The following is a 72,089-nucleotide window of genomic DNA, read 5'->3' on the forward strand; positions in this document are numbered from 1 at the left end:
GAGATCTATTTGCATGCACTGCTTTCAAGGCATATTCATTGGGGAAATCCTGAAAACCCGACTGGACTGCGGCCCTTGAGGACCGACATTGGACACCCCTGATCTAAGGGTAAACAAATAAACAGCTGCAAAGAATGAGTAGGCAGCACCTCTAGAAAATACACTTCCCTTAAAATGGAAAGCACCAGCACCGACTCCAGTCTGAGTGTTGTACTAGGACAGTGGTTCTCAACCCTGTCCTAGGAACCTCCACAGCCAGTCGGGTTTTTGGGATATCCCTAATGAATATGTATGAAACATAATGCATGCCTGTCTCCTCCATTATATGCAAATCTGTCTCATGCATATTCATTAGGGATAACCTGAAAACCCGACTGGCAAGGGGGTGTCCCCAGAACAGGGTTGAGAACCACTGTTCTAGGAGGTTCATCAACATTGTCAGTGGTTTCCCTATGCGAAAACTAAGAATCCAATTTTCAGTGGTAGGTTCCTCTCCCTAGTTATTTATCTGGTTATCTCCCATGATTAATTCCGTCAGGATTGTTCCTTTTCCTCTAGGCCAGGGGTAGGCAATTCCAGTCCTCGAGAGCCGGAGCCAGGTCAGGTTTTCAGGATATCCACAATAAATATGCATAAGATAGATTTGCATCTCAAGGAGGCAGTGCATGCAAATCCATCTCATATTCATTGTGGATATCCTGAAAACCTGACCTGGCTCCGGCTCTCGAGTACCGGAATTGCCTACCCCTGCTCTAGGCCAGGGGTATCAAACTCCCTCCTCGAGGGCCGCAATCCAGTCCCATTTTCAGGATTTCCCCAATGAATATGCATGAGATCCATTATCATACAATGAAAACAGTGCATGCAAATAGATCTCATGCATATTCATTGGGGAAATCCTGAAAACCCGACTGGATTGCAGCCCTCAAGGAGGAACTTTGACACCCCTGCTCTAGGCCCTTTGCTGCACCCTTCATGTGCCTTTTCTATCCTTTTGGTTTGCCCTTCCCCCACCTAGAATTTAGATGACGTATCCTTTACTGCTTTTCCTTTTGTATCCATCTTTACCTTTTAGTGTGTCTTTTTGTTTGTCTCCCTCTTTATTTTATTATGTTAGGAACGTTGAAGCATTTGTACAAATGTGTTTCATTTGATGTAAACCACCTAGGTATATAGGCGGTATATCAAATACAATAAACTTGAAACTTGAGATGATCCCTAGATTTTCATGGATAATCCGGAGAGACTGCTGTGGCACTATGTAGGTTAGAACTAGGGGTGTCCAGGGGCAGAGTCAGGGGTGGTCCTGGAAGTTCACACTTGGGCACTGCAAAAAAAAATTCAGTGGAGGTAACCAGATACTAGTTAACTTAGGACAGCTTAGAGATTGTCCTAAGTTAACTAGATAGCCATCTGGTTATCACTGCTAACACTGTGCATACCTAGATAACTCCCAGTGGAGCTGGTATTGAATTTTCTAAAAATGCTAACCGTTACCTGGTGAATATTGCTTCCTAAATTTGTACAATTTAAGCAGTTATTTTATCACAGAAGAGCTCTGTAAGCCCTATTCAGTGAAAGTAACACCCGAGTCTCCAATTCACTACAATGTTGTTTGACCACTTTTAAGTAGGAACCCAGTAACCGAGGAGTAGTTCCAAACCTACCCACTAGTCACCGGTTACACTGGGATGCTGATAGCTATACTATATGTCTTGTCTGGTGGGAAATGCATCACCTACCACTAACAGTAAAGGCAAGAAATACTTATAGCTTTTAATACACAGAAATCTTGACGATGGAAACAGATTACAGGTGACTACAACTGGTTTTCCGCAGCTCTTTTAGCGAGGTATTGCACAGCACTTGTACTTTTGTGGTATGTTTAACAAACCGCTTCCTGTCGGAGTAAGGTCGATGTCCTCCCTTTTGCAGAGAGGCTGAAAAGTGAAGTTCTGCAGGAGGGTGGTTAAGTACAAGAAAATTTCCATCCGCGCCAAAACTTCTCCAGGGCAAATCCGTTTTCCTGCAGGGAGAAGAGCACCAGGACTGAAAATGTGGCAATAGATTTTTTTTGTTCCATAACCCAAAAAATCTACTCCAGTGAATTTAAATCAATGTATGTATTAACTCAGTACTAATAATGAAGAAGGATAAAAGCCTCAGGTATGAAGAAAGGGAAGAGGATTATGTGCATGGCAGAGGGATTAGGAAGGAGGGGAGGAGAAGAGGACAGGGTGCCACCGCATTGGGCACCTCCCACTCTTGCTATGCCACTGCTAGGAAAGGCTTCTGGCTGGTTAAATAGCACTTAGCTGGCTAAGCTCTAATATTCAGCATGAGATTACCGGTTATCTCTGCTGAATATTAGCGCTTAGTGATCAATATCTCTCTTTTCTTCATCTCAGAGGGACTGGGAAACTCCTCTTCAGTAGGATTCCTATGTTATCTGCCTTAGCCGAGTAAGCACGAATATTCAGCGCTAACCAGTTAATGCTAAATATCGGCTTAACTGGCCAAACATGAAACCAGATAGTCAATGCTGGTCACCGGAAATGGCTTGGCATTGAATATCCGGGCCCAGCACTAACTGAGGTGGGCTGCCTCACATGGTGTGACATGGATCAATATCTCTCTTTCCTGTTTGAGAGATCCCTTTTTCAGTTAGTGTCCTGTCATTATAAACTAACATATGAAACCTAAGGGATGTTAAGAGGGTTTACAGTGCAAATAAATAATGGAATTTTACCGGCAGAAAATGCCATCAGGGCATCATTTCTCTTTAAGCAGCCATTCTGATCCAGGAAATTTGCTGGGTTGAAAACATCTGGCTTCTCATACTGAGTTGGGTCATAATGAACTGAGCGCAGCACGGGAATGACAGCGATGTCCTGAAAAACAGAAAGTGATATCACTGCAGTATAAGAGGTCAATATTCAGCAGGGTGGCCTCTGTGTAAAGATAAGCAGATGAATTATCTGTAATCTGTTTCCACAATTTTCATCATAGCCCTTTTTTAAAGTAGAAACACTTGAGGATAAGTTATCCATTTTTAAGTGGCAATTACTAGTGTGCATTAAGGAAATAATGTCCCTTATTTTGGCAGCGTGACCACCCTAGTATAGTATGGTGAAACTATCACTAGAAGTTGATGGGAGCCATTTTGAACCTGGGTGCTGACGACACAGGAACTGGATACTTCTGCTCCCTTTAATAGTTACCAGTGAAATCCCAGTAGGCCCTGGGGAAGGGATTGGGAGGGTTGTGGGGTTGTACTTGCGGATGGGGATGGATTGAGTGTGTGTGTGGAGGGGGGGGGGAGGTTATGCATTTATTGGAGGGGTTAATTTATTCCATCACTGGATTCGTTAACAGATATTGGGCCTGACTTGGAGCCTGATATTTGCGGTAGTGTAGCCAGGAATATGCAACATCACCCTGCCGCAGTAATACAAATTTATATTTACTGCTGGCATCACTAACCTGTGGCACAGGTGAATGCTGCTGTGATGAAATACACATAAGAATACCCTTACTGAGTCAGACCAGTGGTCCATCTAGCCCAGTAGCCTATCTTCTCGATGGCCAATCCAGGTCACTAGTACCTGAAAAACCCCCAAATAGTAACCACATTATCGTGCTGTTGAAAATCCACAGAAAAAGGAGCTAGGTATAAACCCCACAATATTCAGTCTGCCACTGTTTTTAGACTGCAAACAATTTTTATTGACAGAAAACAGGCGGAACCAAAAGAAAACAGTTGCATACAAAAGACAGCAAACAGAGGCGGGATATCCACTAGAACAACTCAGAACAATACAAAATCATGTGTCATTTATACCACCCATAAACCCCAGAAATCTCTCTCAAAACACCCGCCCACCCCACCCCATTAACCCTTCAATCAGGGAGAGGAATGCAGTCCCAAAAAGGGAACAAAAGAGCACACATGATACCCCAGGGTCTGGACTCTGATGACCCCAGGGCAGTCTGCAGGACTAAACACCCTCTTCCCCCCAAAAAAATGTTGGGGGGTTCATAGAAGTCCAATGTTGCAGAATACACTGGCGAGCCAGGAGACACACCTTACGACAGAGCCAGCGAGCCTCTCTGGGCAAGGTCCCAAAAGCACCCGGAATGTCCAGCACCACCTGGTCAACAGTACCAGCCACAGCATGACTTAAGATGGAACTCAAATACCGCACACCTCAACCCAAAAGGCCCGAATGCACCAGTACTCCCACAGGCATGTGAAAAAGAGTTGGAGGCGTTACCACACTTGAGACACAAAGGCGAGGCAATTCCTCCAATTTTATGAAGCTGAACCTGGGTGAAGTAGCCTCTATATAAGACACGAGCATAGCATTCCCATAGCACTGCTCCACGGATTAAACGGGGTAGACCAACAAGGTTCCGGGGGATATTCCAAGAGGCTAAAACTATGTGAAGTTCCATCGCCCAATCCTCCCGAATCCTCTGATAGTCCCGAGCAGTCTCGAAAGGAAGCAAGGCTTTATATAAGGCAGACACAGAGGTCTGACAAAGCTCAACGTGGGCGAAAAAGTCCTGAAGACGAACACCCAACGGAGGACGGAGGGACTTCTGGGGGAGCGAAAGGATATAATGCTTAGCCTGACAATAGGCAAAAGTGTCCCCCCAACAATGGCCCAAACAGTCCTGGAGAGCAGCCAGAGGCCTCAACCCCCCCGTCAGCTAGCAAAAGATGTTCCACCAAAAAAATACCCAAAGTTTTCCAGTGACGAAAACTAGGATTGTCCAGCCCAGGCACAAAGAGAGGTTTGCCCATCACTCGCGGAGTCCCCCCCAGACAGCGCACCAGGCCCTCCCATGCCCCTCGCATAGCAGCCAAGAGCACAGTGCTGCGGAACTCCCGAGGCAAAGCCTCGTGCGACAGATAAAGCAAAGCAAGAAGAGAGTATGGGGCATACAGGGCAGCTTCAAAAGAAGTAGAGGTATATTGAGATTCCCCAAAGAACCACTCCTTAAGGTGGTGCAAAAGACAAGCTAAATTGTATAACCCAAAATCTGGAATACCGAGACCCCCCTGCTGCCATCCACCCACCAGGAAATCATAGCGCAACCTAGGTTTACGCCCCTGCCAACAAATCTGGACAGTACTCGATTTAAAGCCTGCATGTCTTTCTTGAGTAAGCGCAATGGAAGAATCTGGAACACATAAAGCCATTGGGGAAAAATAACCATTCGAATCAACGCAATTCGACCAAGAAAGGTGAGTGGCATATCTCTCCAGCGGTCCAACTGGCATCACTGTTAGTGTTTTTAAAGCCCCTGGCTGCTGTGGGCTAAATCTAACCCATATATTCAGTGCCTGGCATGTCCAAACTCCAACTCAGCAATTCAACTCCTATACAACCTCAGCTATCATGACCCCATTACTCCAGCGCTCTATGCAGCTCACTGGTTACCAGTTAAAAAGCGATGCATCTTCAAAGCACTGGTTATGACACACAAGAGATCCTACCAAAAACCCCTAGCCTACATAGCATCCAAGCTATGCCTATACACCCCTAACCGCCCCCTCCGCTCCAAAGCAGAACAAAGACTCAGCATTCCCGCAGGGAGATCCCTCTGAATGAGTACGGCGCACAAACGATCCTACAGCCATTTCCTACCTCAGCTATGGAACTGACTACTCACACAGATCAAGTCGCTAGACTCACTAATGACCTTCCGCAGAGCAGTAAAGATCTACCTCTTCCATCAATCGGGCCATTAAAAACTGCCTCCTCAATATACTTCTCTTAGTACTCTTCGCTATGACCAGTCTGGTCTCTAGAATAAGCTCTGTTGTTGTCTACTGTAATCTATTTGTTGTCATGACTAGTCTGTTTTCAAACAATTGTGAATGTCTACTTGTAACCCGTTCTGAGCTTCTGGGAGAACGGAATAGAAATCAAAATAAATAAATAAATCTGGCTCAGCTGTACACCTGAAAGTTAGGTAGTTATCAGAAATTTTCAGTACCTCATCCACATAGAGAACTGGACAAAGATAAGACTGCTTTTTGTGCAGTGCTGCCTATATAGCTACATACAGTAGCGTACTAAGGAGGTGGGGGCGGTTCACCCAAAGTGCCATCTTGTTGAGGGTGCGGTCACCTGTCGTCCTCTCCCCTATGTGCACACCACTTCCTTTCCTCCATACCTCGGTAACGTTCCTGGTGCGAGCAGCAAACCCCCAACCTGTTGTCGCACCAGCATCAGCTCTTCTTCTGACTTCATTTCCTGGACCTGTGTCTACGAAGTGATGTCAGAGGAAGAGCTGACGCTGGCTTGAGCTGCTCGTGCCAGGAACATTACAGAGGTACGGGGGAAGGGAAGCAGCATGCACACAGCAGGAGAGGGCATGGAAGGTACGCGTAGAGGTTGGGGGTGGAGAAGAGGGTGGGGGAGAGGGGTGCCACCGCCCCAGGCGCCTCTCACCTCGCTACGCCCACTGGCTACACAGCACTGGTAATGAATATCACTAGCGACTACATAATTACCTATTCTACTCTGATTCTGCCCGTAAACCGCCCCGGCAATAATCGGACAGTGTCTCAGGAATCACACTACATATTCAGCTGCCCTGTGCAGTTAAGAGCCACTGTTATTCCCTCCTAGCTCACTGGTCAGGGTTTAAGCAGCCAGGAGTCTCTCCTACTTGCATAAAGGGACAGCTAAACATAGAAGCCCCTTTGCATATTGACCAGTTAACGTTTGGATGAAGTATCAAGATTTCCAGCCAAAAATTAGGCCTTGGTGGTCTTGAATATACTGTATATATAAAAAAAGATTTACGTTGTAATTCACCTAAAACTATGGATAGTGCGGAATAGATAATAAATAACTATTAGCTGTATAAATCCTTTGGATATCAACCTCTTAAGAGTTTAGTGAGTCGACGATTAATCATGTGGACTGCTCTCAAAGCTGTGATTCTAGACCTAGCTGACTCCACAAAAAAGTACCTTTGGTATCTTGAAGCCCTGTATTTGGGTGTCCTGTGTCACCTGGTGTGGTAGAGACAAGGGAGTGATGTCAGTGAATCGCTGGAGTTCCTGAATCACTGCATCAGTGTATGGCATTTTCTTTCTGTCATCGGTGGCTGGAAGACGGTTTGGACCAATCACCTGGTTGATCTCCTCTTGTATTTTGTCTGGAAAGAAAATGTTTCCATACAAATGTTTTATGAGTTATCTTAAAGAAGTCCATTTGACTTTCCTTCACCTCAGAGGGACTTGGAAACTTCTCTTCAGTAGGATTTTGCTTTTGTTGGGCACAGGGTGCAACTTAAGAATGCCTTATTTAACCCTGAATAACAATTCACCAAAATTTTCATGTTTTTATACATGCATTTCATTTAAGCAAGTGTCTTTTTCCATCTGTTTGTTTGCACATGTGCGATCAAACCTACGGGTGGGGATTTATGCAAATGGAAGAAGAAGTAGGGTTACCATATGGAAAGCAATAGAAGTATAACCCAGATGTCTCAATCCATCCTCTTTTCTCTGGAGCCATAAGGTAACCCTAGGAAGCAGCAGCAACCAAATAAGCAGAATAGTAGGGAAATCAGGCTCTGCCACCAAAAAGAAAACAGTACAGCCAGCCACATTGTAGACTCATGCCTTTGAGGATCCAATTCCTGCCAGCATGAGAAGGTGAGGGAGTGGCTGGGAGTACAAAGAGAGATGGGAAATGCAGTGGGAGAGAATGCAAGGGGGTGAATAGAAATGCAGGTGGAGGGGAGTGAAGGGGCAGTGAAATTGAAGAAGAGAGGGAAGTATTGATTGCAAGATGGATGGTGGCAGGGAAAAGAGGGAAGAGTGCAAGGGGCTAGGAGGGAGAAGATGTGAATGCAGGATGAAAAGAGAGGGAAAAGGATAGGGAAAGCATATATACCTATAGTAGCCCCTACAACTGACAGTCATCCCCCCTGACATACACCCTTAAGACAGTTCAGAGAAACACTCTGATAGACACATCTATCTTCTAACACACTTTGACCTCCCCATGGTCCAACAAATACAACCTAGGCTATTTCAATGGGAATATATAAACAGACAGGAATAAAGGAGAACAAAAATTTCTGAGCCAACAAGCAAGAAAAAAACAAACAAGTAGAGATGACCCGGTGATCAAACTGGTGAATAAATGAATTTTTAAAAGTCTGTCACATAGATAAAAGTGGAACAGGGACCCAACATGGGAAGTGTTTCGGCTAAAAGGCCTGCATCAGGGGTCCATAAGAATCCTATGAGTGTTGGAGCATTTACCTCACCGGTCCACTGTAGAAACTTCTACTGCAGCTTTGTAAAAAGGGGGGGGGGGCCAATAACAAGTAATAAATAACTATAAAGATAAGAAGATACTGATAAAAAAAAGATACTGATAAAGCAGTTACTTACATGTAACAGGTGTTATCTGAGGACAGCAGATATTCTCACTTGGGTGATGTCATCCAAGGAGCCTGGTATGGACAGTATTAAAGTGTACTGTCACTTAAAAAAATGTGTTAAGTCTCTAGCCTGCCCGTAACTTGCATGCGCAAGTGCCTCCCCACCAGATGGCGGCTTGTGGGACCATCACTGCAGTAAAAAAGCTAAGAAGCCAACTAGGGGAGGTGGGAGGGTTGTGAGACTATGTGCCTGTTGTCCTTGGATAACATCTGTTACAGGTGCTTCACCATAATTGCCCGTTAAGTGTTCACACTTTGTTGCAGTGAACTACGGTCCTCAGATAGTTTAAGTTTGGAAATCCTGTCACTAGTGGTTGTGAAGCTTTCTGGGAACCGTAAGTTCTTGTTTTCTGTGCAAGGCCCCGTGCTATGGAATGCCCTATCTCTGTCTTTGCGCCAATCTTCCACATTTTGGTAAATTAGGAAAGGGGTGAAAACTGTTTGAGTGCTTTTTATGGTGAGAGCCCTATGCCAAATTTTTCTTCTTTTATCGACAGTGGTTTTCTTCTTTTTGGGGGGGCTCTTTATTTTGTTTTGTTGTATTGCAATTGTATATATTATTTATTGTTGCTTTGTATGCGATTTTGTACCCCACTTAGATTTGTGGATAGGTTACAAATATTTTCAAATAAATAAATAACTGTTTTATCCTAGGACAAGCAGGCATCATATTCTCACATGTGGGACTCCCTAGCTAAAACTTTAAGGGTTGGAGGGTAAGTTGGCTTTCAGGTAGAGAATAAATTTTGTAGAATTGCTTGGCTGAACCGACTATCCTGTCTGGAATGAATTTCCAAACAGTAGTGGAATGTGAATGTATGAATCGAGGACTAAGTGGCTGCTTTACAGATTTCCTCAACAGTAATGGAGTGTAGGTGAGCTACTGAAGTTGCCATTGCTCTGACTTTATGTACAATGACCTGACCTTCGAGCAACAGTCTTTTGAGCAAAGCAAAAAGGAGATACAGTGGAGATGGTCTTGTGGCCAAGTCTGTTTGAACTGAATGAGAGAAACAGCTGAGTGGAAGTTCTGTGAGGTTTGGTGCGATCTAAATAATAAGCCAGAGTTCATTTACAGCCCAATGTGTGGAGTGCAACTTTGCCAGGATGAGAATGTAGTCTTAAAAAAAAAAGACAGAGAGTACTATAGACTGATTCAGATGAAATTCTAAGATGACCTTTGGGAGGAATTTGGGATGAGTGTGAAGAAATTCTGAGATGACCTTTGGGAGGAACTTGGGATGAGTGTGAAGAACTACTCTTCATGGTAGAATGTTGTGTAAGGTGGGTTCAAAACAAGCTTAAAGCTTGCTGACTTGGTGTGCAGATGTGATACAGATTAAGATCACTTTCCAAGTGAGATGCTTGAGCATTGATGGTGCAAGTGGTTCCAAGGGGGGCTTCATTAGGGTTGAAAGTATAACGTTAAGATCCCAAGCAACTGGAGGAAACTTGTTCTTGTTAAATGTAGGTGTGGACATTTACATCTACTTATAGGGCTTGTGTAAGTGATTGTACCTTAAATGAAGGTGCATTTTTGGCCCCTTGTACAATTATTTTATAAAAAGTAGGTACCTACTTTTCTTTATAAAATAAGCTTGAAATAGGCACATTTTTGCTGCCTTAAACTAAGCACACGGGGGAGGGGGGCACCATTGGGGAGGAAGATGTAGGGGAGACAATGCAGTGGGGGGGGGGGGGTGCTGAAATGAAAGTTGGCTCAGGGCTCCATAATCCCTTCAGACAATCCTGGTACAGGAACATTTTTTGGAGGGGATTCATTTCTCTTCTGCATCCCACTAGATGCAGAAACTCCACTACTGCAGCATGGAAACTTCTTCCACATCACATACTCCCTTCATGTGATTCCTGCTGTCTTCCAGTCTTCTAACCCCACTGCCTTCCCACTGGCTGGATCCTACCTACAGTCTCTACTGCCAGTTATAATGGAAGCAGGCAGGACAGGATCACTCACAAATGGAGGGGGGTGGAAGCAAGGGAAAACAGAGAAAAATGTTTAGACATATTACTCAATAGTGAATTACAATTATCTTCAGTGAATTAACATATAAAGTGTAACGTCTCATGGGAAGGAAAAAGCCTCATGAGCTTCTTCAAGAAGAGTTAGGCACACGAGGAAGATACAGCTAAAAAAATTAACTTTGGTCTGTGGGATCTGAAACAGCTAAGCGAAATGTTGGCAATTGTTGGAAGTGAGCTTGAGTGCTAAGGAATGTAAAAGCTGTCTGATAAAATATATAGTAAACACTTCATTAAAAGTTATTTTCTAAGAAGTAGTATTATTAATTGGAAGCTTTTTATGCCTAGACAGGCAGACCGAAGAACACCTCGCCTTGAGATACACTTCTCCCTCCGTATTTGCAGTTTCAGCATTCACGGTTTCGATTATTCACGGTTTTTTTCATTGATTCACGGTTTCGATTATTCACGTACTTTTTTCCACGTACTTTTTTTCATCAATTCACGGTCTCGATTATTCACATACTTTTTTCATCGTGTTTTGCCTCTCCTTCAGGAACAGGCCAGGTCTCCCACCATGTTATTCGCGGTTTCACCATATTCACGATGGTTTTTAATAGAAAACAGCGAATAACATATGAAAAAGTTATTTGCGGTTTTTCTGTATTTGTGGTTCTGTTAATCCCCTATCACAGCGAATACAGAAGGAGAAGTGTATATGAAGACAAACCAAAAAAAGGCAAGGGTGGTGTCTCTTCAACCAATGATTACGTCTTTATTCAGCAAACAAATAATCCCAACAAGGATCTCTGTTTCGGCGTGTGGATAACGCCTTCTTCAGGGGGCACTATTGGAAATGTATAACACATGTAAAAACATATAAAATCCAATATCTTGTTAAATAGCAAAGTACAAAACACATTTAGTAAAAGAACAATAGCGCTCTGCAGCAGTTGGAGTTTCATGAGACCTTTTCTTTCCAATGAGATTTTAAATTCTACATTGTGAAGAACTGAAGTTCGGTGTTATGTTTAACAAATGGTACTCTCCATACTTCTCTTGGTAGTTTTATAGTAGATATACTTATCATTGTACCTTCTGGGACATTAATGTAAATTGGCAATCCTAATCTCTTGAGTCCTGAACACATCTCAAAGGGCTCAAATTTCCAGCATAAAGTTAGAAAGGATCTTAGACTTTGCAGTGGAGCTCCTTCTCAGCAACCCCATGGTAACAGAGCTGTGTAAACTATGATTTCCAATCCAGGTCAAAAAAGGACAGAAAGTGCTAATAAACTCATTTCAATCAAGGTCTGGGTAAATACTAAAGGACTCTTTAGATCTACCCAGCATAGAGCTACATCTCCTTAATAGTGCCTGGTCTCAAACTGAACATTATGTACTGTATGCATGCATATATTAAAAAAGGTTTTCACACTAAAATAAAGAGAAGCACCAAACCCTAGAATGGTAGAACAGTCAAAAGGTATAGGGCCAGATGAATGGTTTTCCAAAAGAAGGACTGAGGAGGTCCGCATACCAATTTTATTAAATAACAGATTCAAAGAGCTCTGAATGTGCACCAAGCAAGTTCGACAACACAAGGCCGTGTTTCAGCACTTTAAGGCCTGCTTCAGGAGTCATAATCCTATGGTGGATTGTGCAAGCAAGTAGCATAAGTTGAGAGAAAATAACATGAAAGGCGCAGCCAGGCACAAACTGCTGCTACAATCTGCCGGTTTCTTGTTTTGTGTACATATAACATACAGAAACAGCAAAGGAGGTCCAAGGAGGAGGAACAACCAAGTGTAAAAAGTTTAAATAACATTCTTTTCACCTGGCTACTTGGTTATTCTTCCTCCTTGGACCACCTTTACTGTTTCTGTGTCATTGCTGGTTCTGTACTCCTGTTTCTTCTCCCTAGAAATCAAACCATAATGCTATGTGCCTTTGTCTTTATTTTTCTCCTCTGCTAGCTTCTTTATTCATTTCTCTCACGCTCACCTGCTACTTCTGGGAATTTCATGAGAATCAGGATGCTGTATTTCAGAGTAGTCGTGACGGTGTCTGTCCCACCGTAGAGTAGGGTGTGCATACTCATGAGAAGAGTTTCCATGAAGAAATGGGATGCAGGATTATTCTTTTCCTGGGAAAATGTACACAGATGAGTCACCAGGAGCGAGGAAATAAACTGTGTGTGGTTTATAATCTCTCAGTAAAGTCTTACAGCACCTTCCATTCTCTTAATTTCCAGGCCAGTCCTTCTGTAGATCCATTAACGCCCCCTCCCCTCAATTCTCATGAGGGATCATGCATTATCCCATGCAAGCTTTTAAGAGGTCATTTCTTTCCCAGGTCTCCTCAAGGCCACCCATTGTTCAAAATCTACCTATAGGATTATTTCAGCTTTAGAACTCTCCCTCAGGATCACATATTTCTAATAACCATTCTGTAGGGCCATTTATATTATAGAACCTTCCAGTAATGTGACTCATGTACTAGATTGTTCTTTAGGAGATACCTACTCATGACACATCTATTTCTGTCATTTTATTCTTATTTTGCTGCATTATGTACTGCTGCCTTTCATTATGTAATTTCCCTCTCCTTTGTTTTGTTGAGAAATTTATAGTTCTACTCCCTATATCCTCATTTTCATATTTGTGTCATGAATACACCACACAATTCCCCCTCCTCCTCCTAGATTGTAAGCTTCTTAGAAGGCACTGTATGTGATAAAAAAAACCCCTAATAAAAAAGAGAATTAAATTTTCCATGCATGAGAGTCCCGTGTCAGTCATGAATAACATTAAACACATCTCACAGAACCATAAAGGAAAAACAACAAATACATTTCAATATGATGACTGTGTATGTATTGCTCATAAACATGAGACTCAAATAGCCAAAAAACTAAAAGTTATATAGCAGAGCTTTATAAACCCTAGGCACCGGGTTGCTATGGCTACTAAAAAGTTGGGCCTGGTACCCAGGGCTCAGAGTACATACAACAGCACAGCAACAGTGGGGCCACACAAAGGATGATGCACACGGGGGTCACACTAAAGTGTTGTTACCAGATGACCCTAGCATCAGCCTGTTTCTCCTTTCTGACTGGTACCCTTAGATCCCTGCAGAGCAGTACAAGCTTGTGTTTTCACTGCCAGCACACTGCCTGTCCTCAGCCATCTCTACTGGATTGTGCAGCAGTGTTAAAGATTTTATTTATGTGAGAGAAATTTGTTGGGGAATATATGTTAGGGAACACAGGGCTGGCTCAAGGTAGAGTTACCATATTTGCTTCCACAAAACCCTGGACACATGACCCCACTCAGTTCTGTATTCAACCCGCCCAGTTCAACCTCCAGACCCACCCTGTTCTGCTCCCAGCCCTGCCCCCAGAGCCGATGAGCTCCAGTCATGTCTGGAGGGCCTGGAGCATGCGTGAATGGGTATGCCGTCATCCGTGCATGCTCAGAGGCCCTCCAGATGCGTCCGGAGCTCGTTGGGGCTTTCCAAAACCCAAATGCTGGGTTTCAGAAAAGCCGCCGGACAGTCGTCTAAAAAGAGAACATGTCCGGGTTTCCCTAGATGTCTGGTAACCCTAGCTCAAAGGATAGTGGTGCCCTGAGCCAACTTGCTTTGATGGTGCTCTCCCCTTCCCAATACTTCCGGTCCTCCCCTCCCTGCGGGTTTGGCATCTCTGCCCCAGTCTAGTCCCCCTCCCTGTGGATCTGGCATTGATTCTTCACCTCTCTCATTCCACCGCGGTCCTGTAAAGTTTGCTGGTCACTGGCGGCGGCAGCAACATAATAGGCTGCCTTTAGCCAGCTCCTCTATCTAGTGTTTGGCCCTTCCACTTTATGTTTTATTAAAATTCGATGCACTGCTTCAGCTTACAACAGTTCCAATGCATACAATTTGAAAAGGAAAAGAACAACATAAAAATGAAAGGATAGACCTAAAAACCTTGATACAGAGCACCTACTAAAAACAGTATAATGCCATTGCTTTTATATGAAACTCATCTGCCAAAGTATGATAAACAAATAAATATGATCAATGCTGGGTATCTTTACCAAAACCTTGTGAGAATAAATAACATTTAAGTAACTTTTTAAAAGCCATAAAATTAGGTTCTAGATGCAGATAATTGATTCCATAAACTGGGTGCTAAATAAAAAAATGCTTTGGGGCTTATTTTCAAAAAAAGATAGACGTCCAAAAGAAAGCATAAACTGGCAAATGGATGTCCTACTAGTCAAAACATCCAAGTGGGCATTCTCAAAACAGACTTTCCAGACGTATTTCTGGTTGTTTTGTCTCCAATGCATCAAAATCTTAAGGGGGCATGTTAGAGGCGTGTTTAGGGTGGGCTTAGGACTTGGACTTTTTGCAGGGATAATCAAACGCTTTTTATACGTTTGGAGCTATTTCTGTTTTAAAAGCAAATAAGGATCAAAATGGTGCACAAACTGACCAGATGACCATTCGAAAGATTAAAGCATGATCTCCCCCCTTACTCTCCAAGTGGTCACCGAAACCCCTCCCACAGATGTGACCCCCCCCAGTGCATTCTAGTCTGTTTTACAAGGGGGTGCTGAAAAGTTCTCAGCTCAACCAACTCCTTAAATTCTGAGCGTTATTTTGCCACTGTGGATGTAAAGAGTGTTATTTTATTTTGTTAAGTCCCAATTTGCAGAAACAAAATTCTATGTTTTGACATTGTTTCAGATCATTGATTGAACCATGCCCGCATCATTCTCTTCTTGATTGTGATGAGAACTTTTCAGCACCCCCTCATACAGCTTCAAATGGCCACTCAGCTAGCTGAGCCCAGCAGAGCAGAGGGGAACTCTAGGGGGTACTGGAGTGAATGACACACTTAAAACTCCCAGATACATGTTGCTATAACCTGCTTATATTGTATGGTGAGCCCTCCAAAACCTACCCAAAACTTACTCTACCTACCTGTACACCACAATAGTCTTTATGCCTGCAGGTGTCATCTTTAGGTAAAGTAGGTTTTGGAGGGCTCACCATACAATATAAGCCGGTCCATATAATCAATGAGTACAGGTAACTTGGTTCCTGAAGGTCTAATACCTTATTATTCTTTTCCTGGGCAATGACTTGGACTGTGGAACCTTACAGCTATAGTATGGATTCCTCTTGCCTACATGGATCACTTTGCACTGGATCCCATGTAGGGACGCCATTCTACCATTCTGAAACAGGGCAAAATTGGCACACTGATTTCACTGCCCCTGTGAAAGAATCATGAGCGCCTGTGAGGAATTATGAATTATTCCCATTCCCTTTCCCTTCTTGCCATGGAGACAATCTAAGTATAGGAACATGCTAGCATCTTGTCACAAGACCTGTCACATATTAACCTGACACAGGTTTACCCTTATCCCTTATATGGGCAGCAATCAGACTGCCTACGTGCAGGCCCTGAGCTTAAGACTATTTAAGATAGCTTAAGGAGTATGCATTATAACCTTTGGACTGTCACATGCTTATCTTATTTGAGCAGTCCTTATTAGGAAAGGACATCAGCTGACTGGCCTTGAGGATGTGCAAAGACTCAGGCCCTGTCCACGTGTTAATCAGGCCCTTGTCTAAGTGCTGAGTTGGAGGATGATCACAAGGTAAAAGCACAAGGTAAAGGGAGGGTAATCACGAGGTAAAAGTATCTTTGTATCCACCAGTGTAAAACCATGTACCTTTGTACCCACCAATCATGAGATGTGTAAACAAGGGAGTTACTATGATGTCATGAGCTTAGAAGCATAATAAATAGGGACTTGGAGCTAGCCCTTACTAGCGCCTCCTCCCAATTCTAAGACTGTGTGTGTTTGTGTTTCCTTTGCGGCATTCCTACAATCCCACTAAATGTCATCTGCCATCTGGATGCCCAGTCTCATAGTCTCGTAAGGCCCTCTTGCAAGTTTCCATAAACCTCACATAATTTAACAGCTTTGAATAACTTTGTGTCGTCAGCTTATTTCTTTGTAACCCCTGGTCCAATCAGGCCTGCTTTTGATCTTGAGTTTATTTTTAACCAAATTTTCCTACATGCCAAGTTTCCTCCTATTCTATTGAATTTTCAGACAATTATTTTGCTCCCAGACAGATGGACAATTTTTGGGGGTGGGGAGAGGCAGTCTGAAAGGAAGAATTATCTAACTGCTATATTTCACTGTATGCTTCTTACAAATAAATGTTTTAGCCATATTTTGGTGGGGTTGGGGGGGGCATATTTCTATTGTAGAACTGACTCAAGGGACTGTGGTGCCCTGAGCCAGCTTTTGCATTGGTGCTCCCCTACCACAATCTGGTATGTCTCTCCTTTGTTCCCTACAACCGTTATTCAGTATCTCACCCCCCCGCCCCCCCAAGTCTTTCTCTCCTGCTGGACCAAATGAGGCACTGGCTTACTGCACTGATGACAAAGGGTGCAAAAATTTCAGTCCAGCATCTAGCCCTCTAGAAATTTGAAGGTAGACTGGGCTGGGATTTTTGTGCCTTTATTACCTGTTCCATAGGCTCACCTGTTCCATAGGTAAAGCCGGCCCTGTTTCTATAGAACCCCTGGTCAGATCTGGCTCATTTTTCAACTCAATGTTTATTTGCACAGTTTTTCATCCAGGCCAAATTTGGTCCCATTTTGTTAATTTTTCAGAGTTGTTTTTCCACCAGAGAAAAAGAATTATATATGAGGTCAAGAATGCCTATTTGTACAACATCTGTTAGGTTGAAAGAATAATAATGGTAATTTCTTATAGAAGGCACTTGATGTCATTTCCCATTACTTGCTCTGATTAAATCATAAGTGTGACGAATTAGGAGGAAATGACTGAGAAAAACAAATTCCTCCCCATCGCTGAACAGCATAGTTTATGGTAAGTATCATAGTCTCCTAAATCTTACCTTCTCCATTCTGGTGAGGAAAACATCGATGTAATCTCTAGGATTGTTGGGGTCTAGTGTCTCCTGATGAGTCTTGATTATATCATTAAAAATGGGTCTCAGAGTTTCATGATTTGCAATTATCTTTTTGTGAGGTCCTGGAAGATAATCCATGATTTCTGGGTAAATATTGTACCACTGGAAAGAACAAAGTGGAAAAGTGATACATTTGTATAGAAGATCACAACTGAAGATCACATCTGGCTCTGGTTTCTTTCTCATCTCATTCTATGAATCCTTCCTTTGAGAGTTAGAACAACAGCTGGTCTTAACATGAGAATACCCTTTCCTCCCAAAAGCATTTTTTTAAATGTTTATAGCTCTTATTTAGAGCTATAGGGGACCCTATAAGAGAGTCTTCTGCAACACAGCTTAGGCAAACCCTAGTGCAGTCTCTCTCAAACTGTGTGTCAAGGCACAGTGGTGTGCCACAAGATTCCAGAATTTTACTTTATTTTTAAAAATTCCCTTCATAAGTACACACTAGAAAAGATGACATGTACATCGCATAAGCAAGAGTCTGTCATTGTTATGACTGTCTGTGTGCATAAGGATATAACAGGCCAGACAAGCATCATTCTTTGATGTGATTTGTCCTTGGAAACTAACAGCAAATAATTTATTTTTTATTTTTAAGCATTAGTAATCCTAACTTCAGCAACAAAGCAATCAAGGCTTTGTTACTGTTTGGTTCCTCTTATCTTTGCAAATTTGGATTTTCAGCTCTGACAAATTAAATCTAAAAAAAAAAAAAAGGATGACTGCAGTTGGATGATGAAATGTTTGTCAACTATCGAGCTACATTTTGAATTAATTTGCCCTCAAAAACAAGCACATCCATTGCATCAATTAGCAATTCTATTCTATCTACTTTAGTTTCACTGTTATAATTACCCATACATAACTTAAAGAACTTTAAATAAATAGCTCTCAAATTTAAATATTTGTTGGTTTTACAATTCTATAATTTCAATTATAACGTGCCGTGAAAACATTTTCTCTGTTTAGTATGCCGGAGCTAAAAATGTTTGAAACACATTGCCCTAGTGTGATAAGAGAAAGGAATTCTGAGCGTGCTTAGGATAGTGAATGAGACAATGAGTTCTGAACTAGAGAGTGAAGGAAGTCCTTGTATGAAATCGCTATAAAACAGGAGAAAACAGAGAATGTAGACCAGTGCCATTCAATATGCAGCCCCTGAACTCCTCCATTGCTGCCTTCAAACAGTTCCCTGAAATGCTCTTCAAATCCTGTAAGTGCTTTAATTTCAATACTGCCCACTTGATATAGTAACTGCAAGCAATCTCTTAAGTGTGTTACTCCGGTGTCTCCTCTATGGAATTTGCTACTGCCTGACAATCCAAAATAAAGTGAGTTTTAAAAAAAATATATTCTTGAAATGTTGTAGAATCAATATTAGCTTTAATTTTTAATGTTAAATACCCAGGCTGAATAAGCAGGTCAATGTGGTTTACAAAATTAGTAGAACATGTAAGCTTGAAATCTTTTGTAAAATTTTGTAAAACTATTTCCTTTATCTGCCGCAGTTCCTTAACAATGTCAATATCTTCTGTCTCATCCGTTGGCAATGGAACTTTAGAGGGGGCTATCGGCTCTATTTTTGATCTTTTATTACTTCCTCCTACTGAGTTAGCTTTTGTCAGCTTACCCGATGCCATTATGCTGTTGATCCTCGTCTTTTTAATGAATTTCAAATGTTTTTCTGTAGCTATATTTTATTTATTTGAGCCTTTTTTACAGAGCAGTTCAGTCACCCGACCATTCTCCTTCGTCTCCAAGCCACGCCCCTAAATCTTTTGTCGATCCTCTTGTATTCACACTTCGGCCTTTACAGGAAAAAGGTTGGCGCATGTGAACAACCCTCTAGTTTCCTATCTGGGCCTCCTTTTACCCTTACGGAGGTCCTTTCCTGAGCCAACTTCTAGATATGTGAATAAGAGGCTATTTTCCCTCTCAACATAGAGAAGGAATTTATCTTAATCACCTAGAAGGGGCAGAAGCAATGTAGAGAATTATACGAGTTCTACAAAATGTGAGCACTAGCTTAAGAGGATGGAGACAACGATTCCTCCAAATTTGAAAATCTCTAGAATCTCACAACTTAGGGCTCCTTTTGCAAAGCTGCACTGGCAGTTTTCGCGCACACTTAGCGTGTGCTAAATTGCCGTGCGTGCTAGCTGCTAACGCCAGCATTGAGCCGGCATTAGTTCTAGCCACGTAGTGCATGTTTAGCGCGCATTAAAAACGCTATCGCAGCTTAGTAAAAGGAGCCCTCTGTAAACTCTTGGGGGGGCAGGAAAATCTAACTACTTTAATTGAATGTAAACTTATTTTGGATTACTACTGAAAATGGCAAGAGTAAAAGATTGCTTTCACTGACTTATTCTGACACTTTCTACGAATGGACAGATTCTCGTACAACAAATTTTACTTGTAAATAATTTGTTCAGTGGAGAACTGCATCAAATGTGCACTCTGAGGTTAGTCTAGAGTCTGACAAAAGGTTTACAGGATGCCACAGAGCGGAATGGCTGTCTCCCATAGTCAATGATATACTCATACCACTCAATGTCCAGTACATCAGCTGCTTGACCACTTGTTTAAAGAACCCTAAAGGATCAGGATATTTCCTTGACATCACGGTTATATATCTGAAGTTTACTACAAAAGAAGTTTGCAAGCACTGACCGTTCCCCAGGCAGAGCTCATTAGCTTAAAGTTATCATCAATTGAGCGAGCAATGGTTCGAAAGACTTTATCTTCATAGTCGAAGCGGCTCCCAAAGAGGACAGAGCAGATGACATTGGACACTGATCGACAAATGATATGTGTGGGCTCAAAGGGCGAATCTATAAGAAAATGCAATGAAAATGGTAATTTTTTAATAGGTAATATTGGTAGTGTCATTTTTCCAGTAAAACTAGTCAGTCATCAATGTATGTTATAGTATACAGGAAAAGCAATGTTGTTCACCTGTAACAGGTATTTTCTGTAGACAGCAGCATTGATAAGGCACACGAGTAAGTGATGTGATCTGATGGCAACAGGACAGAACTCTTCTACATCCTAGAACCCAGTGTAAGGTCCCCAGTTGGTTTCAAAGCTCAAGGCAAGCAACTTGTGGGGAGATGGAAGGAAATGTGCCTTATCAATTGATCTGTTACGGGTGTGCAACATTGCTTTTTCTGTTGACAAGCAGGACTAGATCAAGCATACTAGTGGGTGACCCCTGAAGCTTAGAACTTCTCAAGTTTCATATTTTCCTAGTCCATTGAGCAGCCCACATAATTGAATGTGAGAGATATTAGTTCATAGAGACAAAATGGCCAACATTGCTTGACCACAGATACTATTCCTTGAGGTAGATGTCTACTCCAAGGTGCCTACCAGAAAGTAGGCGTGGTTAGGGTTAGATTGTGTGTTGATTTTGGGTGTGCTTTAACTTATGTGCACTCATTTAGGCCAAAAAAACTCTGGCATAAATAGAGTATGCCCAAGGTTTCAGCACCTATCAGTGTATAAGACCGCTTTAGGCATTGCTAGGTGTGATTCTATAAAGGGCATCTAACTTATGAGTGATACTTGTGCTTTTTGGTGTCTACATGTTAGGCACGGTTTATAGAATCAGGGCCTAAGGACTCACATGCTAACCACACTCTAATTAGTTAGTGCACAGTAATATAGCTGTGATAACTGATTAGCATAGACCACATCTACTCTCCATCCCCGACCTGCTTCCAACACTAAAAAATAAAGTTTATTTTTTAGCGCAAGGATAGCTCACGTTCGTGGGAAAATTACCACAGGATCCTCAGTGCGCCCCAAGGTAAGTACTTTTTTGTTACGGATCCAAAACAAAGCAGCAGTGTTTTGGATAAGCTGCAGCCTCTTCAACAAACAACTTGGGAACCCAGCATACAACATGTTGCAATAATCAACATGATAAAAGCATGAATTAATGTAGGAAAATCCTAAAAATTAAGAATATGATGAGCCTCTACAACAGCAGCACATTACATTTATCGTTGTCCTCCCTATTTTACCTATTACAATTACTTAGAAGCTAAATTTATATTGTGCAATCAACCAGATGTTAAATTAGAATGTGCATTAGATACTACAACGTAGGCTGCACAGAACTTCCCCACCTGCTGTAGGAAGCCAAATGCAGTGAATGAAGTGCAAACAATGGAAGACATTTGCGCTGTACTTAAGCTGTAGTCAAGTAACCTTCAGGGTAAACAATCAAAGCTCTGTCAACATGTTCTCTGGAACACCAGCTTGGATCAATGATGCCGACTGCTCAGTTCTCATAATAATATTGAAGTTCAGGCCTAGTTTGAATGAGCTAAGGAGCAAAGCTTCCATAGTCTAACTTTCCTATTACTTTAAGCTCCAAAGCTAACTGTAAGTGTTCTATGGACTAAAGGAGGGCAGATGTGATCCTAATGATAAAAGCGTTAAAAAAGAAACAATGGGAAAGTTCAGCAGTGGGAAAAGTAATGGAGACCCTGCCATTGTTCCCTATAAGCTTAGCGGGAGTCTTCCAACTGCATTGCTGCCAGTGCGGGGTGGTGCTTCAATATTATGTATTCAATTGCTAGGGACAGACAGGTTCCCTGGAGTCCTGTAGAGTTTGCTTGTCCTTCACTATTTGAAATGTGATAATGAAATAGCACCCCCCACTGGCAGGACAGTAGATGGAGGACCCTTGCTTAGCTTAGATGGAACAGTGGACCCTGCTGAAAGTATAGTGAATTATATATATTCCAGTGACTTGCAAGATCCAAGGCTGCATTGTTTTATCTGAGGTAGATTGTGTAAAACAAAATCCGATTTCTTTTATTCACAATTAGAGAACTAAACTGAGGGTACATGCTGCATGTGGTCCACTTGAAGTTCAGGAAAGTCTTTAATACACTTTCCCAGAGAAGTTCATGAATAAACTGAGCGATCTCAGAGTTGGGTTCAAGGTTGTGAACTGGCCCAGAAATTGTTTGATTGACAGTTGATAAAGGGTATGTATATATTTATTATCGGCATTTGATATATTGTACTGCATAAACTGACTTGCAGGTCATTGTGGGTTACACAGTATATATAAAAGCAAATAAATGAATGCCAGTATAGATAGGAAAGATACACAACCATACCAAGTCAATAAAACAACTAAAGGGGAGGGAGGAGTTATACAACTAAGGGGAAAGGAGTTTTAGGAAAGCCACATGCATGCAGACATGTCAAGCATATGTTTAAAATTGTCCTAAAAAAAGCCTTCAATAACAGTTTGGATTTGATTTAAGATTGTTCTACCCATACTGAAGGTAGAAGTATGGGAGTATGGGCTGCTGCTGTAGAATTTTCTTTCATTTACAAAATCTATTATACTGTTTTCTTGAGCCAACAACTCCATTTGAAGTAGTGAACAATAAAAATAAAACCTTTTGAAACAAACACCATAAAGCTAATCTACATAACTGCAAAGAAACCGACCTCCCTGTGTATAATAATCACACTGTGAAGGAGTCTATAGGGCACTACTACTCTACCTGCTGGATAAGAACATAAGAACATAAGAAGTTGCCTCCACTGGGTCAGACCAGAGGTCCATCGCGCCCAGTGGCCCGCTCCTGCGGCGGCCCATCAGGTCCGTGACCTGTGAAGTGGTTTCTGTCTAATCCTATAACCTACCTCTACTTCTTTCTGTACCCCTCAATCCCCTTATCTTTTAGGAACTTATCTAGACCTTCCTTGAACCCCTGTAGCGTGCTCTGGCCTATTACAGCCTCCGGGAGCGCATTCCATGTGTCCACCACCCTCTGAGTGAAAAAGAACCTCCTAACATTTGTTCTAAACCTGTCCTTTTTCAATTTCTCCGAGTGCCCCCTTGTGCTTGTGACTCCCCACAGCCTGAAGAATTTGTCCCTGTCTATCTTCTCTATACCCTTCATGATTTTGAAGGTTTCTATCATATCTCCCCTAAGTCTCCGCTTTTCCAGAGAGAATAGCCCCAGCATTTCCAATCTGTCCGCATATGAGAAGTTTTCCATACCCTTTATCAACTTTATCGCTCTTCTCTGGACTCCCTCAAGTACCGCCATGTCCTTTTTGAGGTACGGCGACCAGTACTGGACACAGTACTCCAGATGTGGGCGCACCATCGCCCGATATAGTGGCAAAATGACTTCCTTCGTCCTGGTCGTGATACCCTTTTTGATGATACCCAACATTCTGTTTGCTTTCTTTGAGGCTGTCGCACACTGTGCTGATGCTTTCAATGTTGTGTCTACCATCACCCCCAGGTCTCTTTCAAGTTTGCTCACCCCCAGCAATGATCCCCCCATTTTATAGTTGAACATCGGGTTCTTTTTCCCTACATGCATGACTTTGCATTTCTCAGTGTTAAAACTCATTGAGAAATGCAAAGTCATGCATGTAGGGAAAAAGAACCCGATGTTCAACTATAAAATGGGGGGATCGTTGCGGGGAGTGAGTGTCAGAGCTATCTTAAGATCCATAGCGCCTCCCAAGGTGGAAGTGACACAAGAGGGGGTGGAGCTAGGAAGACAGGAATGAGGAAGTATAAAAGCTCAGGCTACAGCTAGGCTAGGAAGACTCAGAGGGAAGGAGTGATGCCCCACTGTATATGTCTACACTACTTTTTGTATGAACTGGAACTTCAACTGCCATTGCTATAGCCAGTCTGACTTCTTGGACCCAACGAACTGCAGGCTGGCCTCACTGAAATGCTCATAGTTCTGCTGGTAAATCTGTGAACCAGATCAGAGCCCAGCAGCATATGTTGCATGCTGTGATCCTACAGGATTAGGACAAAGAAAAATAAGGTTTTTGTGTTTGTTTCCCCCACCTGTGAATTGAACATGACTTCCTATCTGACACCTTTAACCCTGCTGTATGATTCCAGTTCCTCCTGACCCAGTGCCTGCCCTTATTTCTGGTACCATTTACACCTTAACCATTGGCTTCTGGAAATAGGAAGGTCTTCCATTTTCTTCCTAAATAGCAGGATTGTTAACTCCCTGATGCATCTCAGAGGGAAATTATTCTACATTTCAGTTCTCTGTGGAAAATGCTGTAGCCAGGTCTAGTATCAAACATGCCAAAGCCCAGGACAGAAATTTTGGAGGAATCCCCAAAGCCCATCCAGTAGGCTGCATCTTCTAAGGCTTCAAGCAGGCTTGGGATATCCTGTTGCATAGGGATCCGGGGCAATTTCCCTGTTTGAACCCCCCCTAACACCAACCCTGGCTCTAATGTTCAACTATATCCTCCATATAATTCACACTGTGGGTATCTGAAAGAGATATCCTTGGCTAGAACAAACCCTGAGATGGTCGTACCACTAGAGTTTATTTATTAAATATTAAAACTTAATAAAACTTGGAAGGCTAGAACTAGAAAATTAAACCTTTTTGTTCAATTTTTGGAAGTCAGTGTAATTGGCGAGTAGTGGTTGGGCGATAAACCATAACCACATGTGCCACAATATTCTGAATTATTTGAAATATCTTTAGATACTTCACGGGCAGCTCAGAATAAGGCATGCTGTAATTTCAATCATCAACCACTGTGGATTTTGTAAAAGAATGGAGAGTTTCTTTATGCCTTGAAATAACTAGTAGTATGTAAAAGGTTAGGTTGCACGATTAAAAGAAAGCCATGAATAAATCTAATCAGAAAATGATGGGTATAAATTGGAGATCTAAGGCCAATACTGGGCAGACTTGCACGGCCTATGTTCTGTATATGGTAATTCAGTTGAGGATGGGCTAGGGAGGGCTTCGACAGATGGGATAGTTTAGATGGGCTTGAGTGAGCTTTGATGGAGACTCCAGTAGATGGAACCTATGCACAGTACCGGGCTGAGCTCTGGGTTTTTGGCCCAGAAATATCTAAATTCATGATTTAATTTAAATTGTTCTTTTTCTTATAGTGTGTACGATTGGGCAGACTGGATAGGCCTGGATAGGCCATTTGGGTCTTTATCTGCCGTCATTTACTTTGTTACTAAATGCATTAACGAATACATACTGTTGGTTTTTCTGAACTCTTTCATGAGGAACTGAATCTCCTCTTGGATCCGCTCCTCGATGCTCCTTTTCCCCACTCCAAAGTTTCTCATGGTCTGCAGAGCAAATCTACGAAGCTCCTTCCATTTTTCCCCATTACTAAAAGCCACATCTGAAAGAAGAAAATGAAAAAGAAACTAGTTAACAAAGCCACTGAGAAGCATCCAAAACTGTTGGGCTTGCTCTGCATTGGTTGTGACAGCCCATGATAATGAGAAGAATGATCTATTCATACACAGATATTCTCAAACTTCCTAATTATTTTTCTTCCTATACATGCTCCATGCCTTTTGGCAGACACTGAATGAGGCTGGTCATCTAATCTGTCGAGTACCATTCTGCTCCGCACATTCTCTGCTATAGAGAAAACCGTACTTTACTTGCGCCTACAATTGTATTTAATTATACTTTTATTTATTTATTTGGATTTTCTTCACACCTTTTAAAGTAGTAGCTCAAGGTAAATTATATTCAGGTACAGTTCATATTGCTCTGGATAACTTACAATCTAAGGAGCCCTTTAACTAAAGCTTAGCACATTAGAGCAGTGTTTTTCAACCTTTTTACACCTATGGACCGGAAGAAATAAAATAATTATTCTGTGGACCGGCGGTTGAAGAACCCTGGGCTAAGTCGTGGGCCAGACCCCCGCCCATCTCTACCCAATCTCCACCCTAGACCTTGCCCCCATAATACTACTAATTGCACCTTGCACGTCCCGTGCCTCATCTGAAAGCCTTCTCTCTAATGTTGCAACGTCAGAGAGAAGACTTCCGGTTCAGATGCAGGATGCCCGTAGGAGCCACTGCCCATGGCTTTGTACACTGAATCAGTTAGGAAGAGGGAGCTGGCTCGAAGATAACGCCACATCGATCGCACTGTGGACCGGCGGTTGAAGAACACTGTTTTGGGCCTGATGCACGTGCTGGCCCTGTGGACCCGCAAGAAATTTCTGTGGATAAGCACTGGTCCATGGACCGGTGGTTGAAGAACACTGCATTAGAGTGCACGAATGCCCTGATTCTATAAACAGCATGTAAATCATGGACTAGGCGTCAGCCTGAAATTCATAGATGCCTACCGAGCTAGGCACCTACCATCCTTTTAATTTTAATTTTTGTCAATTATGAGTTCATTATTGCTCATTAACAGCACTGATTAAGCTCATTAAAAAATTAAGTTAGGTGCCTAGATCAACTAGGTGCACTGACCTAGGCACCTATCTTCAGGCACCGTTTATAGAATCTGGACCCAAGTGCCAGGAGACCCATAGGTATAAAATAGGATGTACCGCATTTAGGCCCTCTTCTACTAAGCTGCGGTAGAGGCTTCTACTGCAGCCTGGGGTGCTAAATGCTCTGACACTCATAGGAATTCTATGAGTGTTGTAGCAGCATCGGAGAATTTAGTGCTCTGTGCCACGATAGAAACCTCTACCACGGCTTAGTAAAGGGGGGGGGGTGTTGTTAGTGCTTGCTAATATCCATTATTATATGCTCAGTTTTAGTAAAAGGGCCCCTAAGTTTGTACCTGAAACAATGGAGGGTTAAATGAGCTGCTCAAGACCACAGGAGCAACAGCAGGATCTGAATCAATTTTTCCTGGTTGTTATATCTTAATGCTCTAACCACTAGGCTATTCCTCCACTCCTACTATTTTATTTTACTGGGATTTATTAACCACTTTTTTATGAAGAGATTCATCCAAAGCAGTTTACAATACATTCAATAGTGATCAGGTACTCTTTTTTCCCATCTGTCCTTGCAGGCTTACAGTCTAACTGCTAATAATGATAGCCATGTCCTTGGGCTGTCCAGGATGTGTTGATCAGAACTTCAATCTCATTAAGGTTTAAAATTTCCCAACTTCCTGTACCCATCTAGTTCTAGAGAATTCTCTTAATTGTATGCCCTTTACATTCGTTCCTGAATTGGGGAGTCTCTTCAGAAGGAGCTAGGTTTAGAGGAGGATTACGGGCTTTTCTGGAGGAAATTACAAATCTGGGGGACCTTTTACTAAGTAGTGGCAAGCACTAATGCATGCCTACTGTTGCTTAAAAACTTGGACAGACAGACATGACATATAGGGTTGGGGATGCAGAACTCAAGGTGAGAGTAGTTAGGAGTTGAAAACACTCTCAAAGAGGTGGGCTTTTAACTGGGCCCTGAACACTGCCAGAGATGGAGCCCGTCGTAGGGATTCGGGCAGCTTGTTCCAAGCATATGGCGCAGCAAGGCAGAAGGGACGGAGTCTGGAATTGGCAGTTGAAGAGAAGGGCACAGATAGGAGGAATTTACTAGCTGAATGGAGTTCATGGGGGGATCATAGAGGAAGATAAGTGAAGAGAGATAGTGAAGAGCAACTGAGTGAGTACATTTGTAGGTCAGCAAGAGGAGTATGACTTGTAGTCTGAAACAGATGGGAAGCCAATAAAGTGACTTGTTATGTTACTATGTAAGGGTGTGGTACAGTATGAGGGTAAAGTTCTTCTGCATACAAAAAAGGTGATCATCATAAGTGATGGTCTTAAAGTGACCAAACAGGTAGATAAGGAAGCAGAAAAAGCCAGAAGGAGAGAGATATTAGGAGAGGAATGGCCAGCAGGAAATAAGTGATGGTGCTTCTATATAAGTCCCTGGTAAGACCAGGTACATTAGTTAAGACTGGACAGATAGAAAGTATGCTTGAGTACCCAATTTGTAACCTATTCTGAGCACCATTGGGAGGGCTAAAAACATTGAATATAAACAGGGCGGAGTTGATCCAGAGGATGACTACTAAAATGGTGAATAGTTTTCATCATAAAGCATGTGGGATCTGTCTTAAAGATCTAAACAAACACACCAGCTGATGTTTACAGAGAACTGTCAGGACTCAAGGTGAACAAAGCCATGGGACCGGACGAGTTGCATCCAAGAGTGCTCAGGGAACTAGGCGATGTTCTGGCAAAACCGCTAGCCATGCTCTTCAATCTCTCCCTAAGTACAGGGAGAGTACCCCTGGACTGGAAAACAGCAAACGTCGTTCCTCTGCACAAAAAGGGTTGTAGAGCAGAGGCAGCGAACTACAGACCTGTGAGTCTCACATCAATAGTGTGTAAACTCATGGAAACTCTACTCAAAGGTAAATTAGACTCGATATTGGATGAAGGGAATCTAAGGGATCCCTGTCAACATGGATTCACAAGAGGCAGGTCATGCCAATCTAATCTTATAAGCTTCTTTGATTGGGTGACAGGAAAACTAGACTCAGGAGAGGCTCTGGACATAGTATACTTGGATTTCAGTAAAGCTTTCGACAGTGTCCCACACCGTAGACTATTAAACAAGATGAAATCAATGGGGTTGGGTGAGAAACTAACTGCATGGGTCAATGATTGGCTGAGTGGAAGACTTCAGAGGGTGGTGGTCAACGGCACCCTCTCTGAGACTTCGGAGGTGACTAGCGGAGTGCCGCAGGGCTCAGTCCTGGGACCATCCCTTTTTAACATATTCATAAGAGACCTAACCCGGGGGCTTCAGGGTAAAGTATCACTGTTTGCCGATGATGCCAAACTGTGTAACATAGTAAGTGAAAGCAACCTCAAGGACAGTATGACGCAGGATCTGATCACGCTGGAAAACTGGTCCTCGACATGGCAGCTGGGCTTCAACGCTAATAAATGTAAGGTCATGCATCTCGGCAGCGGAAATCCATGCAGAACATACTCCTTGAATGGAGAAACGCTAGCTAGAACGTCAGAGGAACGGGACTTGGGGGTAATCATCAGTGCAGACATGAAAGCTGCTAAACAAGTAGAGAAGGCCTCATCTAAGGCAAGGCAAATGATTGGATGTATCAATCGAAGCTTTGTCAGCCGCAAACCTGAAGTCATAATGCCACTCTACAGAACCATGGTGAGACCTCATCTGGAATACTGTGTGCAATTCTGGAGGCCACATTACCGGAAAGACGTGCTTCGAGCTGAATCGGTCCAGCGGATGGCCACCAGGATGGTCGCCGGACTCAAGGGTCTCTCATACGAAGAAAGACTGGGCAAACTGCAGCTCTATACCCTGGAGGAGCGCAGAGAACGGGGTGACATGATTGAGACATTTAAGTACGTCACTGGTCGCGTCGAGATGGAAAACGATATATTCTTTCCCAAGGGACCCTCGGTCACAAGGGGGCACCCCCTCAAACTCAGAGGGGGGAAATTTAGTGGTGACACAAGGAAGTATTTCTTCACGGAAAGGGTGGTAGATCACTGGAACAAACTTCCGGTGCAGGTGATCAAGGCCACCAGCGTGCTTGATTTTAAGAATAAATGGGACATACACGTGGGATCCCTACGAGGGCCAAGTTAAGGAACTGGGTCACTAGCACTCAATGGGGTGGGTCAATAGAGTGGGCAGACTTGATGGGCTGTGGCCCTTTTCTGCCGTCATCTTTCTATGTTTCTATGTTTCTACCATGGAAGAGATGCAGGAAAATGAAAGCTATCGTTGGTATGGAGGGTTGTTATCTATATGGAGTATCAATCAACCAAATCAACTTAGCTAGTGGCTTAAGGCAGATATTAAACAGAATAGGTTAATACAGTATTGTTCCTTGTGGTATGCCAAAGGTCTGTGCCCACAGTGGCAATGAGGTACAGCTAAACCATGTAGACTGTTGCTTGTCTGATAGAGAGGATCTGACCCAGGATCTGTCTGATAGAGAGGATCTGTGCCCATGGTTTTAAAAGCAATTGAGAAATTCAGCAGTACGAACATTGAGGTGAATCTTCTATCTTGGTTTCTGTGATAATCAACTAGTAGGGATAACAAGGATTGTCTACATTCCATAATTGGGTCTGAATACATATTGACTTGAATCTTGCCAGTTCTTTCTAGTCTATCATTAAGCTGAATACAGTATGACCGTTGTATAAGTTCTCCTAGAAATGGATGTTAGACACAGGCTAGCAACTTTTGAGCTTATCCTGGTCAAGGTTGTTCTTCTTTAGAACATGCACTACTGCCCTTTATAATACGATGGGTAGTTGCCCATTAGAAAGATGGAGTTCAGATTTTCTGGCCCTATCTATAGGCCCCTAAAAATGCAGGTCTCCTATTGGTAAATTACAACCTGCCATTATACAGTAGACGGAGGCCAACGCAACACCAGTTTTTTTTAAACAGTGGGCAAAATGATAGAAACTATTATAAAGAATAAAATTACTGAACTCTTCAAAAACATGATTTAATGGGAGAGAGTCAATATGGATTCAGCCAAGGGAAGTCTTACCTCACCAATTTGCTAGATTTTTTGAAGATGTGAAAAAACATGTGGATAAAAGGGAGCCAGTTGACTTAGTATATCTAAATTTTCAGAAAGCTTTCAACAAAGTCTCTCGTGAGAGACTTCTGAGAAAATGAAAAAGACTTGAGATACAAGGCAATGCTGTATTATGGATTGGAAATTGATTATAAGATAGAAAATGGAGAATATAGCAAAAAGGGCAATTTTTTAAATGGAAGAAGGCGAATAGTGGAATGCTGCATGGATTTGTACTGGGATTGTGCTTTTTTAACATATGCTGTGAACTGGTAAGGCCCAGACTGGATTAGACCAGAACCCTGACCTAGGTCATCCAAACCTCGGCCAAGCAGCATAGCGAGGAATGGAGGGAGTGGGTTATGCAAACAAAAATAAATGTTATTGCACAAACTGTTCAGTGTGCATTTTCTCTTTATTTATCACTTTATATTCCAGTGCAAATCTTCTTGAGGTGATAACACATAAATCCCCTCAATACTCAACAATTTCCAAAAATCAAAATCTCAAGAAAAATACTTCTGGGTAGCCAATCAGCCTATTGGCTCACTGTGCTTATTCTGTATAAGGATTATAACAATCTGGTAGACTTCTATAATTTTGCCTCTGAAGCACTTTCCATGATGAAACAAAAAACTTCCACCTTTAGAAATTCTGGGTATTTTCAGATCCCCTGCCCAACTAATCCCAAACTAGTTGGTAATACAAAAGTTTCAAAGGCAACTTTCTCAGGCTGTATTTTACCAGCTTCCAGGACAACAAAAATGGCTTTCTAGAACTTTACAATCTGCTTGCACTACTTGCTCAGGTTGCACACAGTCTCAATGCAATTATTCAAAACAGTCACTTGAAGTCTTAACTTTCCTATTCACTAGATTATGGTGAGGCAGCACCACTTTACTTGAAACACTCTTACATGTCCTTTTCTTTTCTTTTTTTTTTTTTTCTTCCTTTCTCTCTCTTTCTCTTTTCTGTTTCTCTCTTACTCAACCAACCGCTTTAAAAAAAGCGACCCCACCCAATATGTTTTACCCTACTCCCACTTTCTCCTTCTCTTCTCAAATTATGTAACTTTTCCCCTCCTTTCCCTTTTTATCCTCACTTTCAAGTCTGTCCAGTTAATGTCTTTGATGTTCACTCTCATCATCTTTAAATATCTATTATTTTTTCTTCTTTTTAAAATTTTATTGTTAACCGGCCAGATACCTGTTGATGGTCGGTATATTAAAAGTTAATAAACTTGAAACTTGAAACAGGTTTCTTATGTTTCCATTTCTTCAAACCCACTCAACTCTTCAGGCTCCATTTCTATATCATTCATAAATATTTCTTCTGGTATTTCATAAGAACATAAGAAATTGTCACCACTGGGTCAGACCAGAGGTCCATCACACCCAGCGGTCCGCTCCTGCGGCGGCCCATCAGGTCTGTGACCTGTGAAGTGGTTCCTGACCATTTCTGTAACCTACCTCTACATCTATCTGTAACCCTCAATCCCCTCATCCTTTAGGAACCTATCTAAACCTTCCTTGAAACCCTGTAGTGTGCTCTGGCCTATCACAACCTCTGGAAGCACGTTCCATGTGTCCACCACCCTCTGGGTAAAAAAGAACTTCCTCGCATTTGTTCTAAATCTGTCCCCTCTCAATTTCTCCGAGTGACCCCTTGTACTTGTGGTTCCCCACAGTCTGAAGAATCTGTCCCTGTCCACCTTCTCTATGCCCCTCAGGATTTTGAAGGTTTCTATCATGTCTCCTCTAAGTCTATGCCCTTCCAGGGAGGACAGCCCCAGCATTTTCAACCTGTCAGCGTATGAAAAGTTTTCCATACCATTTACCAGTTTAGTTGCTCTCCTCTGGACCCCCTCAAATACTGCCATGTCCTTCTTGAGGTACGGCGACCAGTACTGGACACAGTACTCCAGGTGTGGGCGCACCATTGCATGATATAGCGGCATAATGACTTCCTTCGTCCTGGTCATGATACCCTTTTTAATGATACCCAACATTCTGTTCGCTTTCTTTGAGGCTGTCGCACATTGTGCTGATGCTTTCAAGGTTGCTCACCCCTAGCAGTGATCCTCCCATTTTGTAGCTGAACATCGGGTTCTTTTTCCCTACATGCATGACCTTGCATTTCTCTATGTTAAAACTCATCTGCCACTTTTTTGCCCACTCTTCCAGTCTCGTTAGGTCTCTTTGCAGGTCTTCGCAGTCTTCCGTATTTCTAACTCTGCTGCAGAGTTTGGTATCATCAGCAAATTTAATAACCTCACATTTCGTCCCCGTCTCCAGATCATTGATAAATATATTGAACAGGAGCGGTCCCAGCACCGACCCCTGTGGAACTCTGCTCGTGACCCATTGTCAGTCTGAGTAATGGCCCTTTACTCCAACCCTCTGTTTCCTACCTGCCAACCAGTGTTTGATCCATCGGTGGACATCCCCCTGCACCCCGTGGCTCCACAGCTTCCTAAGTAGTCTTTCGTGAGGTACCTTATCGAAGGCCTTTTGGAAGTCAAGGTAAATGATGTCTATGGATTCCCCTTTATCCACCTGGCTGTTTATTCCCTCAAAGAAATACAGTAAGTTCGTGAGGCATGATCTTCCCTTGCAGAAGCCGTGCTGGCTCGCCTTCAGTTGTCCATTGTTTTCTATGTGTTCGTAGATTGTGTCCTTGACCAGTGCTTCCATCATCTTTCCCGGAACCGAGGTCAAGCTCACCGGCCTGTAGTTTCCCGGGTCACCCCTTGATCCCTTCTTAAAGATGGGCGTGACATTGGCTATTTTCCAGTCCTCTGGGATCTCCCCAGTTTTCAAGGATAGGTTACAAATTTGGCGTAGTGTTTCCGCTATTTCGTTTCTCAGTTCCTTTAATACCCTTGGCTGGATGCCGTTCGGACCTGGTGATTTGTCGCTCTTCAGTCTGTCTATCTGTCTGAGAACATCCTCTTTGCTTATTTCTAGTTGGATCAGCTTTTCATCATGGTCTCCGTTTATGTTCTCCTCGGGTTCTGGGATATTGGATGTGTCCTCTCTCGTGAAGACTGACGAGAAGAACTTGTTTAACCTGTCAGCGATCTCTTTTTCCTCCTTAACCACTCTCTTCCTGTCTCTATCGTCCAAAGGTCCCACTTCCTCCTTGGCTGGTTGTTTCCCCTTCACATACCTGAAGAATGGTTTGAAGTTTTTTGCTTTCCCCGCCAGTCTCTCCTCATATTCTCTTTTTGCTTTCCTAACCACTTGTGCTCCTTCTGGTTGTCCTTAGTTTGGTCCTTTTTCCATTTTCTAAATGATGTTTTCTTGTCACTTATCGCCTTTCTCACTGCATTTGTTATCCACGCCGGGTTTTTGGTTTGATTTTTTTTGCACCCTTTCCTAAACCTGGGGACATACAGGTTTTGTGCTTCGTGTACCGTGCCCTTGAATAGGGCCCAGGCTTCCTCTATGGTCTCCATCTTCTCTGAGCTGTTGCTGAGTTACTTTCCCACCATTTTCCTCATGGCCTCGTAATTTCCTTTTCTAAAATTGAGTGCTGTTGTTGTAGTTCTTTTCACTTTTGATGTTCCCATTTCTAGCTTGCACTGGATCATGTTGTGATCGCTGTTTCCAGTGGCTCTAGTACTACCACCTCCTTTGCGGCTCCCCCTAGCCCGTTGAGGGTTAGGTCAAGGGTGGCATCTCCTCTTGTTGGTTCCGAGACCAGCTGCTCCATGAAACAGTCCCTCACTGCCTCCAGGAACTTTGTTTCTCTCATGCAATTTGAGTGTCCAATGCTCCAGTCTATCCCAGGGTAGTTGAAATCCCCCATCACCACCACACTTCCGCTTTTACATACCTGCCTCAATTCAGCCTCCAGGTCCTGGTCGTTTGCCTTCAGTTGTCCTGGTGGGCGATAGTACAATCCCAATTTCAATATCCTTATAATCACCATCAGAAGAATTATCAGAAGCCGCATTCCAGAGGTTTTCTACCTGCCTGCCTTGTGAAGTACTGCTTTCTGTCTTTGGAATCCTTAGCTGTACAGGTTTGCTTCTTAGAGCAGTGGTTCCCAACCCTGTCCTGGAGGACCACCAGGCCAATCGGGTTTTCAGGATAGCACTAATAAATATGCATGAGAGAGATTTGCATATAATGGAAGTCACAGGCATGCAAACATGTTCCATGCATATTCATTAGGGCTATCCTGAAAACCCGATTGGCCTGGTGGTCCTCAAGGACAGGGTTGGGAACCACTGTCTTAGAGGATTCAGGCACTCTGTGGGTTTGTGGCTGCCTCCATTGCATAGAAGACACACCCTTTTCACTGGCTTTGGGTTGATTGCCTCTAGAACCAGCTGAGATTCTAGCTTTCTCAGTTAGCACTGGCAGTAATTCTGAGATATTTTTCCATTTTGGGTTTTTCTCATAGACTGGATTGTGGGTCCTATTTTGGGAGGGATCACAGCCAGCAGTCATTGTGGGAGGAGGTCCCTTCTGCCCTGAGCTCTGCCAGAAATCATTGTGAGCAAGAGATTGAATCAAACTGCATGAAAGTAGTCATTTTGGACTGTATCTGTGAAATGCACGTTTCTTTTGAACTATGAGTACAATTTGGGGTTTTTGAAAACTAAAGTCCAATTGGAATAAAGTGTTTTGAGTTGGAAGCAAACTGGGTGTTTTATTTTACTTGATCCACCAACTCCAATTAAGAACTGATAATCCGCTCGGTCAGCGCCGTGTGCTTCGGGCTCTTTCGGCCTTTCCCACTTGGGTGCAGCCCGGCCTGGTGATGCACATTGACAAACTATGGGGCCAATTCCTTTATCACAATAAGTTACAATGAAAGTTTATTTAGTCTGTTAATGTTAGTTGATAGTATTTTACTTGAAGATGTATTTTCCTAGGAATGCCTAGATTCTTCTTTGTAAACTGCACAGAACTCTTTGAAGTAAGTGCGGGATAGACGTGCCAATTGTAATTGTATAATATATGGTTGTAAATGGACATAACCAGTGGCATAAAAAGAGGGGGAGGGGGGGGGACACACTGCCCCAGGTGCCTTTTTCACAGGGGCACTGGCGCCTCTCCTCTGCCCCCTCCCGCATACCTCTTGAAATGTATGCCAGTGCGAGTAGCACCTTCCACCTGCTGCATGTATCGGCCTCAGCTCCCTTCTGACATTACTTCCTGGGGAGGCAAGGCCGGTGCAAACAGCAGAAAGAAGCTGTTTGCGTCAGGAAATATTTCAAGAGGTACACAGGGTGCGGGGGAGGCACTCAAGCAGTGAGGAGCGAGGAGGGGGTGCATGGTATGGCAGGGAAGAGCAGGAGGAGGTATACAGTACAGCAATGCCAGGTGCCACTGCCAAAGGCGCCAACCTCCCTAGCTACACCTCTGGACATAACTACTCTAAGATAACTTGGGGGTATGGATACCCTGTTGTTTGTATTATTTATCAAGATGTCATGTTTCCCATGAAGCTCTTGTATAAACAGTTAAAAAAATGATATCTTGCCAACAAGATTTCTACTGAAATTAATCTAATATAGCTGCATAAAACAAATACAGGCTATATCATTATTAGCAACTAGTGTATAAGCCTGTTCCATTAACGGGTGCTAGAATATATGTCTGTCTGTCTTTCTTTCTTTCTGTCTCTCTCCCTGTCCCGTCTTCTTTTTTCTTTCTTGCCCCGTCTATCTTTTTTTTCTTTCTTTCTGTCTCTCTCCCTGGCCCCCCTGTCTGTCTGTCTTTCTTTCTGTCTCTCTCCCTGGCTCCCTTTCTGTCTGTCTGTCTGTTTCCCTGCCTGCTGTCTGTTTGTCTTTCTTTCTGTCTGTCTCTCTCCCTGCCCGCTGTCTGTCATTCTTTCTTTCTGTCTCTCTCCCTGGCCCCCTGTCTTTCTCCCTGCCCACTGTCTTTCTCTGTGTCTATCTTTCTTTCTGTCACTCTCCCTGCCCCGTCTTTCTTTCTTTCTGTCTCTCTCCCTGCCCCGTGTTTCTGTGTGTCTGTCTTTCTTTTTCATGCGCTGAGACACTTCAGCTCCAGCCCCCTTCTCCCACCTACCCTTAAATCATTCCTTTTGCCTCCTGCTATTCGTTTCCACCGTCCCCAGCCTGAACAACCGCCAACCACATGCTGAGTGTCGGCATGCCAGCTTCCCTGTTATTTTTGAGCTCTCCTTGGTCCTGTTAGATGGAATGAGGGCGGGAGGGGGGAATCGCCACCGTGGTGGTCGCTTCTGTGCGTCTGTGCTTCCGTATGCACAGTAGAAGGAGCCAGCGTTGCAGAGGGAGGGTGATGGGGAAACCGCCGCTGACTCCTTCTACTGCACATGCGCGGGCACCGAAGCATGGACGCACAGAGATTGAATGACATAGGCAACCCTGTCTATTTTTGTAAAGAGTCTTTTACAAACATAGACAGAGTCGGATGACATAGGCAACCCGGGGGACCCTTGATACAGCACAGACGGTGCGAAACATGTCGGGTCATGTTCCCAGGGTTTAGCTGGCATAAGATAAGTACACTGAACCTCAGTATTTCTTACTATTACCTAATAAATTATTTATTTAAACATACTATTTAAACAAAAAGCACTTATAAATGAATGAAATAGCCAGTGATGATTGCACCACGTAATTTCTTCCCGCAGTAACAAGATATTACAGCGGTGGAGTGGTGGGGCTGAGGCTTTTCATTTATCCACTCATGAGTCTGCAAGGTTAAGATTCTTATCCAGTATACACTTTTTATAATAGTTCTGGACTTATACTGGAATAAGGACTACTGAAACTAGTGCCATAGTTCTAGTGAGCTTTGAGGGGACAGATAGAACACTGGCATCAACAAGTTCTCGTAACAGTAGTTTTACTTCGATATGCTACTTTGGAGGGTTTACATGAATTTTGAGAACAGGTGGGTTTTTAATAGCTTTCTAAAATGCATATATGGGGCTGATATTCTACTAGCAATTTAACCATTTGGCTCAGTTCAGGATCACTGGAATTGGCTTGGTATGACAAGAGTTGGTTAATGAATCTTTTCTGAGTAATAATAATAACTTTATTCTTTTATACCGCCATAACCAAAAGTTCTATGCAGTTTACACTAAAAAGAGCTGGACAATCATCGAAATACAATAATACAATAAAAAAAAATTTTTTGTAAGATAGAATTTCAATAATAAAACTCATTAAGTAATAAACTTATCGAACAAAGTGGTCTTAATTAATTTCTGAAAAATGCAATAGGATAACATAGCTTGCTGAATACATTTACCTAACCAAGATTGTTATCTACCAGCTTGAAATGCTAGGGTCAGGGCCGCCATCAGGGCAGTACTACCAGTCCTGCATTCAGGGGCCCGGAGGCGACAGGGGGCCCGGGCTCCCCCAGGGTCCTAGGCAGTGTTCCCTCTAAGGCAGCAGTCTCAAACACGCGGCCCGCGTGTGGCTCTCCAGGTTTTATTTGTGGCCCGCGGTCTGGAGGCCATCATTCTCTTCCTTTTGGAGCAGTAGCTGGCTCATTCGTTCAAAGCCGCGGGTTGGCGGCTCCTTGCGCTATCCACTCCTGCATCGGAAGCCTCTCTGATGTCACAACATCAGAGAGGCTTCAGACGCAGGTGCGGATCTCGCAAGGAGCCGTCACCTGCGGCTTTGAACGAACGAGCCGGCCAGAAACACTGCTGCTCCAGTGGCATAGCAAGGGGGGGGCGGTCCACTGATCTCCCTGCTTCTCTTCCCTGCGGGGCCGACCAATTCTCGCGGCCCAACATCAATTCTGATGTCGAGAGGACGTTCTGGCTAGCCAATCGCTGCCTGGCTGCCCGGAACGTCCTTTCCGACGTTAGAATTGACGTCGGGCAGCGAGAGTTGGTCGGCCCTGCAGGGAAGAGAAGCAGGGAGATGGCTTGTTCCTGATGCCTCTGATATTCAATACAATCTTTCATACCACCAGTATCAGGCACTCCATCAACTCAGAGACATGGACAACATTAAGATTTCCAAAGCCGATAAAGGGGGAGCAATAGTCATTCAAGACATAATACAATATCAAGAGGAGGCTGATAGACAATTGTCTGATTCAAAAGCCTATAAGATTTTGCCGGAAAACCCTACAGGCCCTTTGATGAAGAGTATTTATACTTACATCACTCAATATTACGAACAAAGCCATATCACATACAAAGAATATCAGTTCCTGCTTGAGAAATACCCTAGGACTCCCACTATCCGTTTTGTGCCCAAAATACATAAAAGTATCACCAGACCTCCAGGAAGGCCTATTGTTAACACCAGGGCGAGTCTTCTTGAACCACTTTCGAAGTTCCTGGACACGTTCTTGAGGGTTGAAGCAGCTAAGGTTAAATCATATCTGAAGGATTCCTCGCACTTCCTTAGGTCCCTTCAAGAGATAACCCCCCATAATGACACAATTTTAGTTACACTGGATGTGGTCTCCCTATACACGAAGATTCCCCAAAATGAAGCTTTATCTATCATTGAAAACACACTAGCAAAGAGGACTGAACACTTGAGAATTTCCAATCCTTTCCTCTACAGATTAGCAGAATGGGTCCTCAGGGATAGTTTTTTTGAATATAAGGGGATCATTTACCAACAAATAGAGGGGGTGGCTATGGGAGTAACAGTGGCCCCGTCCATAGCCACCCTGTATATGGACAAATTTGAAACAGATATGATATATCCTTCTGAATTTTTCCAGTCGATCCAGATTTGGAAACGGTTCTTAGATGATATTTTTCTGTTATGGAATGGTTCAGAAGACGATCTCAATAAATTTTGCGTATGGATTAATACCATCAATCCTAACCTTCAATTTGTAGCCCACTCCAGTAGTACTAAGATTGAGTTTTTAGATATACTTTTAAATAAAGATGATACAGGGATCCACACCACTTTATATAGAAAAACTGTGGCAAGGAATACCCTGCTCCACTTCAATAGCTACCATCCATACCATTTAAGATATAATTTACCGGTTAGCCAGTACTTGAGAGTACGGAGGATATGTTCCACTCTGTCTGAATTTAAAAGAGTAGCAAAAGATCTGGAGGTTAGGTTTCTAGAAAGGGGGTATCCTATAAGGTCCATCAGACAAGCTTACATTAGAGCGCGGTATGCGCAAAGGGAGCTTTTGTTACAAGACAAAATAAGTGCTGAAGAGGAAGAACGACTGATATGCGTTTTACCTTACTCCAAAGCTTCAGGAGTTTTAATTTCCCAGATTAAACGATTTTGGCCCATACTTAGTCTACATGAGGGCTTCGCAGAGTTCCCCTTGTTTTCCCACCGTAAAGGAAGGACTATTGGTCAAGTCTTGAGTAAGCCAGTTAGAATACCTATGAACCCCAGTATGATTAAAGGCCACGAAAAATGCCAACATTGCCAGTGGTGCAACTCCAACCTGGAGGGCCCTGAGTGGAGGATTCCCCAATCGGGATATGTAGTAAGAGCTAGGACAAACACTAACTGCAGGACTCCTAGGGTAGTTTACATAATTATTTGCCCTTGTAACCTTGTGTAACCTTGTGTATGTGGGGCGTACGAAGAGAGCAATATCTGTTCGTCTGAATGAACACAAATCAAGGATTAACACAGGAGTCGAACAAGCCCCGATTGTTCAACACTGTATGGATAAAGCTTCCAGTTAAAATGGAGAATTATTGATCACATTGATACATGTGAGCTGGTGGGAAATTGGGAACAGAAATTAAATACGTTGGAACAACGCTGGATTTATCGGTTAAATTCAGTAACCCCTTATGGACTAAATAATGAACTTGAATGGGCTTCTTTAATATAAACTCCTGTTAATATAAGACTTCTTTAATATCTGGGTTGACAGGGTATGTCCTCCATGCGATATATACATGTCAGTGTATTTGGTTAATGTAATAATAAAAATTTGTTCGGGATTCCCGTGCCCTGACGTCACCCCCCACATACAGAAAGGTGGATGACGTTGGGGGCGGGAACCTATAAATCACATGATTGCGTATTAGACCGCCATTCCGTTTTGGACGCTATGGTGGTGAAAGTAAAATGAGGTAAGGTAGGGGTATAATGGTTTTAAATCACTTTATACGAAATTAGGAAGGTTAATTGTGGGAACTTAGCTTTTCCGTTTTATATTTTGCAGGGAGCATGAACCTTGATAAAGCCCAGCAACTTATATGGGCGAAACATGTCGGTGGTACATACTAAAACTCCCCGGTTTAACATCTAGCACAAAGCTAAGTACTTTAAGTATTTAAACTTTATTTATAAACTTTAATAAGATTTAAAATAAGAGAAAAAACACGCTGGTTCCGATGAGGAGGGGGGACGTAAAGCCATGCTCAATGAGATTGTTTGAGCGCATGGTGGCCCGCTGAGGAACAGTGAATGATTAACTACACGTGTGAATGAAGGAGGAATACTGTGAGAAAAACACTCTCAGTTGATTATAATATTAATGTGGGCTTCATTCCAAGTTACCTAGTAAATAGTGCTGAAAGTTACATTTGTTCCTGATAGCGGCAGCAGCAGCAGCCTATTCCGCCGCGGTGGTGGCATGGGGGAGGCAGGAAGAAAGAAAGAAAGAAGGTGTGTGTGTGTGTGGGGGGGGGGGGGGACAGGGAGCCAGAAAAAAAAAAGCAAAAAAACGGGGCACAGAATCATTGAAAGACAGACATAGAGAAAGAAAGAAAAAGTTGGGGGAGGGAATGAGGTCTGGAGGAGAGGAAGCATACAAGAGGCTGAAAGAAGGGAAGAAGTATTGGATGCACAGTCAGAAGAATAAAGTGCAACCAGAGACTGATGAAATTACCAAACAAAGGTAGGAAAATGATTTTATTTTCAATTTAGTGATCAAAATGTGTCTGAATTTATATATGCTGTCTATATTTTGCACTATGGCCCCCCTTTTACTAAATCGCAATAGTGTTTTTTAGTGCAGGGAGTCTATGAACGTCGAGAGCAGCGCTGGGCATTTAGCGCAGTTCCCTGCGCTAAAAACTGCTATTGTGATTTAATAAAAAGGATGGGGGTTATATTTGTCTATTTATGTATAGTTGTTACTGAGGTGACAATGCATAGAGTCATCTGCCTTGACCTCTTTGAAAAAAACCCAGAATAGGAATGATAATTAACATTTTCTCAGCGTATAGTGTGCTTTGTGTTTTTTAATTTTATTGTTGGTAGATCATTTTGACTTGGTCATTTTAAAGTAGCTCGCAAGCCCAAAAAGTTTGGGCATCTCTGAGCTAGAGCGTTGAAACTGTGTATTTCTATTTTATCCCCCCTTTTACAAAACTGTGGAGCATTTTTTTTAGCAGCTCTGATGCTCAAAATTCTATGAGCGTCAGGGCTGTTACCACCGTGGCTAAAATCCACACTACAGTTTTGCAAAAGGGGGAGGGGTTCATTTGTGATGACATATTCCATACTAGGTGAAAGTGTTTTCTGTGTTCTGTGTGTTTGAAAGACATGGTTTTCTGTTAGGATTGATGGTGTAGGATTGATCTGTGCTGGTCTGGCTTGTTTAGTTTTACAATGGGTGTATTGATGCACTGCTCACTGCAATATATAAGATGCTGCCTTTTCCTAGGTACTCATGTGTGACATGTGGTTTGTTACTAAAAATCATGTTTTTCTTACAGATGGGGGGGGGGGGGGGGTGCCAAAAAATGATGGGCCCCGGGTGTTACATATGCTAGGTACGCCACTGTATGTAAAGATACCAGAAAGCTGGCGTAGCAAAAACTTTAAGTAAATTGTTATTCTTCTAAGTTTTGAATATTTAACCCTCCCACAATTTCACGGGCACTCGTTTCAAGTTTATTGAGATTTTGATTTAAACGCAATATCAAATATTTTGAATGCGTATAACAAAAATAAATTTGGGGAAATAAATAAAACCATTTGAACAATAAACATACAAACATATCCATAGATGATTAAAAATACATAAGGAGTACAAGGATAAACTACATTTGTTTAAAAATGCGTCCTCCGTGCTTGCACATAAATTTGTGGAGTATGTAACTTGTCGCTCATGCATATTTTTTTTTGCACACACCTCATCAATCCTTAGAGGAAACATTGGTCCTAGGCCACCATAGCACAAATTCCTGTATTATGCTACTGCTGTGCACAACAATAAACAATAAACACTGCTGTCATACTTTTTTTTGTCCTCTGCCGATTTCCTGATAGCACCCCCCCCCCGGACAAAAGTGGGGGGGGAAGGGGTGCGTGGGGGGGCCCAATAGGATGCTCAGTAAGGGGCCCAGAAATTTCTGATGGCGGCCCTGGCTAGGGTCCTATCTAAGAAGGTCTTATATCTAAAGGGAAGGTAAAAAATGATTGATAACGTGAATTGGCCACTATTGGGGATGGAGTGCTGGGTCAATGGACCTTTAGTCTGATCAGTATAACACACTTTATGTTTTTATGTTCTTATCTTTACCTATAGATAATTCAGTTCTTACCATTTCCTTTAATGTAAGTGTCAAAGACTGGATAAGGTCCTCTGCCGCCAAATTGATCTGATTGGTTGATCAGAGCCTCCTTTATGGTCTCATATCCACACAGAACCAAATTTGGCTTTGGGCCAAAATAAACTGTGAACACTGGGCCATATTTCTTACTTATCTGTTGAAAGACAAATAGGAACAGAATGATCAGCAAAAGCATATTAATTTAACAGAAAAGCCTAAGGGGCTCATAATCGAAATAGAAATATGTCTAAAAATCAGCCTAATTCAGCACTAAGACGATCAGTGAGACAAGTCGTCCAAGTGTCGATAATTGAACCGGGTTTTAGACGTATCTAAAAATGACTTAGGCCTTCACAGTACTGCAGTACGCCCAGAGCTAAAAGGGGCATTTTAGGAGGAGTGGTGAGGGCGGGATTTGGGCAGGACATGGGCTGTCCTAGACTTTGTCGTACTGCATGTATAACTGAAAGTTTTACAACACTGCCTAGACGGAACTTGGACTTTGTGACTTAGGCCATCTAAAACCAGGTCTAAGTCACAAGAAGGTATCCAAAGTGACCAGATAACCACTGTAGGAACAAAGTACAGACCCCTACACACTCCCCCAGTGATCACTGATCCACCCCCACTGCCATAAAAACTGTAATAACAACTTTAAATATCTATCTCCAGAACATCAGCACCTGGCAGCCTAGCATAGGAAAGCCTAGTAGAGCTGCACAGAGGTGGCTTAAGTGGTCTGGGGGTGGGCTAGTGAACCATGGAGAGAAGGACCCAGACCCATAAACAGGGCTGTGGAGTCGGAGTCGGAGGAAATTTCGGGTACCTGGAGTCGGAGTCGGAGTCAGAAGTACAAAAAACTGAGGAGTTGGAGTCGGAACATTTATCTACCGACTCCATTTTTGAACTTGGTATACCAATCACGAGCGATTCTTTCAGCTATAGCACCCACTATATACACAGCACAAATGTTGCGAGCAGCTTCTGCGGCCTTAGAACCTTGATTAAAAGCAAAAAGAAGGTGGTGTCGAAAATGCTCATTTCTCTCAACTTGACATTCCATTTTAACGATCTGAAAATTAACCAGTGTTGTGGAGTCGGAGTCGAGGAGATGGAGTCGGAGGAAATTTCGGAGTCTGGAGTCGGAGTCTGAAGTACATAAAACTGAGGAGTCGGAGTCGGAACATTTATCTACCAACTCCACAGCCCTGCCCATAAACCACTCTAACCACTGCATGCAAGGTGAAACATGAGCACCCCCCAAAAACCGCCCAAACTCTTATGTACTGCCATATAAGTGGCACCTGCAGCCATAAGGGCTATTGGGGTGGTAGACAGGTAGGTCTAGTTGGTTCTGGGGGGTGTTTTGGGGGGGCTCACAATGACATATAAGGTTGTTGTGGTGAGATGTGTATGTAGCACCCTTTTTGTAAAGTTCACAGCAGTGCCCTGTAAGATACCCCACTACTCTGGTGCAATGTTTGGGTGTCTAGTCCATCACTTTGCTAACCCTGCTCATGTCCAAAAGGTCTTTTTCTAGACGTTTCTGACAGATGATTTTTTGGATGAAAATGAGATATAAAGATGGACAACTTAGTGGTCTGGGGTCTGGATGATCAGACGGCTGGACTTAGTTAGACAATTTTCGAGAAAAAAAATATGTTGGATGTATTTTTCGAAAATGAACCTTTTCCCATGTCTGACTTTGGGCGAGTAGCGACTTAGACCCAAAACGAACTTAGACGTATCTTTTGATTATGCCCCTCCACGGCTGTAAAATATATGGGGCTCATAATCAAAACTTAAACATGTCTAAAAACCCACCCAAGTCAGCATTTGGAGACTTATAATTCAGGTTATCCAAATGCCGATAATCAAACCTATTTTTTGGACGTATCCAGGGACTTTTAGGCCTCTGAATGTCACTGTGTGCCCAGGGCTGAAAGGGGCATATTTGGAGGAGTGGTTGGGGTGGGATGTAGTCCAACCTAGACTTAGTCATCCTGCAGGGATATTGAATGTTTTACTAAACTTCCTGAATGGAACTTATACATTGTGAGTTAGACCAGTGTTCTTCAACCGCCAGTCCGTGGACCGATGTCAGTCCGCAGAAATTTTCTGCTGGTCCACAGGGCTGGCATGTCCATCGGGCAAAAGACAGTGTTCTTCACCTGCTGGCCCATGGTGCTATCAAGGTGGTGTTTTTGGGCCGGCTCCCTGAATGCTGCAGTGCACAAAGCTGTGGGAAAAGGCTCCTATGCACGTCTTGCGCCTGAACCATTAGCCTTCTCTCTGATGTTGCAACGTCAGAGGGAAGGCTTCCAGATGATGAGGACCAGCCAGCAAAGGCAGATCTTGTTTGATGAACTTGCTGCACTTCTTCGAGGGAATAAATAGGCAGATAGACAAGGGCGACCTGGTTGACATTGTATATCTGGATTTTCAGAAGGTGTTTGACAAGGTTCCACATGAACGACTACTTCGGAAATTGCAAGCCATGGAATCGAGGGTGAAATATTCATGTGGATTAAAAACTGGCTGGAGCATAGGAAACAGAGAGTGGGGGTAAATGGACAATACTCGAACTGGAGGAGCATCACCAGTGGGGTGCCGCAAGACTCGGTGCTTGGACATTGGTACAACGAGTGAGGTGATTAAATTTGCGGACGATACATAAGAACATAAGAAGCGCCATCTTCAGATCAGACCTTCGGTCTATCAAGTCCGGCGATCCGCACACGCGGAGGCCCAGCCAGGTGTACACCTGGCGTAATTTTTAGTCACCCATATCCCTCTATGCATCTCGTAAGAAGATGTGCATCTAGTTTGCTTTTAAATCCTAGGACGGTCGATTCCGCTATAACCTCTTCTGGGAGAGCATTCCAGGTGTCAACCACTCTTTGCGTGTAGCAGAAGTTAGATACGAAGTTATTCAGAGTAGTGAAGACACAGGGGGATTGCGAAGATCTACAAAGTGACATAATCAAGCTTGAGAAATGGGCATCGACATAGCAAATGAGGTTCAACGTGGATAAGTGTAAACTGATGCATTTCAGTAACAAAAATCTCATGCACAAATGCAGAATGTCCGGGGCGGTACTTGGAGAGACCTCCCAGGAAAGAGACTTGGGAGTTCTGATTGACAAGTCGATGAAGTCGTCCACACAATGCTTGGTGGTGGCGGCGGCGGCGAAAAGGGCGAACAGAATGCTAGGAATGATTAAGAAGAGGATCACGAACAGATCAGAGAAGGTTATCATGCCGCTGTACCGGGCCATACATGAAGAAGGACACGGTACTACTTGAAAGGGTCCAGAGAAGAGCGACTAAAATGGTTAAGGGGCTGAAAGAGTTGCCGTACAGTGAGAGATTGGAGAAACTAGGCCTCTTCTCCCTTGAAAAGAGGAGACTGAGAGGGGACATGATCAAAACATTCAAAATACTGAAGGGAATAGACTTAGCAGATAAAGACAGATTGTTCACCTTCTCCAAGGTAGGGAGAACGAGAGGGCACTCTCTAAAGTTGAAAAGGAAAAGATTATGTACAAACGTAAGGAAGTTCTTTTTCACCCAGAGAGTGGTAGAGAACTGGAACACTCTTCCGGAGTCTGTTATAGGGGAAAACACCCTCCGGGGATGCAAGACAAAGTTGGACAAGTTCCTGCTAAACTGGAACGTATGCAGGTGAGGCTGGACTCATTTAGAGCACTGGTCTTTGACCTGAGGGCCACTGCGTGAGCGGACTGCTGGGCACGATGGACCACTGGTCTGACCCAGCAGCGGCAATTCTTATGTTTTTATGATTATATTGTGTGTGTGTGTGTATATATGGAAAAAATGGTGTTACAATTAGTACTATTATGGGGGCGGGGTCTGGGGTGGAGATTGGGTGGAGATGGGCATGACTTATCCCAGTGTTCTTCAACTGCCGGTCCACAAAATAATTATTTTATTTCCATCGGTCTATAGATGTCAAAAGGTTGAAGAACACTGAGTTAGAAAATGTAAAAACAGGTATAAGTGCCCAAAAATTATCCAAAGTAACTAGATAACCAGTGCAGAGACAACCTAAAGACCCCCACATACTCCCCCAATGTTCTCAGACCTCCTCACCCCCCCCACAAAGATCGGAATAAAAACATACATATCTGTCTCCAAAACATCAGCATCTGGTATGGAAAAGCCTAGTAGAGCTGCACATAGGTGTCTTAAATAGCCGGGGGTGGGGGGGGGGAGGGGGCCAGTGAACCATATAGATGAGAACCCAGGCCCATAAGCCACTCTAATCACTATATGTGGGTGAAACATGTGCACCACTAAAACCCCCCCAAAACCATACTGTACTGCCTTATAGGTGGCACCTGCAGCCATAGGGCTACTGGGATTGTAGACAGGTGGGTATAGTGGGTTTAGGGGGATCACCATATCCTAGAAGGAAGTTCTGGTGAGATGTTTATGTGGCATCCTTTTTGTGAAGTTCAAAGCAGTGCCCTATAAGGTACCCAATTGCTCTGTTGCCATGTCTGGGTGGCCAGTCCATCACAATGTTGGCCCTTCCCTCATCCAAAAGGTCTTGTTCTGAGAATTTGGGACTTGGATGAAATTTTGGTTGAGAATGTGGTATAAAGATAGATGACCTCGCAGTCTGGATAAACAATAGCCTGGACGTCCAGATGATTCTCAAAAAAAAATTTTAGACGTATTTTTCGAGAATGGACATCTTCCCGCTGCTGACTTTGGGCATCTAGTGCCAAAAGTCTGAATTGGACTTAGACATATCCTTTGATTATGCCCCTCCCCCCCCCACATACTTTTCTCTCTCTCTCTCTCCCTATATATAAATATTACATAGATTTTTTTTTCTGGATTATAAGCTGTGCACACTTGCTGAAAAATCTTTCTCTTTGGGTTTCAGCTCCAACCACTGGAGCAGTAATCTCACTCTTTGGGTTGGGCCACTTGGCATCTTTTAGATACAACACACATGTGGGGTTTAGTCTATTTAATTACATACACAATTACAATGTATTCCTGGTAGGGAATTAATAAATCCTACTTACTGCGATCAGAGATTGGGCGATGTTATCAGTGTTCACATGCAGCAAATTGCCTACAAATGGTAGGGGGATGGGTCCAGGGGGGAGCTGACCCCTTTTCTGCAGCATTTTCCCATATATCATAATCATGTAGGAGATGCAAGCAGTGAGCAAAAGAATCAACAAGACACCAAAATCCATCTTGGGAAAAACTGAGGAATGTGTCTAAACCTGTAACACAGAATCCATTTGAGTGCTGGTTATCAAACACAAGAGAATCGGTCCCTTATTCTCTCTTGCTGTTCGTTCGTTTGTTTATTTATTTATAACAATTTATTTACTGCCTTTTTGAAGAAATTCACCCAAGGTGGAGTACAGTAAGAATAAGTCAAACATAGGCAATAGACAATTATAGCAGTAAAAATATTTGAATAATAGTACATAATATGGCATAGTATGCTACTTACAATGTCAACAAAATAAAACATCTTAATAGACAGCATAGGGTATAAGTGAAGGTGGAGCATATAGACAGATAAGACAGAGCAACAGACTTAAGAAAAGTTGCACGAAAAGCTGAGTGCATAACGAAAACTCTGAAGCTCATGTATTGTAACATCATTATAGAAGATCATAAATTTCATTCATAGTAATACCATTGTAGAAGCTCATGTAAACCACTCTGAATTGACTACCCAGTAGCAATAGAGAAGTTTTCAATAAACAATATAACTTCAGCCAGGGTAGAAATAAATAAGCAAGACCAGCTATAGTATTGCATTTGCAGTCCATGTTAGTCTTCATGTGTGGGACTAGCATCGGGTTAAAGGCTCTGTACTATATTTTTATGAAGTTCCTGGAGTCCCCTCATTTAGCAGTATTAACATTGAGCACAAAGGGATAGGTTATTTTATTCCATTACTTTATGGAATTAGAGTCCTGTCTTTCCTTTCTTAAGAAAACACAACTTCTGCCCCTTGTTCTGTTCCTGAAGACCTGAGATCATCTAATAGCTCTACTGATGAAACTCTCTCTTTTCCATTTGAATCTAGTAAGAATAGGGACCAATATTCTTTGCATCCCTGACTAATTTTTCTAAGTATTTATTCTTTCCGATCATGTCATTCAAAAAATGAGGGGGCTGCCTTAGGTGGCAGATTTTTGGGGGGCAGCAGCAAGTGCCCCACCTCCTCCTTGCACCACCTCCTCCGTCTTACTATGCTTCCAGGTGGGAGAAGGCTATTTTCTCTCTTCCTCTACCCTACAAGAAGCATGGTGTCATTGCAGGGGGTTTGGAGGGGCACTGGAAGAACTCTCATCCTGAAAGCAGCAGAATGGCAGTCAAGGAAAAAGTCTCTGCAGGGCTTTTGAGCTCTTGCATACTCTTAAGGCCTATAAGAAGGTATAATTAGTGGACCTTCAGATGGTAAATACTCGTAGTTGATCCAATCATGTGTAATTTCAAGTCACAGATATCATCGTCAACTGTTTTTTTAAAATATAAAAATATGTGTCAAAGTCCCCAAGTGCAAAAACACGCTTAGCTAAATAATTCTTAAATTGTCCAACACAATCTTGAATCATAACACATTTGGAATGACTTGAGATTAACTGAAAACTGCTTCCCTGATGCAGCTTTGGGATTGCGAAACATAACATTACGTTGGAGGTTCTTTCTGTTTGCTACCATCAATTATTGACTACCATTCATCTATGAAGATGAAAAAGATAGGTGCTGTTTAAATTTTGGATTTTATTATATGAAAAGTGTGGTGATTTTGCTGATTTTGATATTTAAAGAAACCCATTTTCAAAAGTCTGTCTTAATTTAGCTACACGTGTTTATGTACTTGAGAGCTTTGACATATATCTATATATAAAAAACAGTTGGACCAATGCAGGTCCAGGAAGTGATATCAAAGGAAGAGCCGACACTGGTGAGCAGGTTGGGGTTGCTGCTCAAGCCGGGAATGATAAAGAGGTATAGGGGAAGGGAAGGGGCGCACATGCGTAGAAGTGTGGGGTGGGGAAGGAGCAGGGGGGCTTAGAGAAGACCAGGTGCCGGTGCCTCCACCAAGATGGACTGCTCCCCTCCATCACTACGCCACTGCTTCTTTTGCATAACTTGCTACAGCCCTGAGTTTCAGACCCTCATTAGATATGCAGCAGCCACCTGTCTAGCCATGCACCAGCAGGGAGATAAGCTTTGGGATGTGGTGGGGATGAACAGGGGGAAAATAGCAGGGCGATATAATTAACACTGCCCACTTTGGTAAAGAGCACATAAGTAAACATTGTTGGAGAGATGCTTGATAAGTTGATCACCAAACAATGTTTTATGAAGTTAATGTTATATTGTTCTAATAAGTTGTGCTTAATTGAATAAACTATTTAACTATTCTGCCAGCCTTATACATAGTGGGGGTTTTAGGGGTATTCCTAGGGGGAGGGAGGGAAATCCCATCCTTTAGGACCTTTCTTCCCCAGGTGAAGGCACCAGGCACCAAGTACACAAGGAACAGACAGAGCCTGCCTGAGGGAGACTCTTACAAGATGAGTCCCAGACCCAGGGATACTCATAAGGGGGCATTACAAAAAGAATACCTGAGGAACAAGCAGTGACTTAAGTGTAAAGTGAATAGCCTGCAGAAATTCTTGTAAATTTACCATATTTGACTGAGAATTATATTCTAAACTTTAAGGGGATGAAATAATATACTGCCTTTCTTTGGTAACAATCAAAGCGATTTACATATTATATACAGGTACTTATTTTGTACCTGGGACAAAGGAGGGTTAGGTGACTTGCCCAGGATCACAAGAAGCTGCAGTGGGAATTAAACTTGACTCTTCTGGTTCGAAGGCCACTGTGCTAACCATTAGGCTACTCCCCCACTTTTTGATAAACTTCAGAGTTTCCAAAAGAGCAGTTTTGACTCAGAGAAGACCCTTCAGTGAAGCCCCTGGGGCAAACAACCAAAGGACAAAGGCCTATAATAAAAAGAGGCCAAAAACAGATTGAACTCTTATAAACTCTATAATAACTTAGGGCTCCTCTTACTAAGATGCGCTAAGCCAATGCATGCATGTTAGTCTATGGACACATTAGCGTGTGCATAGATTTAGCGAGCGCTAAATACACGCTAAAACGCTTAGCACACCTTAGTAAAACAGTAAAATCTCTGACCCAGATGCTGACAGCACATAAACAGCTACTGGGGAAATTAGAAGATGTGAAAACAGGTATAAGTGTCAAAAAGGTATCCAAAGTGACTAGATAAGCACTGCAGAAACGCTCCCCCAGTGTTCACTGACCCCCTCCCTCATATACCCACACAGTTCAGAATAAGGAAGGAAGTGATCAGGCAGAGTACGGTACAGGGATTCAAACAGGGATTGGACGGATTCCTGAGGGATAAAGGGATTGTGGGATACTGAGAGAGGTGCTGGGATGTAATACAAGTATAGAAAGCTAACCAGGTAATAAGTATGGAAACCCAACCAAGTCGTGAATGTGCAAGACCGGAGGGTTAGGACTTCGATGGGAAGATAGGACTTCAATGGGAAACCAAGGTGGCAAGGGGGCCCCTTCTGGTTATTCAGACAGGTCGTGACCTGTTTGGGCCGCCGCGGGAGCGGACTGCTGGGTGGGATGGACCTGTGGTCTGACCCGGCGGAGGCACTGCTTATGTTCTTATGTTCTTATGTTCTTAATAAAGTACATATCTATCTCCAGAACATCAGCACCTGGTATAGGAAAGCCTAGTAGAACTGCACATAAGTGTCTTAAATAGCTTTGGGTGGGTTAGGAGGAGTGTGTGGCGCAGTGGTTGGATCTACAGCCTCAGCACCCTGGGGTTGTGGGTTCAAACTCCGCGCTGCTCCTTGTGACCCTGGGCAAGTCACTCAGTCCTCCATAGCCCCAGGTATGTTAGCTAGATTGTGAGCCCACCGGGACAGATAGGGAAAATGCTTGAGTACCTGATTGTAAAACCACTTAGATAACCTTGATAGGCGGTATATAAAATCCTAATAAACTTGAAACTTGAAACTTAGTGAACCATAGAGAGGAGGACCCAGGCCTATAAGCCAGTCTAACCACTACATTTTGGAAAAAAATATTCTAGATCAGTGGTCTCAAATTCAAACCCTTTTGCAGGGCCACATTTTGGATTTGAAGGTACTTGGAGGGCCTCAGAAAAAAATAATTAATGTCTTATTAAAGAAATGTTATACAAACGGAGGACAAAAAAGTGTGAAGTATAAATGAACTACCAGACCTTAAATTTCCCAAGGCAGGAATTTTATTCAAAAATTTTTTCGCCCTTATTGGGAAAAACAATCCATCACAGGTCATTCGGTAAAGTGACAAGTGCTGTGCAAAAAATATTTTGAATCAATAAAGTGCATAAAGTGCCTAGAAATGGAAAGCACGCGTGAAAGATAAGTGCTTTCCATTTCTAGGCACTTTATGCACTTTAAGCACTTTATTGATTCAAAATATTTTTTGTACAGCACTTGTCACTTTACCGAATGATCTGTGATGGATTGTTTTTCCCAATAAGGGTGAAAAAATTTTTGAATAAAATTCCTGCCTTGGGAAATTTAAGGTCTGGTAATTCATTTATATTTGACACTTTTTGTCCTCCATTTGTATGAGACAATTCCTGTTTTTCTTCCATTTTTTTGAATTATTAAAGAAATGACAATTTTGCATGAGGTAAAAACTCTTTATAGTTTATAAATTTTTCCTTTTGGCTAAGGGCTCCTTTTACGAAGGTGCGCTAGCGTTTTTAGCGCACGCACCGGATTAGTGCACTATTAGCTATAGTGCGCGCTAGCTGAAAAACTACTGCCTGCACAAGAGGAGGCAGTAGCGGCTAGCGTGCGTGTCATTTTAGCGCACGATATTCTGCGCGTTAAGGCTCTAATGCGCCTTCGTAAAAGGAGCCCTAAGTCTTAAAAATAATATTGTAATTTATAGCTAAAGAGACAGATGATCAAGAAACTGTTTTATTTTACTTTTGTGATTATGATAAACATACCAAGGGCCTCAAAATAGTACCTGGCGGGCCGCATGTGTTCCCCGGGCCATGAGTTTGAGACCACTGTTTTAGATGCATGGTGATTTGCCTTTCGAAAATGGGCATTTTCTCACTGCTGGCTTTGGGCCTGCAGCTTAATTATATGCCATGTGAAAAAAAATGTTCTCTGATTTGTTTTCAGTTGCTACTTCTTAATTTCATGGAGTGTTCTCTTGTTTTTGCATTGTTTGACAGGTTAAACAATTGTTCTACCCCATTCATCATGCTCTATGCATATTTTTCAGACAGCGCCAAATTAAGTTGCGAAATCTTTTGCTGGAGGATATGTTCAAGGCAACTAACACAGCACAGCTCAAAAAGACAATTGGACAAGTTCCTGGAAGAAAAAAAACATTAAAAAAATTACTAGCCAGGTAGCCATCGTTCATTCCTAGAAATGGGCTACCATAAATATTTACTTTTATTTTGGCTGAATTAGACCCAGATATGTTCAATGTCGGGCCATATACAGATACTGGAACTGAATATCTGGGTCATCAGTGGTCAGTGGAAGTTATTCAGGGTCTGCTGATATTCAGAGCTGGCACAATATAACTAACCCCTCCTTTACTAATGTGTAGTGTGGGTTTTAGCGCCGGTAGCGGTGGTAACTGCTCCGATGCTCATAGGTAACTTGGTCTCTGCATAGGTAGAATACAGAGTGCTGCCATCTTTTGACTTTAAGCTGTCTTTTAACCTGGTTGGTGAAGCGGTTTGTATACACCACCTGGTTATATCAACCCCTGATGCAGCCCTGGTGGGCAAGACACAGCCTGTGTCAGGTTTTTTACATGTCTGCACAATAATAAAAAAGTCTTCTTCTGGCTGAGCTGCTGTTTTGGATTTTGCAGATTGCCTGCCCTGTTGTTTTTTGGTATCTTCCAGATCTGTCCTGGCTTTAATTAGACAGTGCCATGGTGGCCAGACATAAATTCAGTGGCATTATGAGGATAAGGGCTACTGAATATTATGTCCCAACTCAACTGGGGCTATTTAACCACTTAAAGGGGGAATTCATAAAAGGGCACCAGGACTAGCTTGCCACACAAACTAAATCAGTTCCTTTTCCCTTGTTTAACTGTATAAGAACATAAAAACATAAGAAGTTGCCTCCGCTGGGTCAGACCAGGGGTCCATCACGCCAAGCAGTCTGCTCCTGCAGCGGCCCATCAGGTCCATGACCTTTAAGTGATCCTTTGACTAAAACCTTTCAATCCTCATTATTCTTCTATCTATACCCTTTTATGAACCTTTATCTATAGCCCTCAATCCCCGTATCCTTCAGGAACTTGTCCAATCCCTCTTTGTATCCCTTTAATGTACTCTGTCCTATCACAGCCTCCGGAAGCACATTCCAGGTGTCCACCACCCTCTGAGTGAAGAAAAATTTCCTTGCATTGGTTCTAAACCTGTCCCCTTTCAATTTCTCTGAGTGCCCCCTTGTTCTTGTAGTTCCCAATAGGCTGAAGAATCTGTCCCTTTTCACCTTCTCTATGCCCTTCATGATCTTGTAAGTCTCTATCATGTCTCCTCTGAGTCTCCGCTTTTCCAGGGTTAAGAGCCCCAGCCTTTCTAGCCTCTCAGCGTATGAAAGGTTTTCCATACCTTTTATCATTCTTGTCGCTCTTCTCTGAACCCTCTCAAGTATCTCCATATCCTTCTTTAGGTACGGCGACCAATATTGGACACAGTATTCCAGATGTGGTCGCACCATCGCGCAATACAGCGGCATGATGACTTCCTTCGTACTGGTTGTAATACCCTTCTTAATAATACCCAACATTCTGTTTGCCTTCTTTGAGGCTGCTGCGCATTGTGCCGTTGACTTCATTGTTGTGTCCACTAACACACCCAAGTCTTTTTCAAGGTTACTTCCCTCTAGTACTAATCCCCCCATTTGGTAGATGAACATCGGGTTCTTTTTCCCTATATGCATGACCTTACATTTTCCTACATTGAAGCTCATCTGCCATTTATTCGCCCACTCCTCCAGTTTGTTCAGGTCCCTTTGTAGGTCCTCACATTCTTCCACAGTTCTAACCCTGCTACAGAGTTTAGTGTCATCCACAAATTTTATAACTTCACATTTCGTCCCCGTTTCTAGGTCATTAATAAATACATTGAACAGCAGTGGTCCGAGTACCGACCCCTGCGGAACTCCGCTCATGACCCTCCTCCAGTCCGAGTAGTGGCCCTTCACTCCAACCCTTTGCTTCCTGCCTGCCAACCAGTGTTTAACCTATAAGCAACTTGATTTGAGTTTAGCCTCCCATCTGTTTATTCCAACGCATTCTGTACATCTTGATCCCAACTAATATCTGCATTTGACCCCTCCGCTACAGGATAAGCTGTATTATAGTAAAACATTTGTGTTATACCTATGTTATTTAAATGATCTGATTTGTGCTTATTAGATGCTTCATAGGTATTATATCTCTCTTTTATTTCTGCCCCCTCCCTTTTTAGAAAACCGAAAAGTGGTTTTTAGTGCAGGCTGGAACGCTGAATGCTCTGCACTGCTCCCGACACTCAGAGGTCCTATGAGAGTTGGGAGCAGCGCAGAGCATTCAGCGCACCGGTCTGTGCTATAAACCGCTTCTGCAGTTTTATAAAAGGGGGGAGGGATAGTATATATTAAATCTCTTATTTGAATTTCAATGATGTTCATAAGTATATTTTTGAAACTGTTTCATGGTAGTCCTATTATTAAGTTTCAATTTACTGATTTTAACTCTGCCTTTTTCATTGGATTTATGTTTATATTTGGTCTTTTTACTACTCTTATGTTAACAAAATTGTGAGTTTTATATTGAATTATACCTGCTGGGTGAATCTCTTCATAAAGGTGGTTAATAAATCCCAATAAATAAATAACTGCTAAAGATGCCCATAATGGGCATCTTTAACAGTGCATTCTAACGTGGTTGTGCATGTTAACATAATTATGCACACTAATGCACTTAGCACCCTTTCTTGAATTCCTTCTACTGACTACGCCTCTCTTTATTCAGCCCAGCATCCTTCTGGCAGCAGCCACCGCCTTGTCACACTGTTTTTTCACCTTTAGATCTTCAGACACTATCACCCCAAGGTCCCTCTCCCCGACTGTGCATATCAGCTTCTCACCTCCCAGCATATATGGTTCCTTCAGATTATTAATACCCAAATGCATTACTCTGCATTTCTTTGCATTAAATTTTAGTTGCCAGGCATTAGACCATTCCTCTAACTTTTGCAGATCCTTTTTCATATTTTCCACTCCCTCTTCGGTGTCTACTCTGTTACAAATCTTGGTATCATCTGCAAAAAGGCACACTTTTCCTTCTAACCCTTCAGCAATGTCACTCACAAACGTATTGAACAGGATCGGCCCCAGCACCGAACCCTGAGGGACTCCACTACTCAACTTTCTGTCCTCCGAGCGACTTCTATTAACCACCACCTTCTGGCATCTGTCCAACAACCAGTTTCTAACCCAGTTCACCACTTTGGGTCCTAACTTCAGTCCTTCAAGTTTTGTTCAAGAGCCTCCTATGAGGAACCGTATCAAAGGCTTTGCTGAAATCTAAGTAAATTACATCTAGCATATAAACAGTGCTAAAGGCCTGTCCCATAATTTTTATTGGCATATTTAACTAAGCATATACAAGGATATAGTAGCAAAATAATAACACAAGAGCATGATTTTCCTGGCTCAGAAAATGTTGCGCTTCTCTTTGGTTCACTGGCAGTATCCAAAACACCTAAATTCTGTGCAATGCCCCCCAACCACAAAAAGTCACGTGTTTATGTAAATTCTGCAAGAAACCCAAAGAAACTAGAAGGGTGCAGAGGAACCACATTCCAGAATCTCAAAGAATCTCAAGATTCTGGAATGCCAAAGAGTAGCAAGGTTCCGGAACCGCTTTGAATTGTGCTGCAACTAAGGCGGTATATCAAGTTTTAGTAAACAATAAACCCAAAATAGTAGCAACATTCCATGCTACTGATCTAGGGCAAGCCGTGGCTTCCCCCACATATGCCTCAATAGCAAACTATGGACTTTTCCTACAAAAATTTGTCCAAACCTTTCTTAAAACCAGCTACACTAGCCGCTCTCACCGTAACCTCTGGCAACGTGTCCCAGAGCTTAACTATTCTCTGAGTGAAAAAATATTTCCTTTTATTGGTTTTAAAAGTAATTCCCTGAAACTTCATCGAGTGTCCCCTAGTCTTTGTCATTTTTGACGGCGCTCTACTCCACTCAGGATTCTGTAGACTTCAATCATATTTCCCCTCAGCCATCCCTTTTCCAAGCTGAAGAGCCCTAACCTTTATGGTCTTTCCTCATACGAGAGGAGTTCCATCCCCTGTTGCTTTCCTCTAGTGATAGTCCTCTAACTACACTTATATGCAATTTCCCTGGCCCTCTTAAGAACACATGTGCACTCATGCTCCCATGCTGCAACAAAACTTAATAAAGTGCAGATCTCACCCGGAGGTGCCAAACCAAAGGAACCTCAAATACTGGCCACATCGAACAAAAATTCCCAACGGTGTAGCCTGCCAAGGACACTGATCAGAGTCTTCTTGTGGAGCTGAGCAAAGTTTTACAGCAGTAGAAACTTCCAAACCCTCAGCTATCTGAAAATTGTTCACCATGAGAATTTTACCTTGTAGTACTGGTGGGGTAGAAGCGTTCAAAGCAGAAGCCTCTGTCTCCCTTTGTCTTCAAGTTCTGTCTACTTTCCTTCTGTGATCTCCTTTATACGGTGCCACCCAGACAGATATCTGTTACCTGCCTTTTATGCATGTGCTTATTTTTTTATTTGTATTCAGATTTTGGCAAAAACTTCTTTCAACGAGTTCTAAAGCTTAGCATGGTTTGATAATCTTCATACTATTGGATTCTCACCCTTCAGTTCAACTCTTGGCAGTTCTGTGGGTGTCCTCTTTTGTATGCATATTTTCGAAAAAGCTGGGCATCATTCGAGCACCAAAGCAATATGAGGTAAACTAAGGACAAGTCTTTGTATTTGCACAGTTATGAAACAAACAGCACATCTCTTCTGTGCCAGGCTTTAATCTCCGCAGCTTCCTGCTGTGGGTTGGCGCTCCTATGGAATTATACCCCTGCCAGGGCTGACCCAATGCACAAATATGCTAAATCTCCCGTATTTAGTGGGAAACTCTCACTTTTATGGGTTATCTCTCACACTCCCGCTGGAAAGTCAAGAACTCCCCCTGAGTAATCTCCCCTTCCATTAGCAGGAGATGCATTAAGGCACCATCTCCTGCTGCTACAGGATCAGTCTTGTGGTAAGAACTGCAAAATCTCACGGTCTTATTTCCAGCCTGATTCTCACAATAGCAGGAGATGATTTTATTGAGGCATCTTGTTGATGCTGTGGCTGAGGTCTGTTAAGGGGTGGGGCCAGGAAACGGAGGGCATAGATCTGGGACATGGCTGGGCAGAGCTGACAACATGGCTTTAAGCTAGAGAATGACACGGGAAAAAAAATCTGTCCCCGTCACTGCCCCGTCCCCGGCCCACCGTCCCGTCACCGCCATTCCCTTCACCGTCCCTTCACCGTCACCGCCATCCCCTTCACCGCCCCATCACCGTCACCACCATCCCCTTCACCGCCCTGTCACCGTCACCGCAGCATCCATATAAGCCTTAGTACTGCAATATTTAGCTTATTGCTTCCTTATAAATCAAAGTTCTGGCTGCTGAACTAGAGAAAGAGATGTTCAGCTGGCAGGGCTTTGTTTATAAATTTTTATCAACACAACTAATATATTACTTTATCCTAAAGCAAAAAAAAAAAAAAATTAGATTTTTTTTTTCTACCTTTGTTGTCTGGTTTATGCTTTCCTCATCTTCTCATTCAATTCCTTCCATCCACTGTGTGTCTTCTCTCTGCGTCTTCCATTTGCTGTTACTGTGCCTCTCCCTTCACCCCTCCCCCCAATTGGTCTAGCACCCATCTTCTTCCCTCTGCTCCCCCATAGTCTGGCATCTGTCTTCTTCCCTTCCAGCGTCTTCTCCCCACTCTGTCTTCCACATTTCCCTTCAGGGTCTGTTCCTCTCCACCCTCCTTCAATGTATGTTCTATTCCTTTCTACCACCACCCTTCCCTCTCTCCTTTACCATCTGTTCCTTTCTACCACCCATCAGCTCCTCTCGCGTGGCCTATCTATCTACCTCCCTCCCTTTTTCTTTCATGGCACGTTACAATGTAATTTGTGCAAGCCGCTGGAGCCTGCGAGCTTGGTCTCCAAACAATCTCGCTTCTGTGTTCCTATTTTCCCCATTTCTAATATCTCCCCTATATATCTGGCATTGCCCCCCCCCCCCCCGTATTCATATACCATCCCCATGGCATGTCCCCTTTATGTCTCTGTCCCTATGCCCCATGCACATAATTTCCCCTCTTTCTGTTACCTTCCTGTGCCCAGATTTCCCCTATCTTACTCTTCCATACCAATGTGTCTCTTCTCTTCAACCCCATCTAGCTTCTTTCTCCCCCCCCCCCATGCTTCCAGCATCTGGCTCACCTGCCTGTCCTCCCCTTTCTTTCCTGCTGTGGGTTTCTTTCTCTCCCTCTTTCTTTCTCTCTCTCCCTTGGCCCAGAATCTCTTTCCCTTTCACTCCCTCTTTCCTAGTGTGAGCCAGGAACACGCGCGATCGCGCAGTCCAGCAGCCCCCTCCCGCCCGATTGCAGCCTTCCGTCAGTTCCCTTCCTCCACCTCACCTTATATGCAGAGTTTGCCGGCTTTCTTTTTCGCCCAGCCGCACACTATCAAAAAGCCACACATGTGCGGCTGCTCGAGTTGTTCAATCTTCTTCTCTGCTGCAACTTCCTGTTTCTGGTTGCGTCAGAGCAGAAGATTGAACAACTGAGCAGCTGCGGGAGGGAGCTGGCTGAACGCTGCGATCGGGCAGGTGGGGGCTGCTGGACCGCGCGATCCTTGATTGCCTCACTGCGGAGACAAGACCATTCACCACTCCGTGGGGCGGTGAATGGCCTTGGCCCTGTCCCCGCCCCTACAGCGAATACTATTTTTTCTTCCCCGTTTCGGCGGGTTACCCGCGGCTACTCGCGGCTAGCCGTGGGTAACAATCACTGTGTCATTCCCTACTTTAAGTCTCCCTCTCAGACACTGGGCCACCTTGGCAGCTCTGTATGCATGGATGGCAATGTTTTCTTTGCACATAGCTCTGTTCTGACCAGGAACCCTTCTAAATCAGTTGCCTTCCCACTAGAGTTGTTAACTATGGGCATGCAAGGACCCTGTCCTGAATCAAAGGCCCGGCATCACCACCGCCTCCTTGCCCCAGTATTTTAGAGTTTTCTGAGATAGTGTTGCACTCTCTTCATCTCATCTTGGCAGAGAAATTGGTGAACAATGTTCATTTCCTTCTTCCTTCTGAAACTAAAGCTGCATGGACCCCACACACAGTGGCATAGTAAAGGGGGGGCAAGGAGGGGGTGAGGAGGTTCTGCCCTGGGCGCCGGCACCCCTCCTCTTATCCGCCTCCGCCTCACCCTCTTCCCATTCCTGCTCACCAAGCGCGTGTGCCCCTTCCTTTCACCTATTCCTCTAGTTGAGGTTGTAGTTCACAGCAGTCAACAATATACTCTTCATGACCCTGTCAGCTCCCCTGCTGACGTCACTTCCGGGTGCCGCTCGTAGGAAGTGACATTAGAAGGAAAGCCAACGGGGTCGCAAAGAGCATGCTGTTGACTACCGCGAGGGAAATAGGAGGCAAGAGTCATCACTGCCTGTCTGTCTGTTCTTCCTACCAAGAAAAGTCAGTGAGCAACAGTTCTTACCTGATGCTTCTTTCTCCCTGTCTGAGAGCATTTTACAAATGCATATATGACTATGGCCCACCAAACAATTAATCAGGCCCTTTACTAAGCATTATCGAATGCTGCCATTAGATTGAATTGCAATAAAATGGCTGCCTTCCCCTATGCAAACAATGACTTAATTTCAGAAATTAATGCTAATAAGATTGATTCTGTAGATGATGCAAAGATGATGCAAACAAAATGTTTCAGGAAATCAGATAGCAATTCTGCAACAAAATGACTCATCTAATTTGGCCATATAATTGGAGGGAAGATTTCTTTCTAAGAATTAATTTTTAATTAAAGGTGTCAGACTGATCCCACCCAAGATAGCTGGAAAATGACTCTCTTGATTCAATTTATTATGAATTTTTGACATAAGCTATTTTATTATAACAATTGGTGGATCAGCCTTTTTCCATGAGAAAGGCTCTCCTTCATTCTCACTCCCCTGTCATTACATTACATTAATGATTTCTATTCCGCCTTTACATTGCGGTTCAAGGCGGATTACATAAGAATTGTTTTGATATTAAGAAGTACATAAGGAATAGTCTGAACATTTTCTAATTTGCTAAGGAGTAGATAGCATATTGCAGGTGAAGCTTGAAGCTTGAAACATGTCTGGTTGTGTTATATTAGTTTTATGTATTTTTTGAAGAGTAGGGATTTTGTTTCTTTTTTGAAGGTTTTGTAGTCTGTGGTCAAAATCAGCAGATTGGTGAATTGTCTGTCGAGTTTCGCTGCTCTGGTGGCCAGTAGGTTGTCATAAAGTTTTCTTCATTTGACATTTTTGGTTGGCGGGTGTATGAATAGTGTGTGGGTTCTCCTTTGTTTGGTTGAGGTGGATTAAATTAGTCAATTATTCCAGTAGGTTGGGCTGTCTCTGTTTATAGCTTTAAATAGTAGGCAGTGGAATTTGAAGTGTACTCTGGCTTGTATTGGGAGCCAGTGCGAGTCGTGGTATGCCTCTGTGATGTGGTCGTATTTTTTCAGCGAATAGATAAGTCTTAGGGCTGTGTTTTGTATTGTCTGTAGTTGTTTTATCGTGGTTTCTGGGCGGGGGAGATATAGTATGTTGCAGTAGTCTATTAGGCCTAGGATTAGTGATTGTACCACGAGTTGGAATTGTTTTCTGTCAAAGAATTTTCAAACTTGTCTTAGGTTTCTCATAATTACGAATGATGTTTTTATTATTTTGTTGATTTGTGGTTGCATGGTACAGCCTCTGTCTATTAGCACTCCAAGAAGTTTTAGCGTGGGTTGATAGGAGTATGAGATCGAGTTTATTACTAGGTTTGTCAAGGTTGGGATTTTGCTGTTTTCTAGGAGGATGAAGTTTGTCAGGGTTAAGCTTTGTGTTCTTTCATCCATGTTGCTACTGTATCATGTATTCTGTGTATTGTGCCTATCATGGAGGTTGCTGGTTGGTTGAAGGGGAGGAGAATGGTGATGTCATCTGCATAGCTGTAGGAGGTTAGGCCTAGTTTGTCTAGGTAGGAGCTGAGGGAAGCAATGTATAGGTTGAAGAGTGTGGGAGATAGAGGTGATCCTTGGGGTACTCCGCAGGGGTTGGACCATGGTTCTGATTTTTCATTGTTTGTTTTAACTCTGTAAGTTCTGGTTTGTAGGAAACCTTTAAACCATGATAGTACCTTGCATGTGATTCCTATTGAGTCTAGTATTTATAAAAGGATGTCATGGTCTACCAGGTCAAAGGCTGCGGAGAGGTCTAGTTGTATGATCAGCATTTTCTTGCCTGTGCTGAGGTGTTGTCTAGCGGTGTCCATGAGTGTTCCTAGTAGAGTCTCAGTGCTGTAGTTGGTTCTGAAGCCAGACTGTGTGGGGTGGAGTAAGTTGTGGTTTTCTAGGTATAAGGTTAGGGCTTTAGCTACGAAGCCTTCCATTAGCTTGACGTAAAGTGGGATTGAGGCTATGGGTCTGTAGTTGGATGCTTGATCTGTTGCTCCTTTGGGGGTCTTTTAGGATCGGAGTTATGATGATTTTGCTGAGGTCTTGTGAGAAAAGGCAATCTGTGAGTAAAGTTTGTATCTATTGTAGGAGCAGTGTGCAAAATAGTGTACTGGAGGTTTTCAATAGGTATGGGGGCATTGGTTAAGGTCACAGGCTGCGTGGCTGTATTTATTCTATAGTTTGTTGAGGTCTGACCATTGTATAGGTGAGAAGTGGGTCCATGTTCTGTCTGCTGCAACTGATTCTTTCTCTGTGGGGGAGTTGAGATCTCTTCTAGGTGCGTAGGCGTTCCATTAAACGTGGCTCTGATAGTTGCAATCTTGTTTTTGAAGAATGCGGCTAAGAGGATGGCTGAGGGAGGGGGGAGTTGTTATTGGTCAAATAGGGTGTGGCATCTGTGAGTTCTTTTAGTAACTGGAATAGGGAACGGTACCAGTATCTGTTTGATGTGTGGATTTCTGGTTGTATGGGCTGTTGGGACATGTAGGCTGCAATGTCAAGTTGGTGTCCTTTTTCATGTGTGGCTTGAGGGTCTAGTATCTTGTATGTTAAGGCCTCGAGGTATGATAGTAAGCTTTCTACTTGTTTATAGGACTGTTTTTTTGAGGTGGAGGTTGAGGTCTCCTAGAATTAATTTGTAGGTTGTCATTAGTGAGTTTCGGTATATAAAATCTTCGGATTTTGGTTTTGCTTTGTTCTGGTTTCCTGGAGTTATGTAGCAGAGCATGCATGTTGTATGATGTGCTTGAAAGTTGACAGGCTAGTAAATCCATGTATAGGGTGGTTGTTTTGTCTTGTATTTTTAGGTCTATTGTGTTTCTGGCTATGATGGCAATTCCTCCTCCTGTGTCATTTCCCACTGGGTACTCACACCAGCATCCATGTCCTCTTATTCAAAAGACAGGGCTTCTTGCTCCACCAACAATCTCTGCCACGAGGCGGGTGGATGATTCACTCTTAGATTCCTATGTCTCTGAGATCTGGGACTCCCCCTCGGTATTCCAGGTCTTGGCAGGGGCCAGGCGACAGGTGACTAAAGACCCTTTCACTCTCCCTTTCCATCTTTTTGTCTTGCACTTACTCTGTCCTACCTTGAGCTAGGCTATTTTTAACTACTTTCCTCTTCCATCCTTTCCCCAACAACCAAGCTTTCACAGGGACCCCCTTTCCAAAGGTTAGTGACCCACAGGGAATTTCTGACCTTTGAAACCCAGCAGAGAGGGAATTCTCCCGGGGGTTAGATGGTTAACTCTTTAAAGCATTTTCCTTTTATATTGTTAGTTCCCATTGAAAAGGCCTTCTCTGTTCAGGGATCCACTAGTTCAATAGCTGGTCCTTCCTAAGTATGCCCTTCCTTTCCCCTTTTCTCAATTTCTTTCTTTTATTTTTAAATTTGAAATTCTTTTCCAATTTCCTTATTATTTTATCAAATTGTACATTGCCTTGTTATCTTTCTGAGGAAAGGTGATTAAACAAATCTCAATAAATCAAATCAAATTAATATGGATTATATTGTATTTCTTGATTTCTGTAAGGGAATGTAAAAAAATAGAGTGCAAAGAGGATGCACTCTTTGAAGATAGTGGGCCCTTTATATAAAGCTGTGTGGTAGCAAATACTGCATCATATTTGCCACGGGAGACTTGCTACTGCAATTTTGTAAAAGGGACCCACTATTTTCAGAGTTCATACAATTATTGACATATGAAAATACCCCACAAAATGCATTTTTTTCTGTACATTTTTATTACTGACATGCAAGACACAGGATATGTCATTGACATTTCTCACGCCGTTGCAAATGATTGAGCAAAGACATAACCACAAAAGGGTCTACGAATTCTGGGCAATTAAACCCAAGATTTATTAGATCCGACACAGGGGTCTGACACCGGCAGGCACATCAAACCACGGCCCATGTCGGGTCTAATAAATCTGAGTTTGATTGCCTGGAACTTGAAGGCCTTTGGGGGGAAAATCTATAAGAGGTGCCTAAAGTTAGGCATCTAATTTAATGTGTATAAGAACATGTGTTCATAATTGAAAAAATTAATTGAGATGTGCCTATCCTCTTAGGCATGATTCTACAAAAGATAGGCGCCTATCGCATGGCACCTAACAGCAAAGTAGGCGTGTTTAGGGATGGAGACAGAGCCAGTGTACCAGTTGTTCCTGTACACACCACAGAAATCTATTTCAGCAGTTGCCATTTCAACACATACAAGGTTTTGCTATTTATCCAAATCAAATTTTGTTGTGTTTATTGGTTTATCGTCCTGGTTTATTTTATTTCAATTTATTTATATTTAAAAACCATGTCTTCTTAGCACTTAATGCGATAAACAATGCACAGGATAGGAGTAATTTCATAGTAGGTGCATATGTAAAAAGCCCAAAAGTGTTCCTTTCAAAATTAAATATCAAATTTGTCCAAACCCATAACACCAAAAGACTTCAAAAAATTTTTAAGTCATGAAAGGGACATCAAAAGGGATGGACAATCATTTGCAACAATAGAAAAGCAGAGAGGGAACCAGCAAGACAAAAAAGCACAAAAGGCTGTGGATTCTAATCTAATCTGTGATTTCTGAGTCGCTGTATGCCTAATGAGGTTCAAGGTGACTTATAATTCAAGAACAGAACAATGTTGTTAGGGGTATATAGAAGTTATAAAGCAAGCAAGATATAATGTGATCTGGTGTACTGTATATAGCAATTATAAGACAAGCAACATAATAGGCAGAGATCATATAGCATATTTGCTCAAAAAGGTGAGTTTTTCGTTTTTCCGGAATCAGAGGTAGTTGGACTCTGCCTTGATGGTTGTTGGAAGCCCATTCCAGGTCTTTGCGCCAATAGAGGTGAGTAGTGTGTTAAATATGCGTTTGAATTTGACTCCTTTTGGAAACGGTAGGATCAGAAGTTTCTTAAGGTTTCTGACCGAGCCTGCCCAGAACTTGATAAAGAGGTCAATGAGCGGTTCTGCAGAGATCGCACATAGGATATGAAACATTATACATGATAATTTGAAGGTGATACGTTCGTTGATGGGTAGCCAGTGAAGGCAATTGCTATATGGTGTTATGGATTCACATTTTTTCAATCTGAATATTAGTCTTATAGCAGTATAATTCTGTAATTGACACCTAAAGTTAAGCACCTATTGCATGTCAATCACACTTAGGTGCATATTACAGAATTGTGCTTAGTGGTACCTATTGCCTAACTTAAAATGTAGGCGCCTGTAATATAGGCCAGGGTTTTAAAGGCCAAAATAGGTGCCTAAGTCCTTTAAAGAATTATGCCTAATGGTGCCTAAGTCTGGCCAATTGGCCTTTCTATGATCATTTACTGTGGCGTCTTTTTATTAAGCTGCGTTAAAAAGCAGCCTGCGCTGTTTTTAGTATGTGGGTTTTAGCATGGCTCTAAAATAGCTGACATTGTCATTTTCCTATTAATGGCCACATGCAAATTGTGAAATTAAAGCGTGACCATTAGCGCATGAGGTCTCAGGCCCAGATTCTCAAAAAGCTGTTGAAGGTTAGTCGCCGGCAGGTTCCGAGATCGTGCCTACAGGCGACTAACTTAAGGGTTTTAATCGGTTCTAAATGGCACGATAATTGGTTTTGCCAGTACAACACAATTAAAACCTAACCAAAACAAAAAACTAGGCAAAGCTAGAAGGCCTCCCAGACTACTGCCCAGGTCCATGGTGCCTAATTTAGGTGTGCTTGCCACACAAATATTAGATTAGATTAGTGTCGCCTAGTGACATCGAAGACTGGAAATGGGCATATTTAAGGCGGCATCGGGCTTCAGAATCACTAGGTAATGCTAGCTGCGATTCAGGAAGAACTCTAGGCACCTGAAATGTAGGCCTACAAAACCCTGGCTTACATCTCCGGTGCCTAAGGTCCTTGGGATCCATGATTCTCCAGCCCCACCCCATTCCGCCTCCAGGCTCAAGCCCCAAACCCCATTTCTGCCCCCACAAAGCCTCTCTTCTTCAGGATGAGCTCCAGTTGCGTCTGGAGGGCCAGGAGCATGTGAAGATGTGTGTGACATTATCCACACATGCTCAGAGGCCCTCCAGATGCGGCCAGAGTTTGTCAAGGCTTTCCATAACCCAGGCAAAAGCTGGATTTTAGAAAGTCCGTCTGGGAGCCGAGGCTTTCCATAACCCAGACAAAAGCTAGGTTTTAGAAAGTCCGTCTGGGAGACTGGACAGTCCTCTAAAAAGAGGACATGTCCAGGATTTCCTGGACGTCTGGTAACCCTATGGAAGTGGCACCAGTCGGCCATCGGTGCCATCTATTTAGCAGATGCTAAGAGCTTCTATGTTAATCCTGCACTAATCAGTCAACATGTGCCAAAGCTTACATGCTCCCCACCCCCAAACACGCCCTTACTCTAAAGCAGGGGTAGGCAATTCCGATCCTCGAGAGCCAAAGCCAGGTCAGGTTTTCAGGATATCCACAATGAATAGGTATGAGATGGATTTGCATGCACTGCCTCCTTGAGATGCAAATCTATCTCATGCATATTAATTGTGGATATCCTGAAAACCTGACCTGGCTCTGGCTCTCGAGGACCGGAATTGCCTACCCCTGCTCTAAAGTATAAAATGTGTGTTTTAGCATATGGGAAGCGTGTGCCAAGCCTGCCGTTAGTGCATGCCTCCTGAGCATGTGCAACTAGCACCATTTTAAGCAGTGGTGAGCACATGTTAGTGCTTACTGTCACTTAGTAAAAGGGTCCCTATGTTGAGGTGTTGAGTTTCTATTGGATTTCACTAGCCCAGGGGTAGGCAGTTCCAGTCCTCGAGAGCCACAGGCAGGTCAGGCTTTCAGGATATCCACAATAAATATGCATGAGATAGATTTGCATCTCAAGGAGGCAGTGCATGCAAATCCATCCCATACATATTCATTGTGGATATCCTGAAAACCTGACCTGCCTGTCGCTCTCCAGGATCGGAATTACCTACCCCTGCACTAACCTATATCAAAACTGCATTTCAACTGTTAAAAGCTTTTATCAACTTTTTAAAAAAAATATATTGCTGTTTTTTAAAAATAGGATTGCAAACAGTTCTTTTTTTGTTTTGTGTTTTTTGGCCTTATGACATGCATATAGCAGTCCTTGGAACAGTGCCTTAAGAAATATTCAACTCATTATGCTTTTATGTTCAAGGAGGGTGAGGTCATGGAAAAATTATGTTTTCTCAGTAAAACGACAAGAGTTTGCTTCTTTTAACTCTGGCTGAAAATCTCTGAATCGTTGTGCTAACACTATTGAAAATTGTTCAAGTTAGACTTGTTTTGTTGGTTCTGTGTATACACTGGAACAATTGGACAAGTGCCTACTGAAGACAATGGGACATTCAAAATTAGGGATTTGTAGAATCAAGTCACAGCCAAGTTTTATAATATGTTCCAGGACACATGACAAGGAGTGCAGCATTTAGCTATTGCCACTCCTGATATGCTTAAGTAGAGACCCTTAGGATTTACTCTTTAAGAGTCTCTGGTGGCTCTACTAGAGCAGTGTTTCTCAACTCAGTCCTGGAGTACCCCCTTGCCAGTCAGGTTTTCAACATATCCACAGTGAATATGAATGAAAGGAATTTGTGTATAATGGAGGCAGTGCATGCAAATCAAGTTTATGCAAATTCAATGTGGATATTATGAAAACCTGACTGGCAAAGAGGTACTCCAGGACCAAGTTGAGAAACACTGGACTAGAGTAATGGCCTCTGACTTTCTGCCTATTCCCACAGTGTTTGGAACAAGAGGTTGGCTCTCCTAACCAGTGACAATGGTAGGAAGAAAAGCCTCTTGGAGAGAAACTATTATATATACTTAGCCTAGGGCTAGCTCAAAGGGTTATGGAGCTCTGAACCAACTTTGATGGTGGCACCCCACCCTCAAAGCTTAAGCTCTCTCCACCCTCCTCGGTCCAACATTTCTCTCTTTATCTTTCCAGCCCCTAGTCCGGCATTGCTCTCTGCTCCCTCCCTTCTCCTGCGGTCCCCTAAACATTATCTTGCAAGGTAATGTTTAGAGGGCCACAGAGGAAGAAGAAGGGAAGGAGGAGAGGGAGCAATGCCGAACCAGGGGTTGGAAAGAGAACGAGAGAAACCTTTCGACCAGGTGAAGCACTAGTGGTGAGCTCAGGGACCAGGAATTACTGCACTCTACATCTCCACAGCTCTGGGCCAGAACCTTAGCTGGTCCAGTGGCTGAGTCGGCCCTGATGCAACCCAGTTTCAGTATCTTTATTTATTTATTTAATTTAAAAATTTATAGCCTGCGTACCCAACAATTCTAGGCGGTTAGCAATATGACACACACAATTAAAACCAACCCAAGACAAAAACACACAAGAAAAAATACAATACACTTGGGCGCCTCACCACTAAGCAACAGGAAGAAGGTCTCTGAGCAGCCCAGCCCCAGGGCATCTGGAGAGAATAAGAGTGAGGAGCAGCACCACAGTCTATTAAATTGCTACATCTGATGCAGGTGGCATATGCAATAGGGAGGGAACCAGCCATCCACCATATCCATAAGCGAAACCATTCTAAATGAGCTAGCCCCAGAAAAACTAAAATTCAAAATATGCAGACCTTCTGATAAATGGTTCGACGCCGAACTTCTCCAAACTAAAAAGCTCTGCAGACAACTAGAAAGAGTCTGGAAAAAAAACAAGAGTTTAGAACACACTAAAACTGCATGGAGATACCAAATTAATCAATACAAAATCAATACAAAAGCCTACTACTCCAAAATGATAGGCAAAAAAACCCCAGACACAAAAAAGCTATTTAATCTAGTAAAGAACCTCACAGATACCAAACCTTACCTCTCCACCCAAGGTATCCACCCACCAACAGCCATCCACCTAGCAGACCATTTCAAAAACAAGATCACCAATATCAGATCTACATTCATCAACACACACACCCATCTAGAAAAGATAACAACAAACCCATCAACTAGCGAAGCCATCGTAGCAGACAGAAGCTGGTCCGATTTCCCAATTCTAGTCTGGTCGGATATGAACCGACTCTACAATGAATACAGCCATGCTTCCAGTGACCTAAATAATTGCCCCACCTACATATTATCAAACGCCTCCACCACATTCAAAACCAACTTCATGCTATGGATTCAAACCACATTGACAGAAGGCCAATTCCCACAGGACCTAGGAGAGATCTTAATCACTCCAATCATAAAGGATCACAAAGGCCCAATAGATAGCCCCTCCAACTACAGACCTATCGCTTCAATACCATTGTATGTTAAAATAATAGAAGGCCTAGTGGCACAATACCTCACCGAATATCTGGAAAAACATAACCTACTCCACCCCTCACAATCAGGATTCCGAACTAACCATAGTACAGAAACACTACTTGTCACGTTACTAGATACAGCCCGACAACACATCAGTAAAGGAAAAAAAATAATATTAATACAATTAGACCTCTCCGCAGCATTTGACCTAGTTGACCACACCTTATTACTACAAATTCTCGATGCCATAGGAATCTCAGGCAAGGTCTACAAATGGTTTCAGGGGTTCCTCAAATCTAGAACCTACAGGGTAAAATACAATGATATCAAATCAGAACCATGGACAAATCCCTGCGGAGTTCCACAAGGATCACCTCTCTCACCTACGCTCTTCAACCTCTTTATCTCCTCCCTAGGAGCCACTTTAGATACCCTAGATGTCACATCTTTCAGCTATGCTGATGACATCACCATAATCCTCCCCTTTGACCCATCAGAGACCACCACCACAACAAAGCTAGAAACAACCTTAAACACAGTAGAAAAATGGATGATGGATCACAAACTAAAACTAAATTCTGAAAAAACAAAATTCCTTTTGCTCGAAAAAGCCCAAACTCCTACCATCACTGAACTGAAAATCAAAAATACCAAATACCCAATACAACCCGAACTAAAACTACTAGGAGTTACGATAGACAGATGTTGCACAATGCAGCCCCAGATCAACAAAACAACCCAGAAAGCTTTTCTAACCATGAGAAATCTCCGTAAAATCAGAAAATTCTTTGACCAAGCACAATTTAGACTAATCGTCCAATCCCTAGTCTTAGGTCTGCTGGATTATTGCAACTCCCTATATCTTCCTTGTCCAGCCACTATGATAAAACAACTCCAGACCATACAAAACACCGCCCTCAGATTGATCTACTCACTCAAAAAATATGATCATATAACAACTGCCTTCTTAGACTCTCACTGGTTACCCATACAAGCACGAATCCAATTCAAATTCCACTGCCTGATATTCAAAGCATTACACGGCTCTTCCACCTCCTATCTAAACAACCGCTTAAACCAAATCTCCACCTCAAGACACAGAAGAACCTCGCACCCTTTCGCCTTCCCCCCACTCAAAGGCACACAATGCAAGAAAATGTTTGACAACCTTCTGGCAACACAAGCAGCAAAAATCAACCATTCCATCTCCAATCTTATGACAATATCAGACAACTTCAAAACATTCAGAAAAGAAATCAAAACCCTGCTTTTCAAAAAATTCATCCAAATATCTTAACCCCTCCTCTTTTACCTCCAGAAGATTCACCTACCTTCAGATAACCTTCCCCCAAATTACCCACCTTAACACCTTCCAATTAAACAAATACCATAAATAGATTGTAACCTACCCTCTCTAACTGCATTCCATATGTATTTTTCATACAGTTCTTCACTGTCAGTTTAATTTCCATCCTATAAGTTCACATAGAATTTTTCTTTTTTCAACCATCTTTATTTTCTCTTCTTTA

General features: G+C 42.8%; 1 protein-coding gene across 1 annotated transcript; it reads right to left on the bottom strand.

Annotated features, from left to right (window-relative positions):
- Positions 1-925: 925 nt before the first annotated feature.
- LOC117365326 (cytochrome P450 2F3-like) lies at positions 926-58,197 on the bottom strand. Its single transcript, XM_033955632.1, has 10 exons — positions 58,097-58,197; positions 48,385-48,591; positions 43,316-43,478; positions 25,506-25,655; positions 20,142-20,302; positions 17,394-17,570; positions 12,462-12,603; positions 6,992-7,179; positions 2,750-2,891; positions 926-2,026 (listed from the first exon to the last, which is right to left on the bottom strand). Exons 2-10 carry the CDS (start codon positions 48,559-48,561, stop codon positions 1,845-1,847), a joined length of 1,482 nt encoding a protein of 493 aa, XP_033811523.1. The 5' UTR covers positions 48,562-48,591; positions 58,097-58,197; the 3' UTR covers positions 926-1,844.
- Positions 58,198-72,089: the final 13,892 nt, after the last annotated feature.

This window comes from Geotrypetes seraphini, chromosome 8, assembly GCF_902459505.1.
Source record: "Geotrypetes seraphini chromosome 8, aGeoSer1.1, whole genome shotgun sequence".
NCBI classification, from domain to species: domain Eukaryota; kingdom Metazoa; phylum Chordata; class Amphibia; order Gymnophiona; family Dermophiidae; genus Geotrypetes; species Geotrypetes seraphini.

What these genes read in the sequence shown, in the direction of transcription:
- LOC117365326 (XM_033955632.1), bottom strand. Translation starts at nt 48,561, where the DNA reads ATGGATTTTGGTGTCTTGTTGATTCTTTTGCTCACTGCTTGCATCTCC. An exon ending in TCGCCCAATCTCTGATCGCA is followed by an intron (nt 43,479 to 48,384) that starts GTAAGTAGGATT and finishes GTCTTTCAACAG; the next exon opens with ATAAGTAAGAAATATGGCCC. An exon ending in CCTGATGGCATTTTCTGCCG is followed by an intron (nt 2,027 to 2,749) that starts GTAAAATTCCAT and finishes TTCTCCCTGCAG; the next exon opens with GAAAACGGATTTGCCCTGGA.